At 35.0% G+C, this 61,025-nt stretch overlaps 6 protein-coding genes and 1 long non-coding RNA gene across 7 annotated transcripts; 2 read left to right on the top strand and 5 right to left on the bottom strand.

The window, feature by feature from the left end:
• Positions 1-7,130: 7,130 nt before the first annotated feature.
• Positions 7,131-8,723, bottom strand: LOC140811391 (uncharacterized). The gene is made up of 5 exons (XR_012113446.1): positions 8,390-8,723; positions 7,951-8,282; positions 7,627-7,820; positions 7,442-7,540; positions 7,131-7,323 (listed from the first exon to the last, which is right to left on the bottom strand). It is a non-coding gene; the product is annotated as an uncharacterized lncRNA (long non-coding RNA).
• A 1,926-nt stretch (positions 8,724-10,649) lies between these two features.
• Positions 10,650-20,023, top strand: LOC140827796 (uncharacterized). The gene is made up of 6 exons (XM_073190644.1): positions 10,650-10,747; positions 18,682-19,055; positions 19,124-19,333; positions 19,403-19,495; positions 19,573-19,695; positions 19,784-20,023. Exons 2-6 carry the CDS (start codon positions 18,693-18,695, stop codon positions 20,006-20,008), a joined length of 1,014 nt encoding a protein of 337 aa, XP_073046745.1. The 5' UTR covers positions 10,650-10,747; positions 18,682-18,692; the 3' UTR covers positions 20,009-20,023.
• Positions 20,024-20,872: 849 nt separating this feature from the next.
• On the top strand, positions 20,873-23,131 carry LOC140827804 (uncharacterized). Its single transcript, XM_073190655.1, has 5 exons — positions 20,873-21,039; positions 21,221-21,328; positions 21,410-21,473; positions 21,565-21,663; positions 22,921-23,131. The coding sequence occupies exons 2-5, from the start codon at positions 21,261-21,263 to the stop codon at positions 23,017-23,019; spliced, it is 330 nt and encodes a 109-aa protein (XP_073046756.1). The 5' UTR covers positions 20,873-21,039; positions 21,221-21,260; the 3' UTR covers positions 23,020-23,131.
• Positions 23,132-34,302: 11,171 nt separating this feature from the next.
• LOC140827814 (SUMO-activating enzyme subunit 2-like) lies at positions 34,303-39,267 on the bottom strand. The gene is made up of 11 exons (XM_073190666.1): positions 39,136-39,267; positions 38,964-39,053; positions 38,458-38,541; positions 38,152-38,370; positions 37,956-38,057; positions 37,036-37,494; positions 36,720-36,949; positions 36,282-36,375; positions 35,964-36,146; positions 35,698-35,795; positions 34,303-35,037 (listed from the first exon to the last, which is right to left on the bottom strand). The coding sequence occupies exons 1-11, from the start codon at positions 39,169-39,171 to the stop codon at positions 34,686-34,688; spliced, it is 1,947 nt and encodes a 648-aa protein (XP_073046767.1). The 5' UTR covers positions 39,172-39,267; the 3' UTR covers positions 34,303-34,685.
• Positions 39,268-49,177: 9,910 nt separating this feature from the next.
• Positions 49,178-50,206, bottom strand: LOC140811396 (zinc finger BED domain-containing protein RICESLEEPER 2-like). The gene is made up of 2 exons (XM_073169241.1): positions 49,423-50,206; positions 49,178-49,343 (listed from the first exon to the last, which is right to left on the bottom strand). The coding sequence occupies exons 1-2, from the start codon at positions 50,144-50,146 to the stop codon at positions 49,297-49,299; spliced, it is 771 nt and encodes a 256-aa protein (XP_073025342.1). The 5' UTR covers positions 50,147-50,206; the 3' UTR covers positions 49,178-49,296.
• Positions 50,207-50,220: 14 nt separating this feature from the next.
• Positions 50,221-51,504, bottom strand: LOC140804214 (zinc finger BED domain-containing protein RICESLEEPER 2-like). The gene has a single exon (XM_073160073.1). The coding sequence runs from the start codon at positions 51,502-51,504 to the stop codon at positions 50,221-50,223; it is 1,284 nt and encodes a 427-aa protein (XP_073016174.1).
• Positions 51,505-58,006: 6,502 nt separating this feature from the next.
• LOC140804221 (uncharacterized) lies at positions 58,007-58,745 on the bottom strand. Its single transcript, XM_073160084.1, has 2 exons — positions 58,208-58,745; positions 58,007-58,092 (listed from the first exon to the last, which is right to left on the bottom strand). Exons 1-2 carry the CDS (start codon positions 58,743-58,745, stop codon positions 58,007-58,009), a joined length of 624 nt encoding a protein of 207 aa, XP_073016185.1.
• Positions 58,746-61,025: the final 2,280 nt, after the last annotated feature.

The following is a 61,025-nucleotide window of genomic DNA, read 5'->3' on the forward strand; positions in this document are numbered from 1 at the left end:
AGCGATTTGAAGACTACGACAATCTTTAGGATTATAAATGTACAATTTGAGGATTTTAAGTATCTATGGAAATGTAAGATTAATTATGAGAATTTATTTAGGATGCATGCTCTACATAGTTAGATTTAAGGATGGAATTGCATGAATTGAGAATTTTAGGGACCTAATGGTAATAACTAATAATTTGAGGACCTAAGTGCAAAACAAAAATTCTAAGGGACTATTTTTGAATTTACCAAATTTTGGGATTTAATTTTGAGTTTGAGAATTTAAAAGTTTAATGAGGTAAAGATGGAAAATTTTATGGGGGAAATGATGCAACTTTCGAAGAGTTTTAGGGCCAAAATGTAAATTTGGAAAACTGTAAGGGTCATATTGCAAGTTTCAAAATTTTAAGGATGTAATTGCGAACTTTTGAGGAACACTTGGGATTTTAAGTATTTATAGAAATGTAAGACGTGTTATGGGAATTAATTTTGGGTTTAATAAACTTAAGACTATTGAACCTTATGATACGGGAAATCTATAAAATAAAATTGGAAATACTAAGTACTCATGGGTAATTGTGGAATTTTTGAGATTTAAAAAAAAAATTGGACGATATTCGAGGAAAGTAAGAATTATTTTTACAATTTTAAGAAATTTGAGAACTTATCTAGTAGTAAGTGAGAATTGAACGGTTTAAATGGTAGGAATTTTCGGTTATTTAGGCTCGAAGGAAATGTAGAATATTTAGATATTTGGATTATAATGTTATAATGAATGGTAACCAAGGACATTGTAGGATGAATCAATCTTAGGCATGAAAATTTAAGCGTTAGTGAAATCATGTTGTGACAAATTAAGGATTTAAAGTGATGCCGATTTAAGGTAAATTTGATCGGTTAGTTAAGTTATAAGGATAAACATTGAGTTAGTAAATTTTTGGGAACATAAGTTTGATGTGTCACAAGTTTTAGTCATGTCTTAACAGTTAAGATTATACCTTGTGAGAATTTAAAATTTTTAGGAAGGTTGGGTACGATGATGGTTAGTTTAATTGGTAGACGCACGTAAGAGGTGAGGTAAACACCTTGTCTTGAGAAATTCTGGAAGTCATTAACAAACTTGGGACAAAACGGATATGTGTATTGGAATTATTTTATTCAAAGCTATTTGGATTAGGTAAGTTTGAATTTCAAATTTATGGGATAATTGTTCATACGGAAATTTTGGGTGAAATAAAAACAAAAGGGAATTAGTTGTGTTCAATATAAGTTATCAATTGATGAATATTAAGATTTCTACCAAGTAAGAAATCTAAAAGCTTGATATGGGGATTCTAGAATTCTATGGGTTATAAATGAAATTGATTTATTAGAGTTAGCCTAATGCTACCATGGACTAACTTATTAAGTTTTATACGCTAGTATTAATTAAGCATTTGGGATACGTAAGGGTGCGACGTTCGCTTCAATAAGGAGAGTCCCAGGGATCTTAGGTCTCAACTTTATTCTAATTGAAAAGGAAATAGTTTAAGCATGTAATTTGTGCTAGAATAATTTTATTATTTAGGTGGAAGATCGGTATCGTATATTTTGGATTTTATGGATTAAGATCACTCGAACTTAAAGATTTGCAACAACGTTATATGGGGATGCACTTCTAAATAGTTAGGTTATATAAGTTTGGAGCGGTAAGATAAAGATTCGATTCAAGGATCTTAGTCTAATATTATTATGGGGTTGAGATAAGGTTTAAACTTTTAAATGTTTTTACCAAGACCTCCTAAGTCGAACTGCATGAATGCCAATACTTGGACTTGAAGCTTTAACATATCTTGAATTCAATAAAGTTAAGAAGGGATGCTGTTAAGATTTCAATATTGGAATATAATAGGTCAATGAACATCTTGGGTATATTATAAGTAAAGTAAGACGCGTTAAATTTGGACATCCACCTCTAGTATGAGGAATTGCGGGATAAGTCAAAATTCGGGGCTATAGTTGAATAGAACTACGTTACCATAAGTTGTTTTAAGTTGCGATTCTCAAACGAGGATTTTGGTAGACAAATTTATTTAGGATTGAGGAAACGTAAGGACAACTTAATATTTATCTTATCATAGTAGCACATCGGAAGTGTGGATTATTAGGATTCTAGAACTAAAATCTAAACTTTTTGTTTATCAAGGATAAGAGAATTTCGAGGACGAAATTCCTTTTAAGGGGGGAAGAGTTGTAGAACCCGAAAAATCAGATTACGTATAAGCCATGCATAATTGCTACTATTTAAATAAAAAAATGAATTTTTATAAATATATGAAGTGTTTGATTTATTTTAATAATTTTAAGTCATGATCATTTATTTTAAAGGTAGATGTTTAGATTTATCTTTCCAGGATAAATACACGAGGCCGGACCGGAGTTTGGAGATTAGAGATAAGATTAATAATAAGAAAGACATTCCTAAATTTAAGTTAAGTCAAAGAATAATTTAATTTAAAGAAAAAGAATTTCCTTGGGATTTAATAAATTAATTAGAGTTAAGTTGGTAAATAAGTTCTTTTGGTTAATATTTAATTAAAGCTTAAAAAAAATATGTAAATAAATGGAGGATGAATTAAGCTAGGTATAAAATAGTCAAGAAATTTAAACATAACATTTAAATACATAAATTTTAAGTCAAGCATGCCATGCAATGTTCTATTCTAAATTAAATTGTAATTCATTAAAAATATATATAATAAGTGTATTAAACCTTAAGAATTTAAAATGCAAGATTTAAAACACTATTATACCATGCAAGAAGTAGTAATAATATTTGGTTAAGACGAATAAAAAATTGTAGTAGACCTCATTCAAAGTTAACTACTAAATGGTTTTATGGTGCCTTCACTTTCTACCTTTAAGCTCCATAGTTATGGGTAATTCAAACACCATAATTAACCTTAATCCTTCCTCAACAAGTTACAAGCAAACTCACGTGTAATGCAATAAAAACAAATGCAAGAATCCATCGGCAACAAGGAAGGAGGAGAATTTCAAACTATTCAACTTCTTGCACTTGTAACTCCCCACCTAAATGCATATTATGACCCCTTAACACATCCTATATCATTCACCTTCATCCCTAACATCATCTACACTAATATGCTCGAAATTATCAGAAGAAACACAGCTGAAAATCGTGCATAGCAACAGAAATAAAATAGGAAACAAAGCAAACACAACTCCGACTCCGCCGCTCGTATTCGTCGTATTGATTTGTATTCTTCAAAACAAATTTCCAGGCATGTATATGTTGTTTCTTTGCTCTTCAATCAAGTCCTATAAATATTTTTAAACATTATATGTTCAAGATTCATGAGGCAAAACGAAATTATGGCAGCAACATTTTCGAAAAAAATCTGCACAGGTCCTCGGCATTGGCTTATGTTTTTGTTTGAGATGTTTCTTGTGATTTCACGAGTTGTTTCGGTTCCAGGCTCCCAAGGCTGATTATAGGCATGATTTATAGTATGTTAGGGGGTTTTTGGTTCATGTGTTTCAGTCCATACACTCAAGAACGAAAGAATGACAGCAACTTTCCCTTAGGTGCAATTTTGAGTCACGGTTTTGGTCATTTGGGTGGTTAAGGTGTGTGTTCTAATCTTGGCTGTCCTAGGGACTGTAGCCATGGTTAGAACTCTCACTTACCATGTCTAGGACGCGACCAAGGTGTCCTTTCAAGGTTTGGTTCATGGTTCCCTCAAAATTTTTAAACAACAACACAGGTGCATATTTCGGTTTTTCCATTTCCTGTGTGAGTGTGTTTCGGTTTTGGGGTGTGATTTGGTTTGTGGTTGGCTTCTAGCCTGTCCAAGCCATGCCTTAGTATGTTGGTAAGAGTCTTTGGGTGGTCGTTCAAGCCCTTGGTATTATTCAGAATTTCCCCTCAAATACACAAACTGCTCCTGCTGTAATTTGACAGCAACTTGCTGTTCGGTTCATGAGGTTGGTTTGAGTTCTTGGTCGGCTTTTATCCCATGGCCTTGGACTGGACAGTACCTCAATGAGTTAGGAAAGTCATGTTTTTGGCCGTTCGTGATTTGGTCGAGTTTAGAGGTCGTACGAGAATTTACGGTAAAAGGTGCCAAAATGACTCTCGAAAGAGTGTTTTATGTTTTTGGATTCCTTTCACCTATTTTCGTGTTTTACAGTTATTATGTATATTTTTCAGTATGTTTGGGGTATTTTTAATCATGGCTAAACGTCGGTTTAATGTTGGTTCGGGTTGGTACGAAGTCATGGTTAAAAATCAAGTTGTTGGTCCGAATCGTCTCGTTTTTTGTTCTATTGTTAAAATTTTGTCAAGTAAAGATTTATTGCATGTGTCACATATTAGTAGTAAGTCGCAGCAAGCCTGGGAACGATCCAACTCATCCTGTAAAAATAAGGTTATAATTATATTACGTGCATAAAAATATAAAATGTTTATTTTTGAGATATATGCTATATGTCTTGTGGTCACCTTATACTTATGGGTTTGGAAGTCGGTAGGCGCAACCGAGGACCTCTCCGCCCGGTGAATTACGACCGGTTTATGATTATGTATGGGTACAGACATCCAGTCCAAGGGCTGTGATTGATCTCTACCGCCCAGTATACTGTGGTTTAGTCTGATCAGGCGCTTACGTTATGTTATGGGCCACTTGCTTAGAAACATTATCTCTACCAGAAAATTATGTTATGATATGACAGAGCTCTATTGAGCAAAGCTTTTACGTACGAGTTTCAGATATGCACGTAGTTATAATTATTCATGATACGATTTTCACCATACACTTTACGACACTTTATTTTTACGTTGCATGCGATTTTATGATATATTTACCTGTTATTCACGATATATACATGTTGAGTCTTTAGACTCACTAGACTTGATTGTTGTAGGTATTGATGAGGTCGAGACCGCGGGCGGAGACCAGTGAGCGATCTTGGGACAGCAGTAGTAAACCCGAGGACCTCATGATTTAGTTTATGCACCTTTTATTATTCAAACTCAGTTTTAATACGTTGGATTATTTTTAAGTTGATGTTTACGTTGGATTATTTTTAAATTGTTTGTTGAAAACAATATTTGCTTCCGCTGGAAATTTAAAGTTAAAAAAATTATTTACATGTTTATTTTATAAATGAGACAAGATAATTATTTATTTAGAAAATTTTTAATAATTCCGCTAAAATACGAATACGAAATACGGGCCTTTACATAGCTATCTAGGACCGTCTTTAAATGGGTTGAAAAAATTTAAGCTCGGCCCACTATAAATTACGTGTCGGGACGGTCCAACCCAAATTGATGGTAATACTAGCATCTTATTATCGATATACATTGCAGGTAGAATGATACGAATCTGCCCGGGCATGATGTGCTAAAACCGGGAAGGAGATATAGGCAAGTGTGTTGTCTCGATCGAACAAGCTTGATGATAATTAAATATGAGGAATCAAGTTCATTTGAACGCTTGAAAGAGTTCAATTAAGCATTCCATGAAGTCGTATCGAGCAACAAAGCATTTGAGTGGGAAATGACCCCGAAAAGCAGCCAGGACGCGCCCAACGCGCAAAACAGCATGCCCCAACAGGTGAAACCAGCCGCCCTAACAGACAGAAATCACCGCCCTATCGCACCGCAATGCAGAATCAATCAAGAAAACCCTAGATTATGAATTTTATTGTATTTTTATATATAAACAAAAGCTGCAACTTTTAGATGAACAAATTATTGAAGATTGAGATTTTTCTCTCTTTTCAAAGCTTAACTTTATATACATCTTTGTGTGTTTCTCAAATCAAACTTATCAAAGTTCATAATGCTGTGACGTTCATTGATTGTTCTTCACTTGAATTGTCAAAGAAGAGTTTTTTGAAAGTTCGTTTGAGATCATTTGTTATCTTTGTGAATATTTGTCGCTAAATAGTTCGTAGCTTAAACGTGAATATCACAAACAATTACTTGTTTCAAAAAGATCGGGACAACACAACGTTCTTTATTTCATCGAATCGAGAGTGTCACTCCATTTTTGAACGCGTTTTATTTTCATGTTTGAATAATCGTATTATAGAGTTTCAGACATTTTAACTCACGCAAACTCTTTAGTCATTATTTTTATCTTGATATTTTTAGATTTTTTTCTATTTTTACGACCGATTTATGTACAAATATTTTTTAAATTTCTAACTTTTTAGCTTTTACAATAATTTGAAACCAAAATAAAAAATTTAAAAAGTCATAGATTTGAATTTCTTTTAATTTTGATATCTGTAATTTTGAAATTGATTTCGAGTTCTTTAATTTATTATGTATATCAATATTCAATTATAGTGAAAAATTATCCAAGATTTTATATCGTTGTTGGATTCTTAAATGGTTAAATTGTCGCGTAACGAAAGTAATAAATAAAAATAAAGACTTCAAGCTATAAATTGTAAAGAAAGAAAGTTTAAAATGTTAGGTTAGAACTGATAAAATATTTTTTTTTTCTTTTTTTTAAAAAAATTCTCTTTATTTTATGACTTATAATCTAGAAATTCTATCAAGTTTAAAATAATAATTATGACTCTGCATAGCTTTCCATATATTTCATCCTTTGAAGGACTTCACAACCATTTCGTTGCTACGAGGGAATGTATATTCTCGTTTTTCTCTCGTCCCAAAATTTAACCTTTTTTTCGCTGTTTTTCCGGTTTTAACTCGTGGCTGCCTGTGATAAATAGGTTCATCAAGAAGCAGGGGAAGCACAGCAGTGGCACCAAACGGTAGCATTCCATCCTGTTTGCTACATGTTACTGTATTTATTTATTTACCTAGCTTTTTAGGTTTATGGTGAGAGACCAACAAGAGAGGCATTGCTCCCTTTCTTTTAATTTTTTCATATGCATTACATGTTATCAGTATGTATTTTGGTAATTCTTGGCCTTCTGCCACTCAGCTCAATGTTTCAAAAAATAGTTTAGACATTCAATGATTCGGAAAAGTCTATGCTACATCATACGACCTAGACCTGATTTAGTTGTTACCATTGGATTGGGATGGGACCCTACCCCTTATTTTGCTGGTGATCCACACCAGGTAGACCATCTCAACCCTCAAATGATTCAGCCAGAATCAAGAGATTGAACTTGAATTGCGGAACATAGTATGTAACAAATGTTACTTGAAAGATAAACAGATCACAGCCAGCCAAATATATATGACATACCCAATAGGAAAATTCAAAGGCTCCTAGTCTTTTCCAAAATCCGTATTATAGTGTGCACTTGATTAAAGCTTCTTAGCTTCATTCAATGTCCTTACGGCCTGAAAAATTATCCATCACCATAGTTGATCATAATTTATCTCAAACACGTTTAAGTTCATCCCTCATCGGCTAACTGCATAAAATTAATTTGGATAACAAGAATTGAGAAAATGTTACCTTCATGAAATCTTCATGGATAACATAGTCGCGCTCTGCGTGAATTGCTGACATCCCAGCCTCCGTGCACACATTTCGAAGCTCAGCTCCATTAAAACCCTGGCCATCCCAACTCGTCAATAACAATGTGTACTTCAACTATATTTAAAAAAAATCAAGTGATACAACGATATCTTTTAGCTTACCCTCAGCAAGCTTAATCACTGCCTCATAACCTATTTCACCATGTTTAGCTATTCCGGCAGCATGAATCTTCAGAATTTCCATTCTTGATTGCTAACTAGGCAATGGTATTTCTATTTTTCTGTCTAAGCGACCCGGGCGAAAGAAGGGCAGGGTCCAGAACATCAGGTCTGTTTGTGGCCATTATCATTTTCACCTGCATACACCAATCTAGACAAGTCACAATCTACACAAACTAGTTGTCGTTGATTAACCTACAGCTCAATGAATTAATATTGTATTGAAACTCAAATGCTTATTTCGACTCGATCAATATGGAGAAATACCTTTCCAAGCTAAACGAACCCATCAAGTTGGTTCAGTAATTCCATAAGTTCCCTTTGAATTTCACGATCCGCACTAGTTCCTTCGCTGAAACAACGACCGCAAATGGCATCGATCTCATCCATGAAAATGATGCAAGGCTACAAATGAACAGATTTATTGCCTTTCATGCAAATCAAATTTGAATTTTTACCAATCATATTCACGAGACAAAAAAATGACATCGATGTACAATATATTTCCTTAATTGATGGTTGCGGGCATAACCAAACATCTCTCTTATAAATCTTGCGCTCTCATCAATATACTTATCAATAATTGCACTTGATACCACCTTCAATCACAAATTCGCAAGAACATGCACACATAACACATACATTATTCCAAAAAAATCGGAGATTTGAGCATAAAACACAAACAGAGGCAACAATATCTTCTTACCTTTAAGAAATTTGCATCAATGTTGCTAGCAATTGCTCTAGCCAACAATGTCTTGCTAGTTCCAGGAGGTCCATACAGAAGAACTCCTTACACAGATGTGCATGATTATGAACAAGTAAATATAAAAGCAAGATATAAATGAAAGTTCCAAACTGCATAATCATTTGTTACCTTGAGAGGTTTAATGCTGACCCTTAAGAAAAGTTCTGGATTCATTGAAGGTAATTCAATATATTCCTTTAGTTCTCGGATTAGATCGGATAGCCCACCCATAGCAGAATAACTCACATTTCCAGGGTCTTCATGAAGCATACTATGTACAATTGGATCAACCTGTCGGATACACGAAAAAACTAGACTCACAAACAAGGTTGAAATGAATCATCAACAGGAACAATTGCTAACAAACACCCAAACACTAGCACATCCATGTATCACGGGGGAGTGCTCTCATAATTGTGAGTGTAGTCATATCAAGGACTACCCTCGTGCCTACTGTGAGTTTCTCTTTGTTGCACAATATATATCAAATGGTACAGTACAGAAATGTTTTTATCAATAAAACCAGCGAGCAATATAAGTAAAGAGAAAACAGTAGAGAAACGCTATAAATGAAGTAAACCAAACCGAGACCTGTACAAAGTACAGTGTCTTTAAAACAGATTCGTCCCCTCATGTATGTTCTTTGAGGATCGTCTTTGACGTCTGTTTCCCAGGATACAACGGAACAACCAGCAGTGACTTAGCACGAGACACTACTACGGCGAACTGAAAACGTACCTTTACTTTATCACCGAGATTTTAACGGAGGCCAAATGAAAAGCTAACAATATGAAATGCAAGAGAATACTTGAAAGAGAAAAAATTTTCGTGTACATGAAATGAGGAAATGAGCACACTATTTATACGCCACAAAATGCACACCAAGAGTCATGTAAAATTAATTAACTCAATTAATCTTCTCATTAACTCAAGAATATGAAGAACCAAAAGTCTTCAAGTAACTCAAGAACATGGAAGGTCAACAGACACTCCACAATAATGAGCCACAACCAACTCAAGAATGTGGAGAGCCAAAAGGCACTCCCACATTCACGAGTAATAACTTTCATTCAAACTCTAAATTTGATTCAAATTTCCAACAATCCATCATATGAATGAAAATTGATATAAATCTCGGTGACAAAGTTCTACAGTTGAATCCTGCATAGGATAGATAGGTGTTACCCTTTGAACCTTCCCTTATGAAATATAATTGATTTACTAGCTGACCAGTAGACATGTTGTCCTTGAACTGTTCTGCCGTTTATGTAAATTAAGATATACTTCACACAAGACTCTCCCTGATACTATTCAGTTCTCATTATCGTGTTCGTTTTGGCCATGAACACACGCCTGGTTCTGCGAGAGGGTCTAGAATTGAGCCTAGCAATTCCTTATAAGCGGCCCCACATCTCTCTCACATAGGTGATTCTATATTTATCTCGTTAGAATCATTAAAAGCCGTAAGCTTATCCTCAACATTCACTGTTTCATAATAGGAATGGACTAGGGATAGCCCCCACAGTGATATACCAAATTAGTGCAATTAGGTTGTCCCATTGTACCTAGTTCTTGGGATCTCTAGTTAGTGTAGGCTGGTTTTTCCTTCGCACCAATTTATTCTATAGGATTGAGCCTCATTCCCCTTGACGATTTTGTAACTAACTCTCTGTTTAATCCTTTGGTTAGCGGATCCGCTATACTATCCTTTGACTTTACATAGTCAACAGAGATAACTCCAGTTGAGAGTAGTTGTCTAATGGTATTGTGTCTACGACGTATATGCCTAGACTTACTATTATACATTTTATTTTGTGTCCTTCCAATTGCAGATTGGCTATCATAGTGTATGCATATAGCCGGCGCTGGTTTTTCCCATCCTGGAACATCTTCCTAGAAGTGACGCAGCCATTCAGCCTCTTCAGTACATTTTTCAAGAGCTATAAACTCAGATTCCATAGTGGATCTGGCTATTACAATTTGTCTAGAATATTTCCACGTAATTGTTGCACCTCCTAAAGTGAATACAAATTCACTTGTAGATTTTGAGTTTTTTATATCAGATATCCAATTTCCATAACTGTATCCTTCAATACACTAGTAGAAATCCGCGACGGCTTTTTAGAAACCGTCGCTGATTAATATCGATTATATCATATATCCTTCAGGGACGAGCTCATTAGATGGATCCACATTTTCCTTCAAAATTAACCCTAACACCACGCCGTTCCACTCACCGTCGTTCGCTTCGAACCACCAACACCACCGTCGTTCCACTCACCAAGAGGGAAGCAAAACAACACCACCACCACCACCGTTCAATGCACTGAGACGGAAAAAGCGACTGAGATACACAACCGCCGTCCCCTGCGACTTTGTTTCTTCTCCATTTTGACTGGAACGATATTTCTTTACCTGTGTTAGTCCGGCACCAGTTTCCCGAGGTATGGTATTGATTGGAACGATAATTGGTTAATTTCTTGTTGTCGTACCACTATTGAGTTATTTATTGAAAATGGCCACCACCAACCTTATCAAAAGTTTGAAATACATGGTGTTAAGACTTTATAAGTCAAGTGTATTCCATTAGATGTAGTAAAATATTTTCCCTTCCATTTTGCATTTTCCACGTTGATTTATAATTTTCTATACGTATCTAGGAATTATTTTCTCTAGCAAGAAACATGTATGTATATGTTCTCCTGCATTGATCTTTTGTTTTCTCGATTTGAGGCAATATGATCTTAGTCGAAAATATGCTACAAATTTTCAAGAATCTTGCAGATATACTAGCTTGACGGAAAATGGTTTGTTTTTCTTCGGTGTTCTTTTTTTTCCCCTGAATAGTGGGTTGCATGTTTTCTATGCGGCTCACGTGTTGACAGAATTAATGCAAGCGATTGGTAGGTCTTTCGGTACTGTAATTGATATATTGTTGTGTTCAAAGACTCAGTAGTCTATTGTCTTGTATTATCAAGAGCTACTAGTTGAGAATTCCCTTTCTGTATGACTCAATAGTTTCTGATGAGGTTGGTGGTTGAGATACACACCATTTCTTTGGAGGTGCGTATTGTTTTCTAAGGCCTTGGTTGTGCGTCTCTGGGTTCTTAATGTTCGGCATCTTCTAAAATATTTGTTGTCCCCTTCTTGTTAGGCATTGTCTAATTTTCGGTTTTTCTAACTTATATGCACTGTGTGTTGAGGACTGGACATGACGGTGTTTTTTATTCATTGTCTCCGTCGATTTTTTTTTTCTAACTTATATGCATCTGTGTAGTCTTATTTCGTTTGTTAATCAATAGGTAGTCTTTTTTCGTTTTTTTTGCGCTCAACAAATTAAATTGAAAATAACATTATTAAATGTCATATTTTCAGGTTTAGATCAAATTTATTGTTATATATTTCTGGTATTTTGCTGTATTGAAATGGATAAATCTTGGATTCACTCGAATAGAAGGTCAAAACAGTACGAGGAGGGTGTGGAACTGTTTATCAGATGTTGTTTAGAGAATCCCCATATTGACCCCAATTTAATTCATTGTCCTTGTTGCACATGTAAAAATCTTAAAAAAAGACCAGCTAAGTCCATTCGAGAGCATCTTTATTTCCATGGTTTTAGTCAAAATTATGTGAATTGGATTTGGCACGGTGAGTCTGCTGAAAGTGACAAAGTAAATTGGAGCACAAACAAGGAGTCAACTGGTAACTATCACGGACACTTTGAAACTACTAATATGTGTGAGGCAGCATGTGATAACTATACAGAAAATCCAGAAGCGTTTATGGAATTTTTGGAGGAAGCAGAGAAACCTTTGTATAATGGATGTAAGCGTTACACAAAGTTGAGTGCAATTGTGAGACTATGCAACACCAAAGCATGGGATGAGTGCGCTCTATTTTCAGATCTACTAATGGATTTTGGGGATATGCTACCAGATAATCACAACCTGCCAACCAAAATTTATGATGTAAAAAAGACATTGATTTGTTTGGCATTGAGTCATGAAAAGATTCATGCTTGTTCCAATGATTGCATTCTTTATAGGAAGCAATATAAAAACTGCGTAAACTGCCCTAAATGTGGCTTGTCACGGTGTAAGCTAACCAAGAAGAACGTTGAGAAGAAAGGTGTTCCTGCAAAGTTGTTGTGGTATGTGAAGTCCCGAAAATTTTAAGTCCATATGAACCAAGTGCGTGCAAGTTATTAAATTCCTTATGTATTTTATTAAATGATTTTAATGCATGCATATATTTAATTTATGAAATTTATTATTTTAATTATTTATGTTTATTTAATGTACGTTAAAATGTTTTTTAGAGTTTTATGTTTCAGGCGATTATTCGAGGCGAGATCGAGGAAAGGAGATCGGGAGGATTTTTAGTAAATTTTAATGCAGTATTTTATTTAAGATAAGGATGGAGTATTTTAAATAATTTAATTAATTTTAGTAATTTAAGAGCTTAATTAAATTATTTAAATGATTAATTGATTTTAAAATTTTAGAGTTGTAGTTTTTGTGCATCTTATTTAAATTTAAAATTTATAATGGGGTTAATATGAAATTTATTTTAAATTAGTATGTTAAATGTTTTTAAATAGATTTTTTATTATATTAAATATATATGTTACAATTATTTATATATATGTATATATATATATATATATATATATATACACACACACACACATATATATATCAACACACAAGCACACACACTTTGACTCACACACACACTCACACATTTACACACACATATACACGTACACAACACAAAACACATTCAAACACCTTTTTCAAACTTTTGACTATAAGGAATGAAATGTTTGTAAAACTCTATGATATCAATTCTTCTCTCATTTTATTTCTCTCCCCTCTCCCTTCAACACACGTACAATCTCTACAAATTCCAGCAAGTTTAGTTTAGTTTTATTCAAAGAAAATTGAGCCAAGTTCGTCCCGGATCGTCTCCCGTATCGTCTCCGCTTCGGTATCGTCGTTACGGTATTTTAAATATCAAAAGACACGTATATTCTGTTCTTGATGCATCGATCTTGTCATAGTATGCGTTGTGTTGTTATTTATGCGAAAATTATATGTGCGATGCGTAGAAGTTTGAGCAATCACGTCTAGATCAAGTTTGAAACAATTTTGGATCACCAAATTCACGTTTTTGCTGTTCTGTAAAATACTGCGATTTTTTGGTATTGATTTTGAGAAACCTTTCAACTACAAAAACGTAGATCTTTTCGATACCTTCGATTTGATATAAAATTCGAAATATTTGTATGAAAATTGAGTGAGTTATGGCGTTTTTGGTAGGACTGCTCAAACTGCATTTTTTTAGAAACGTTTTTGCTGTTCTGAAAAATACTGCGATTTTTCAGTAAAGATTTTGAGAAAACTTTTAACTACAAAAACGTAGATCTTTTTGATACGTTCGATTTGATATAAAATTCGAGTTATTTGGATTAAAAAGAGTGAGTTATGGAGTTTTTAGTATGACTGCTCAAATCGTGTTTCAAGAAAGTTATGAATTTTAATATGTTCTTGAAGTTTTTATGTTGCAGGCTTTGTTGGAGATCGACGGGTGATCGTTGCTGCATATAAGAAAGTTAGTAATGATGTTTAGAGTATTTTTGAGGTTTTGATTCATGTCGTTAAGAGCTTGAATTATTAAGAAGTCGTAAGAAATAAACTTTAATATAAATGACAGTATTTTGGGTCGTATGAATTGTAAGGTGATTATAAAATTTTAGTTCATTGTTATGGTGTCCTAGAATGGTCTCATAGTGATGAATCTTGATGCATTATGTGTTAATTGGGAGAATAGATATGTCGAAAAAATTTCATAAAATAATTCGTCGAACAGAGCGGACACGGACACGGACCCAGACACGGAGGCAGGCACGGGGTCCGTGCCTTCTTATTTCATCACAACAATTTTTAAGCGCACGGACACGGACCATGATACGGACCTAGGGACGGGGTCCGTGTACCTTCAGATTTTAGGTATATTCTTTTATTATTTAAGGTTTGATTTGAGGATTTATACCATGGTTTAATATGATGTTTTACAGGGTTATGTAATGGGAAATTATAGAATGTTCTAAGAATTTATTTAGCTTGGGATTAAGCATGACATTTACGTTTAAGTTGTACAAGTTAAGTTTATGTATTCATATTAGTATGTTGCAGCAACGACCCAATTGACATCCAACGAATCCCTCAGCGCCAAATAAGTATGTATGACGTGCAAAGAAAATATTTGAAGTTTTTGAGGTATGCTAAATGTCTTGTGACCAAAAGTGAATGGGTTTGGAAGTCGGTGAATGTGGCCGAGGACCTCTCCACCACGTTAAATTATGAACGGGTTCGAAGTTAGGATTGGAAAGCGTTAAATTATGAACAGGGATCGTGGTTGTGAAGCGTTAAATTATGAACGTGGATCAACTGGTCTGTTAAATTATGAACAGGGATCTCATGTATGTGGCAGTGGATACGTCTCTGTCAGCCCAGTACTGTGGTTTGTCTGATCAGATATTTATTATGTTATGGGTCACTTGCTTTGAAACATCCTCTACGCAAAATGATGAAGTTAAGTATGTTGAAGTATGAAAGCATGTTTAAAGAAAAGTTTATGTGATGGCACGTCATATTATGTATGCATGTATGTTCAAAGTTTATGCAAAGCTCAAGTTTATGAAAGTTCAAGTTATTATGCAAGTTCAAGTTTCAAAGTATGTATGTTCAAGTTCAAAGAAGTTTATGAGAGTTCAAAGTTATTATGAAAGTTTAAGTTTATTAAGAGTTCAAGTTTATTACGCAAAGTTTAAGTTTCAAGTATATATGTTATATTTTGAAGTTGTATGTGGTTTTATTATGTAATACTCGTTATTCCCAGTTTATACGTGTTGAGTCTTTAGACTCACTAGACTTGATCGATGCAGGTGCTTATGTTGATGAGGAGACAGGAGGTGGCGACCAAGTGGCAGGCTTGGACTGAGCGGGAGGCTAAACCCGAGGACCGTCATGTTTACGTTTTTATGCAAAATTTAAAAATACTCTGATTTATATGATATTATGGGAGATGTTTTGAGCAAGTATTTTGTTAGCAGATTTTATTGGTGATGTTGAATTTCAAATATTTTATGAACGACTCTTTTGACAACCTTTTCTTATGGGGGATTTGGTTGTGGTATTTTATGGCAAATATTGAAGATTATTTTATATTAAAGAAAAATTTTAATTTTTCCGCAAATTTTGAATGGTAAAAAGTACGGTTCGTTACATGGTATTTCCCTCCCATACCAAGATTTAAGCTCATGTTTAAATTTCTACATACCTCGAAAAATTTAACATGGCATGCAGAAACCACAGGAGTTCCCGGCCAGTTACGTCATCCAGCTAATTCGCCATCTTGGAAGTTGGTGGATCATATGTGGCCCAACTTTGAAAGTGAACCAAGAAATCTTCGCCTTGCACTTGCAGCTGATGGCATTAATCCTTATAGCAACCTTAGTAGTCGTACAGTTGCTGGCCAATTATGTTGGTCACTTATAATCTGCCTCCAAACATGTGTATGAAGAGAAAATTCATCATGCTAACTATGCTCATTTCAGGGCCTAAACAGCCAGGAAACGATATAGATGTCTATCTTGATGTGTTAGTTGAAGATTTGCAACGATTGTGGGATGGAGTTGATGGTGTCTATGATGCTTATCGAAGACAATTTTTCACTCTTAAAGCAGTCTTACTATGGATCATCAATGACTTTCCAGCCTATGGTAACCTTAGAGGATGTACTACACATGGTTATTATGCATGCCCAGTATGCAAAGAAGATACTTGTGCAAAGCATTTGGAAAATGGGAAGAAAATGTCATTTGTTGGTCATAGACGATTCCTACCAAGGTTTCATCCATATCGGAGGCAAATGAAAGAGTTAGATGGTATGAAAGAACATGGAGAATCATCGACACCATTATCTGGGGTTGCTTTGTTTGACAAGCTTTCTGACATAAGGTGTGTTTTCGGAAAGAAGATTATTGTGAAAGGTGAAAAGAGAAAGAATGCAAATGACAATAATTTGGAAGATAGTAAAGAAGAAAAAGATTTTGGATCAACAGATTTCAGAAAATGTTGGAAGAAGAAATCAATTTTTTTTCAATCTTCCTTATTGGAAACACCTGCATGTTAGGCATTGTCTCGATGTGATGCACATAGAGAAAAATGTATTCAAATCTCTCATTAATACTTTGATGAATGTTAAAGGAAATACCAAGGACAATGTGGCAGCTAGGTTGGACATGGTTCAAATGGGAGTTAGGCCTGAATTGGCACCTAAATTTGGTGAAAAAAGAATATATCTTCCTCCTGCTGCATGCTCATTCACAAAAAAAGAAAAGTTACAAGTTTGTCAGTCGATAATGGATATAAAAGTCCCAGAAGGTTTCTCATCGAACCTGAAAAATCTTGTGTCCTTGTCTGAGTTGAAATTGATTGGCTTGAAATCTCATGATTGTCATGTTCTAATGCAGCATTTCCTGCCAATACTCATACGTGATGCGTTACCAAAACATGTAAGATATGCCATCATAAGATTATGCTTCTTCTTCAAAGATATTTGTTGCAAGGTGATAGATGTAGCCAAGTTAGATAAGCTGCAATCTGACTTGGTTGTTACACTCTGCTTATTGGAGCAGTATTTCTCCCCTTCTTTCTTCGATGTCATGCTTCACTTAACAGTTCATCTTGTTCGAGAAGTTCGATTATGTGGACCAGTGTGCTTCCGGTGGATGTACCTGTTCGAAAGATCCATGAAGGTGCTTAAGAGCTATGTAGGCAGTCGAAAACATCCTGAAGGTTGCATTGTTCAGAGATATTCAGCCGAAGAAGCAATTGAGTTTTGTTCGGAATACCTAAATGACCTTGATCCTATTGGGGTCCCTCAATCAAATCGCGATCCCCAATCAAACATTGCTGGCTTCTTAGCATGCAAAACACCAATTATAGTGCCACAAGTTGACCTTCAACAAGCACATTTGACTGTGATGGAAAATACAGAAGAAGTATCTCCCTAAATTATGTAAGTGTATTGCATTATTCTATAATCCTGCACACATGTGATTGATTGTCAATATTTAATATCCAACACAAATTTCTATATAAATATTTCCACAGTGAACATAAATATTTCCTGAAGTCAATGTTTCCGAGAAAAGAGAAGATGAAAGGTGGATACAAGATGCTCACAATAAGAAGTTCATTTACTGGTTTCGTGCAAAGGTTAGGTGGATAAATCTGCTTTATGCATTTTGCGGTGAACAGTTTGGAGCTAGTATTTTAATCACCCTATTCTAATTGTATAAATTTCTGGTAGATGCTGAAATAGATAGCTGCAATGGTGGAACAACATCAACATTGACATGGCTGGCTCATGGTCCACGTGGGCAAGTCATTAAGTATAGTAGTTACGTGATAAATAGCAATTTATACCAAACAATGGTACGGGATGATGAGAGAGTTTGCCAAAACAGTTTCTCTAGTTGCTAGCACCATGCTTGTCTGTAGTGCCAAATATAAGAATCCCTTGACGACTGATATGACTTTCTATGGAGTGATTGAAGAAATATGGGAGTTGGACTATCATCAATTTCAAGTTCCTCTTTTCAAGTGTGCGTGGGCTGCAAATGACAAAGGAGTAATCAACAATGATGAATGTGGATTCACCTTGGTCAATACGAACAAAATAGGGCACAAGAATGACTCATTTGTCCTTGCAAGTCAAGTCGATCAAGTTTTTTATATTGATGACCCATTACAAAAAGGGTGGTCAATTGTACTCACTGTGCTAAATCGATGTTACGAGGGAGATGATGATGGTTGGACTAGTATTCCTGATTCTCGACCAATTGATGATGTTGATAATCATTGTATTCCGGCTCATGAAAGTTACTTTAGATTAGAAACTGAGGGTGGATGGGAAACGAACAAGAAAAAATGATGTGTTTCACTTTTATGTCATGTTTTTTGTTATGCTATAAACATAATCTCATTGCTATTATTTATGTCATGTTTATTATTTATGTCAGGTTTCTACAATTCATGTTTATTATTTATGTTATTATTGTTTCTGTTATTATTTATGTCATGTTTATACATGTCTTATAGAATTAGTGTTTATGTTATTTTAATGGTTAATGTTATTGTGTAGGTTTTAACATTGGTTTCATTCATGTAAATATGTAGAAAAAGGCTCAATGGGTCGTAAAAAAAAGGACACAAATGCTACAATTGAGATGATACAAGGAGTACATGATGATAAGCTAAATGACGTTACTAATGCAGAGCACCCTATACTTACTGATGGAAAAGAACATCCTGTAGATGTGCAGAGGAACAAGCAAGGCCCTACGTTGATGGGCAAACTAATTGCTACTGCCAGATGGGGGAAAAAAGCAAAGATTGATTATGATGACATGGGGCGGCCAGCATTCAATGCAAATGGAAGGGCTTTACAATCATACATTGGTTCTATTGCTAGAGCTATGGTGCCAATCAGTATAAAGTCATGGCCTGAAGTTCCAGAAACCATAAAACAAAAACTGTGGGAAGAGATTTCGGTAAGTACAAGCTTCAATTTGAATTTACAATCATACTTGCACCTCTAAAAAATCTGTTTTTGTTGCAGAATGTCTTTGAACTAGCGCCAGAAAGTCAGTATGCTGTGATGAATTCAGCATCTCAGAAGTGGCGAGATTTCAAAAACAAATTGACTAGTAGATTTGTTTGGCCGAACAAAGATAATCCTGAAAAGTTGATTTCTCCACCAAGTCAGTATCAAATCCCACTAGCGGATTGGAAAGCATTTGTGGATGCGAGACTGGATCCATCATGGGAGGTATAATTGATATGTTTCCTCACGAATTTATTAAATTCAATACTTAACCGAGCCAACATAATGATGCAGGTTACTCATGAAAAACAAAAACAACGGACCATGCATTGTAAATATCACCACAGAATGTCTCGCAAGGGTTACATCGGCTTGGAGGCTGAACTGGTAAGAAACAGAGCAATATATTTGTAATTTTTAGCATGTTCTTCATGTTATTAAACATATGAGTTTTGAAATTGTAGCGGAACAAAAAATTGGTTGCTGAAGATGAGGAAGTTGATAGATCTATGCTTTGGCGTAAAGCTCGAGAAGACAAATCTGGCAACATAACATGTTCGGAGACATCAGAAGTAGCTGAAAAAATTGTAAATGTTTAGTTTTATTCAATCGCCATATTGCCTAGATAAATAACACTGTAGATTGTGAATTGATTTGTCATGTCTCCAATTGTAGGATGAATTGTTGGAAAAGAAAGGCAAAGGAGAGTTCAAATCTTCTAGAATGAATGACGTGTTAACCGCTGCCTTAGGAAGCCAAGAACACTATAGAAGGGTTCGAGGTGTGGGAGGTTTCGTAAAACCACAAGTATACTTTAAAACTCCAAGAAATAAGAGAGAAACAATCTCAAAAGCTGTGATTGAAAATGTAAAAGCGCAATCGGAGGGACTAAAAGTTTGAAAGCTGAATTGGAAATGCTAAGGTCTCAACTTGCTGCTGTGATTCCATTAATCAATGATCGATCTTCTGAGACTGTAGCATCAAAAAAGTTCCCAGGAGTGAAAGACTCAAAATTGTCAGATGATGTGCAAGAATTTTATGATTGCGGCACTTCAAATACGAAGGTTGTATGTCTCTGAATTTTGATGTCAATTAAATTATATTCACCTCCATATAAAAATATATCATGTCTTTTTGTTCTTGAAAGGGGAAAAAATGTCACCTGGTTGTAAAAGAACGCGAAAAAGTGGTGGCTCAGATGGAGTTCCAAATGTTATGATTCACCATGTTTCACTTGGGGAAGAGAACTTCAAGGTATCTATTGATGTTGTCTTAGATGAAAAAGCACAGCTTCCGATCCCCATTAAGTTTGGACCAACAATCATCGATGATGCTGTTGGAGTCATTGTTGGTTGGCCTAAAGAGTTGGTTATTTTTCCAACGACAAGGTACTTTCGGTTTTCATTTGACTTTGTGTTTGCAACTGTCAGATATGTTGCTTGAACAATGTTTTATTTTAAAATACTTGAATGAATAATATTTTAAATTGTAGAGGAAGGGGAAACCTCAATCATTTGTGCTTGCGGATGTTCCTAGTAGCGCGAAAATTTCAAAGAAATTGAGAAAACATTACCCATGTCGTGCAAGTATATCTACTCTCATGTTGTTCGATTGCTGAATGAATCGGATACCATATGCATTGAGTTTGAGGACGCTATGTTTGGACGTCCTAAAAGCATACGGTTGGTAAGAGAAGATATTGTACGCTTTATGAAGATGAGGGATATAGGTGCCAGACAAATTTTAGTTTACATGGAGTATATAATGTCTAACTTACAATATTTGTGCATTTATATAATATTTTTTGTGGTACTTGTTCATATTTTGAAAATTTTCTAAACGATATATTTGTGCATCTATATCATGCAGTCACCTCTACAAAGATTTGAAGAAAAAAGACAAGGCTGATTATTTTTCGTTTGTGGATCCCGGTAATATACCTACATGCCCGATTGGCACAGATGGCCGTGAATTATCACAACTTATTTCTGACCAGTTGAAAGCAGTGTGTAGAGATAGCATCTGCCTCATCCCATAGAACACTGGGTAAAAATTTAGTTATTTATAGATTTCTACTTCATGGTATTCAATGCTGTAATTTCATTTTTTCAGGTACCATTGGATCTTGACAATCGTCAACGAAGATAAGAATATGATATATTTATTGGATTCTACGTCTAACAGGAATCGAGATGATACATGGAAAACTATTGTGACAAAGTAGGTAGTAGCTTATGTTGATTTTGAATACATTAACTTATAAATATGCAAAAATATAACTTCTTACTATTTAAAACATAGTGGGGTGAAGATGTACAATGCCTCCAAGGGTATTTCTAAAGGGTCAGGTTTTAAAGTATTGACAGTATGTATCGTACTTATTTATGAGTACATGAATTGGTAGTGGTTATTAATTAGATTATGATTGTTGCATTAACTTTTCAATTCTATTATAGGGTAATCTGAAACAAAGTGGTTCGGTTGAGTGTGGATATTGTGTCATGAGGTACATGAAAGAGATAGTCGATTGCGATGATCCACACTTGGAGAAGATGGTGAATTTCTTCTTGGGATAAATTTGTGATTGACTGAGATGAATTGTTGTCATTAAGATATATTTTATTTTTGAGATAATGTGTTGCCATTGAGATATATTTTATTGTTGAGATAATGTGTTGCCATTGGGGTATATTTTATTGTTGAGATAATTGCTTGAGATGAATTGTTGTCATTGTGATATATTTTATATTATCGATAAAAAAGGAAATTTTGTTCCTGTAAGTGTTGTCTTTTTTTCAAGATTCTTGTATCATTTCCAAGTGGCACAAATTCAATCTGTTCTTACTTTTAAGTTGATTTTGCTTCTTGAAACAAGAATTTGGGTTGCTTCAGATTTTGTTGGAGTTTAAGGTGATCTGGTTTTGTCTTTTCCTGTTTTTTTTTGTCTATATCTGTCCTCACGCAAATGTAAATGCAACTAACCATCTTGAAGGAATTGACTGGTACTTAACATTGGTTCCCTCATATCGGATTGGTACTTAACATTGGTTCCCTCTTGCATTTTTCTCATCTTCAAATTAAGCAGCGAACTCAAATTCAGCTTTAGTTCTTTGATCTTTCATAAATCCCACGAGCATACTACAAAAAGGAGGCGCAATAGATCTCATATTATTGTACTTCTCTTCAAATTTGTTTGCTTTTTGTTGGTTTTGGATTTGTTAGCTCATTCTCGACCGCATAAATTGTGGGATTTAGTTAGTATTTGCTGTATCTGTTTATTTTAGCACAAAATCTAGGGTTCTTCTGTTACGATACCTGATTACTACTCTGTTAATAATTATTTTGATCGAGTTTCTCCTCGGTGCATTTTTGATTAATCAGGCATTTCCCATTTTGTGAAAATCTTGTTTTGCTTGTGTCTTGTTATTGAATTGATTGAGTTAAGCTAATTTTGATTCGTCTGTATGGAAGTGTAAATTTTGTGTGCTTTGGATGCGATTGTGTTTGTTTTGTTTTTCTGGTTAAGATTTGTATTGGTGGGTTTGAATGAGGAACAGATGTGTGCAATGTCGTGAGAAATGAAGGCTTGTCTTGTCAAGAAATGGGTGTGTTTTTGGCTTAGTAAGTGCAATTGTCTTCATGCAATTGGGGTATTCTGTAATGAATTTTTATCCGGTGTTATTTCAAGATGCAAATGAAATAAGTTCGTACTTTTAAATGAAACCTGCCTCTACTAGTACTGAAATATTTTATATCTGTCAATTTTTTTACGAAATAGAAGAATCTAATGTATTTTCTTTTTCAAATTTCAGTTTGCAGAATGCATCAAGAACCAATATTACACCCAATGTCAATATGACGGGGTCAGAAGTGAATGGAGTGAATTTTTTTACTCCTATGTAGGTGCTTAGATGGATGGTGTATGTTGGGATAAATATTTTGTTTGTCATTGTGGATTTTTGTATATACTTTTGGTTTTGTGGATACATTTTTTGGGTTACTTGTGGATTGATGAATATGTAATTGTGGATTCATGGATATTAATCATATTAGTGTATTAAGTCATATATTGCGAAGTCTTTTTTTAATACACTAATTATATTAGTGTATTAAGTCATATATTAGTGTAATTTATTAATATACTAATTATATTAGTGTATTAAGTCATATATTGCGAAGTCTTTTTTTAACAATTACTTTATCAAAATAAAAAATAATGAAGTGTAACAGGTAAATTACTTCGTTGTTATTTGCAAAATGTGAAGTAACATAATATTAAATACTTCGTCAATAAGAAATCAGACGAAGTGATAGAATTAATTTACTTCAACATTGTTCTGTAAAAACGAAGTTGTTTTGCGCAATTACTCCACCAAAACACAAATTACTGAAGTCTTTCGAACCACTTACTTCGTCACTAAATGCAATTTGTGAAGTAACATAATATAAAATACTTCAACAAATATGATAAATGCTGAAGTTATAGATAATATTTACTTCGACAAATAGGATAAATTGTGAAGTTTTTTGTGTCTATTACCTCATCAAAATACATAACTACGAAGTCTTTCAGATGAATTACTTCGTCGATTATTGTTAATACTGACGTAAAATAATATAAACTACTTCGCTAAATAATAATTAAGACGAAGTTATATATAATATATTACTTCATTATTTACAATAATCGATGAAGTAAAACACATTTCTTACTTCGCCATCGGTCCAATTCTGGACCGGTTTTCCTTCGAAAACCGGCCAAAGACTTCAGTATTTTCAAACATACAACTTCGGTTATTGTGCGAAGTAAAAGATACATCTATTACTTCACGTCCATATACGTCGGCAATTAACTACCATATTACTTCATTGAATACGCGAAGTAAAAAGCAATTTTTCTACTAGTGATAAAACCATGATATCTGGTATAGTGCAGCCCATGATCACGAGTGAACCTTAAGTATCTTAGCAATCTGATAATTGCTTTCTAGTGTTCAACTCCTGGATTACTCGTGAATCTACTTAATTTGCTTACTACATAAGCTATGTCTGGTTTTGTAAAACTCATTAAGTACATCATACTTCCAAGGACTCTAGAGTATTCTAATTGAGACATACTCTCACCTCGATTCTTTGATAGATGCTGACTGGTATCTATCGGGGTCCTAGCCAATGCAGAGTCATCATTATTGAATTTCTCAAGTATTTTGTCAACATAATGTGACTGACTTAGGACTAGCCCTTCTGATGTTCTATGGATTTTAATTCCAAGAATTACATCGGCTAAGCCCAAATCTTTCATGTCAAATCTTGAGTTCAATAACTTCTTGGTGGATTTGATCATCTTATCATTACTACCAATGATAAGTATGTCATCTACGTAAAGACATAAAATGACATATCCATTTGCAGTATTTTTAATGTATACACAGTTGTCAATAGCTTCATCCTTACTTTTAAGAAGATACACATAACAAAATTTTGTGCTATCGTCAACAAAAATGATGAAGTATTTATTTCCACAACGAGTTTACACACTTTCTAGATCACATATATCACTGTGAATTAGATCAAGTGGTTCAATATTTCTTTCAATAGTTCGAAAAGATGATATTGTTAGTTTTGCCTCAATACAAGTTTCACATTTGTGTTGTTTTATCAATTTGGAATGCATCAATGCTTTTCATGTTAATTAGTCTACGAATTGTATCGTAATTAATGTGTCCAAGTCTACCTGCCATAAACAAGAAGATTCAAGCAAGTAAGCAAAAGTATTAACTTTATTCATCACAGGCTTAATAGTCATTACATTGAGTTTGAATAAACCATTACAAACATACCATTTGCCAACAAGCATTCCACTTCTCGACAAAACCACCTTATCTGACTCGAAGACAATGCGGAAACCATGCTTGTTAAGAAGCGACCCGGACACTAAGTTCTTACGGATGTCCGGTACATACAACACATTGTTCAAAGGCAGTTTTTGATAGGATCGGTTAACTCAACGTGAAAGTGTTTAGAAGGGGGGGTTGAATAAACACTTGCTAGATTAAAACTTCTTCGAAAGGTTGGGTACAGTTTTGATTACAAACTGACTCAAGTATCTCGTCGGTCGATAACAATCAGTTAAACTGAATAAAACAGTTGCGGAAAACTAACTGACTGAAAGATAGAATGAATAACTGAAAGTAAATAACACAGGAAATGTTTCTGGATGTTCGGAGACTTGAATAACTCCTACGTCACCCCTTCTATCACAAAGATAGGATATTCACTAAAAGACTTTGATCAAATACAATAACGTGTACTGACCCACTTCAGTTTGGACTTATCTATTGCCAAAACTGAAACTCTTAGTTAACAACTCTTTTACAGATCACAACTGATCTTAGCACAACTTGTACAATTTATCAAAGATTACAAAGTGCTTTTTCTAGCTCAAAACGTAGCCTGAATGCTACTGATAAAACTGATAAGCTTGAGCTTTGATTTGACGAAGTTGAGAGAATATTTTCGCAGAGTAACAGCAAGTAAAATGAGTAGTTCAGAATCGGTAGTTCTTCAGCTGCTCTCTTCGACTATTTATAGGCTTCTGTCAACGGTAACATTTATTTGAATAACAGCCGTTGTTTGCCACGTCAATATTCCCTGATAGATCGTACACTGCAACTTCTGAAATGCGGCGATCCACTACCAGTTCTCAGAAGACTGTACTATTTGTCGGTTGTCGTTTTCACTTTATGACGTGTACAGCTGAAAGATCAGCTGATAACAAATCAGTTGGCGAGAATGAACTGGCGAGAATATCTGCTGAAATATCAGTTAAGCTAGGTTCAGTTAAGTCGATCAGTTGGTAGCTTTTAGTTGCTGAATTCAGTTGAGTCTTTTGTCAAACGCCGGAATTAAGTTTCCAACAGTTTTTTTTCAGATGTCATCTTTAGGACAACTTTTCCTTGCCCCTTGATATCAGAAGTGGCGGAATTTCCCATGAATAGCTTTTTCCCATTCATAGATTCCTCAAGAGTAGCAAACATGGCGAGTGACACCAGTGTCGATCCACCACTCCCTTGGGTTTGAACCCACCAGATTAATTTCAGAGATTACAACACATAGATTCATGTTTGAACCCTCTTGAGATATTTTCTACACCATATTCACCTCTCGATTTCTCTTTGGCTTCTTATATTCAGATACCTTGTGACCCATGCCATCACAGTTATAGAATTTTCCAGAGGACTTCTTCTTTGAAACGCCTCCCTTGGGTCTGAGTTTCAACTTTTTGTTGGATGGAGAGAAGTTTCTCTTTTTCGAGCTTTGACCATGCTCGACAACATTTGCCTTAGTGGCAACATGAGAAAACAATCGTCTTTCCGAACTCTTGTTGTCTTCCTCGATGTGAAGTCGAACAACGAGCTCTTCGACATTCATATCCTTTCGCTTGTGCTTCAAGTAGTTTTTGAAATCCTTCCAAACTGGTGGTAGCTTCTCAACAATAACAGCAACTTGGAATGATTCGCTCAAAGTCATGCCCTCACCGTGAATCTCGTGAAGAATCACTTGGAGTTTTTGAATTTGGCTGATAACCAGCTTTGAATCCACCATTTTAAAGTCCAGAAAGCGGCCAACAAGAAACTTCGTGGCCCCGGCATCCTCGGTTTTGTAATTTCTGTGAAGGGATTCCCAAAGCTCTTTGGTTGTTTTCTTTTCGCAGTACACATTGTACAGCGAGTCTGTCAATCCATTCAGCACATGATTTCGGCATAGGAAATCGGAATGATTCCAAGCCTCCAGTGCACTGACGGATTCAACATCTCCCTCACCCTCTGTGAAATTAGGAGCATCCTCAGACAAGAATCTAGTCAGGTTCAGCATCTTCTGTTGCCACCTTTTGAAGTCCACACCAGTGAAATTTTCAGGCTTTCACCATGACTGGCTGGGACAGCAACCGCAGCAACACGTGGGGTAACATGAGGGACAACTTGAGACACAGTAGGGACAACATGTGAGGCCCGGGGCCGAAGAGGGCAGGGGGTGATCGCCGGTGCAATGAGGTTGCATGGACAATGAGCGGCTCCTGACATGTTTCTACGTGGAGGGAACATGAATGAACCGATCTCACACCAGAATGAGAGGGATTCTGAGACTGTTCAATGTAATGGAGTGTACAGTTGAAGAAGGCTTAAAAGATTTGATATGTACTACTCATATCAAGAAGGTGCATCTTCTTTTCGGTAGCTTATCACATAAGAACTCCAAAGTTAAGCATGCTTGACTTAGGGCAATTTTGTGATGGGTGACCCCCTGAGAAGTTTCTTAGAGTGCGTGTGAGTGAGGATGAAATGTCTGCCCTTTTTATTGCTTTAAAAGTACTATAATTTTTTTTTTACATTCAATAAACATTTTCCCCATGAAAATATGTTACCCCTTACAATAATATACCAACCATCTAGCATTTTGAAAATCAAGTGCAATAGTCATAAAATGAAATCATCAACTGTTTTACCAAACCTAAAAAAAACAATAAATTTGAAAAGTATAGCCCATACTAAACCTCTCAAAAATCTCCCAAAAAGCATAAATAAATAGTCTTAAAAATCTTTAACATAAATCATGAGTCATAAATCGTAAAGGCGGAAAAAGTAGAAGCGTTGGTCCTCGGGTTGTGTGCGCCATCACTCCAGCCAAATCATCCGTCAAGACCTCCCTCAACCTCACATGCATCCATCACACCTAGTGAGTCTAAAGACTCAACACACCATAATCTTAATAAAAATAATACGTAATACAGTCAACATATAACAGTGAAAAATACTTGTACTTAAAATATCGTTTTCATGAAGATGCATAAACTTCAAACATGACGACTTTCATATATATTTTCTTGATGCATAAACTTTAAATAGAAACATTTTCATAATGATGCATCAACTTCAAGCATAAACATTTTCATGACATACAAACATGAATTTCATTTTTTCTCAACATGACATGACATAAAACCTTTAACAAGATCATGAACATTTTCCTTTTCCTTTTCTTTTTCCTTTGTTGAATTCAGATCGTTAATTGTGACTTTCCTGACATGACATGAAAATGAAAAATCGATGGATCCATCTACATGAAATCGCAGTACTGGGCGGCGGGGGACACCAGCAACACTCTCACCGGTATACTGGGCCCTGGCCTATCCTGATCGAATAGAAATATGATCGTCGGGGTTCTCTCGAGGGCCTTTTCCCACAAATGGGTTCTCTCTGGGGCTTTTTCCCCTCACGGTATTCACATTCTTACCGTTACCACAAAACCGTTGCCACATATTCGTAATGATGAAAATACGATCGTCGGGCTCCCACTGGGACCGTCACCCTCACGACATCTCCATCGTTAACGAATTAGTCACAATTACTTCACTTCCTTCAACATTTACATTCCCATCACTTTATAAAAATCATGCATAACATAACATTTTTGTTTTTGAAACCAAGCATGCAACGTGTCTTTTAAATGTCTTCCTTAATTCATAAAAATCTCATAGACATTTAAAAATCATATTTTAATCATGAACATTTCATAAAAATTTGAAAATAATCATAATATCATAAAAACAGCATTTAAGGCACTGCCATGACGTTTATTAATTTTTGGTGTAAAAGACCGTTTTACCCCCGAACTTGACATTTTACATAATTGACTTTTTTTTTATTTCTTGACTCTAACATGTCACAAATAATTATTTAAGCTTACATGAATTTTTTCATATTTTTATTTAGCATAAATCGTGGACTTTTAAATTAATATTTAAATAAGACGTATTACTGCATTTTAATCCCGAATTAAACCAAACTTTAATATAAAATTCCCAAATTAAAAAATTAGACTTCTAATAATTATTTAAGCTTAAACATAATTTTATGAAGCTTAAAACTATGCTTTTTAATTAATTCGTTAATTATCGTTTCTTGCGGCGATTAAATCCTGATTAAATCCAAAACTCGTTATTTTGATCCCAAATTTTAAACGTAACATTTTTAATATTTATTATACACTTTCAAGTCATGAGCCACACCCGTGGACCCATGGATTCAATTTTAGTTATTAAAATCTCGTTTTTGACACATTGACGAACATACAGAGCCATCTCCCAATTTATTCGAGCCACGCCCGAGCCACCTTAAACCAAAACCTAGCCAACCCATCTAGGGACCCTACTGTACAAGCCCAGCCCAAATAACATGACCCTAACCCACTCAAAAACTTGCTGAAAGTCGACCCAAAATCTGTATGTGTTGTGTGTGACTCTTAACACCTTACCAAGACTCCTAGCCAACTAGGACTCCTCTAGCCTCCTAACCAAAGATCACCTAGGACCCTCACCAACCCTGGACCACGCCCAGACTCGACCCAGACCAGCCCCGAGCCCCTAACCCACGCACAAAGCTTCTGTAACCAGTAAACCACCTGCGCGTCCCTTTGCTTCTTGCGTGCGTGAGTGTGTTGCTTCTCCTGGAATCTTGCTCGAGCCACCACGAGCCCTGACCCTTCCTATCCCTCTCTGGTCCGTCCCAAGCCATCACCCAGACCACCTAGCCCAGCCCCTACCAAGCTGCAGCCTCTTAAACTCTCGGCCAAACAAAAATACACCCTCGAGAAGTTTCCTAACCAGCGAGGACTCTTCCCCAGCTCTGCTGCGCGAGTCCTAGCCTAGTAGGACTCTACCAGGCCCTCACCCAATACCCTCCTCGAGCCCCAGCCAGCCCTGGACGAGCCCACTTGCCCCCATGAAAAAAAACCAAACCTTGAACCTATGCCAGCCGTAAGAAGACCCACAGCTTTTTCTTTTCTCAGTTTTTCCAGCTTTGTTCCTTTTTAATTTGCAACGTTTTTAGTGTGTTTTAGGACTCTTTAAAACATGTAAAAACACCCCTCAAACCTATCCTAATCATGGCAGCCCCTTCTACAATATAAAAACATGATTTTTGGATCAAAATTCATGAATTTAATACATGTAAGTGCAATATTCCGAAAATAATCATAAGAAATTCATGCTTTCCATGCACACGATATTTAAAACGATAATACGATGTGATAGATGAGAAAAGGAGATGTATGGCGTGCTTTTGCGTTTTAAACGCACGAAAAACCGTTGACGATGAAAAACGAAGCAAGACCTTGGCTTGATTCTACCTTGCAACCTTTGAATTTTCCTTCCAAAATATTGTAGGTGTGTGCCGTGTATTTGAAAGTGTTTTTGGGAGAGAAAAATTCAGAAAAGAGGCGTGGGAATTGTGTGATAATGGGGAGGGTTTTGAGTATTATATACTAATTAATTCACTAAACATGGCTTAGGCCCAATAAGCATACAAATTAGGCCCATTAATCTTTAATTAAATAATAAAAATTAATTTATTTAATAAAGTTTGTGAATTAAATAGCCGGGTTGCCAAACGTTCGTATTTTTGTTGAAAATCCAACACCGATAAAATTTACGTCTCGGCATATAAAATCACCCTTATTTTAAATAATTAAAAAAAATTAACCAATAAAAACATTTTCTATTTTTCAACCATCAGTCTCCGTTCCTCGATCGCAACTCGAATCACCTTTAAAAATACATTTTTATGCAACAATTTAGGAAAATATATTTTAAACATGTAAATATGCACAACATAATTAATCATGCAATTAAAATATTTAATTAAAATACAGGAGAATTTAATAATTCAAATGCATGTGGTTCGCATGGACCTTTAAATTTTCGGGGCGTTACAGAGGACATAAGCATGCTGAAAAGACTCGTCTTGAGACAGTCGTCGAATTTGGGCGTTACACAACATAACCAGTTTCCCTTTACACGCTGGTTTCAGTAGCCATATCTGAAACAAACCACGTAATGAGTAATCTGTTTTAAGTTTGTTGCACAATATATCAAATGGTAAAGTACAGAAAGGTATTGGCAAAGAAAACCAGCGAAAATATAGTGAAGTAAAACAGTAGATAAATGATATAAATGAAGTAAACCAAACCGAGGGCTGTACAAAGTACAATGTCCTTAAAACAGATTCGTCCCCTCCTGTATGTGCTTCGAGGATCGTCTTTGACGTATGTTTCTTAGGATACAACGGAACAACCAGTAGTGACTTAGCACGAGACACTACTACGGCGAACTGAAAACGTACATTTACTTTATCACCGAGATTTAACGGAGGCCAAATGAAAAGCTAACAATATGAAATGCAAGAGAATACTTGAAAGAGAAAGGATTTTCATGTACATGAAATGAGTACACTATTTATAAGCCCCAAAATGCACACCAAGAGTCATGTAAGATTAATTAACTCAATTAATCTTCCCATTAAATCAAGAATATGAAAAACCAAAAGTCTTCAAGTAACTCAAGAACGTGGAAGTTCAAAAGACACTCCACAATAATGAGCCACAACCAACTCAAGAATGTGGAGAGCCAAAAGACACTTCCACATTCATGAGTCATAACTTTCATTCAAATTCTAAATTTGATTCAAATTTCCAACACTCTTTATTTGCTTTACTGCGGCAGCCCACCACGTATCTTGGTCTGCTGCTGGCTTTGACTATCACTTAATAGTGACTGATAATCAATGGGAGTTTATAGATGATAAATTAGTGAACCAAAAGGGCAAGATCCCAAAAATGACGGTACATATTATTAGAATCAAGGCCAAAGCTCTGGGATAAGAATCGTTCATCTTTATAAATGAAGAACTCTGTTTTTCCAGTAAAAGGATAAGAAACATCAACAAGAAGATAGACGGGCTTTATCCTAAGAATAGATGAAAGCAAAAATTTAGACACAGCGTGTCAGCGTTCATTATGCTTTATGAGCTAAAAACCAAAACTTCTAGAAAAAGCTTGTTCGCATCTAATCTATCGTAAGCAAGCAAGCAGCCTTTCCAAATTTGAGAGCCACAAAAATCTAGAGATACTAACTGCCAAATACATAGGACAATGGCTTCAACACCTACTCCTACTCATCTGCAGAAAACAATTAAAATAGAAGGCCAGGGAATCACCGATATCTTAGATAATGACAAATCCATACATGGAAAGCCCTTGACGGGTTGAAAATGGAAATATCCGATAATTTATTAGAGTAGGTGTACGGCAAGCCAACTTGTGGCTTGAGCTTTTATTGACTCTAATGTAAAACAATCTTTACTTTAATAATATTTTACAATTTCATTCGATGATGACATTATACTTTATCTGTATGCTCATGCAAGCTGCATAGATAAAGTCTTTGAAAATACAATAGGTAGGTACCATGAGGTATGCGTCGCAACGTAAGATCATAAAACTCATTAGGAAGTGTATCGTATATTATAAACAGGTTCTTAGTGGAACTAGTCGCCTAAAACAAGGATAAAGGTCGCTCGAGCTCGAGACTAGCATCTGTTATGTAAACGTCATATTTCATTGGCAAAGCATGGTGGTGCCCATTCACACGGATGGTTGATCATATGATGATTCATCGAACAACCTTCTCTCGGACTGTCCAATTGGTTCTCACTTATCGAGTGGAATAGTCTGCAGTTATGTTTGTACAACATTAGTCCTTTGATCCAAGACAATGCATGGGTTATACGTACTAGCATGCACTTTGATCCGTTTACCAACTCCATCGAGGGTCATCAAGTGGCCATGTTAGGTGTAGTTTCGAAATACTTAGGAGCAAATGCATTGTAGTCTAGAATTCACTGTTCACCTATAGATGAAGATATCATATATGATCTAATGAGTTAATAGTGCAAAGAGTCTATGGCCAGAGCAAGAAATGTGCTTTAGGGAGATGTGTTTTCCTAGTTGCACATATCATGCCACTATTAGTACTCACAGATAAATCGCATCGTTATCGAATTCATATGCAACTCTCAATATACCAATGGTTGCAGATTCGATCGGGATATATGTATTGAAAGGACCGTACTGTACGCTAACCATAACTAAAGGTTCTTGCAGGCACTATCAATGATACCTAAGGGATAATGGGGCGATGCTACTAGACGCTCTTACCATGATCCGACGGGTGCAATCAGAAATGAGTTCTGGCATTCTTGATCAAGAGTTGATGAAAAGAATGTGATTAACTAGGGTAAACTCGAATAAGAATAAATGTTATTCTGAATCACATATAGATGTGAACCCACAGCTAGCTGTATTCCTGAACTATTGATGGTCACACAAGTATCGGATTTTGTGTTCTTGTTGAAAATGTCAAAGTTCAAGGGGTTGAAATTTGGCGACTATAGTTTGATATATATCAAACATAAAGCGTATAAAAGAGTTTATGGGCCGATTCCATAGGATGGAAGAAATGAAAGTTAGCATTATTTCTAAATAAGGAAGGAGAGTGAAATTGTATGTTTTGTGAAGGAATTCACTAAAACTGACAGCTGCTCAATATGGTAATTGAAAATTTTGACCTTCGAAATTTTCAATTTTCATTATATGAACAAGACTTGTATCTTTGGTACAACGGCGTTCTCGGATCATCGATCAAGATTATAATAAGTTTGGAATCATTCATTTAATGAATTTTGAATTTACTAATTAAATGTTGGTACTAACGATATAAAATTACATATATCCTCTTTGAGTCGTGACCAAGCTCCGAGGTCCCAACACCTATACATACACATGAAACAACATACTAGTGAATGGGACGTCGGAAATGTTTTTCGGCGTGGCTACCCGACGAAGACTTATGAGAAGAGAAGAAAACTCAAATGCCAAGGGAAGAATCATATTGTGCACATCTAGATGGAACAAAATAAGCTCATAGATTCGTGGATGTCCGAGTGAATGCATCCTTCCTTACATAGGTTTGGGTTCTTGGGATGAATGGCTGGAGTGGAATAAAAATTGAGGTCATGCCAAAGGGCTAGGTTAAATCGTAAATTGAAAGAAAAAAAATCGAACATAATTTCTGCCCGATTTAAATCGGATACGGTGATAAAGGCATGTGTAGTTTAATATCTCAATATGTAGCTCTCAGAACACCGATGATGAAAGCATGCGTGCAAGTGCCATTTCATGAATTTTTCATTTGTCTCTTGATAATATCACTTCGTTTAATCCAATGATATTTCTTTTGATTCTGATCTCTTCCTTTGAAACAAACTTTTCAGATTGCATGTTTTGAAGATCTAGGTAGGCGGAAATATACAATATAACGACAAAATTCATAAAGAGAGTTTACAAGACAATGAGAGCCTGAAAAGTGAGAAATTGAAAGCAGGTAGCCTAGAGCATAAAATCGACAGTGCCAACAGAACCGTGCTTCTTTACCTAAATTCCAAGTTCCTTCATTCACAGACCCTAACAATCATAAGTTACATGGTTGATCCTACCTATCCTTCTGAGTTAGGATACATAACAAAAACGAGGGGAGGATAACAGATCCAGAGCCCAGTAATCATAGCTTGTGTTTTAAAACTGGAGGAGGCACCATAAAAGCACCAAAAGAATCACCAATTCTCTGTATTCTACAAAGCTAGGGTGAGATACGCTATTTAAAACAAATCTAAAGTAGAAGTGCCTACTGCTCCCTCTTCTTCTTGCTCGAGTCGGATACCCCTTCATCGAGCATGACAAGATCGTCAGTATCATCGATTTCTTCCACTTTTCTTTTAAATTTTGTTTCAATGGTAACAGATGATTGATCTGAAAGAGAATAACCAGATATGTCGGATAGCTTTCTTTTGTTTCCAATTTGTGTTGGGATAATCTGTAATTCATCTTCTTCAGTTCCAAGAAAGGTAGCTACAGGTACAGCGGATGAGCTTGCACCATTGTCAACCGCAGTCTTGTCGTTATATTCTTCTGATGGAGGTTGTGTCCACCCAGAGAGAATCATCTCATCAGGTTCTTTCTCCTCGTCAAATTCCTCCCTGAAAAATAAATAAATTGCATGTCCACAGTCAAATTTTTTTTTCCCAAATTGACACATTTAAGCAGCAGGGCAAATGGGGATAAAAAACCAGTACCAAACAGAATGTGAAATCAAAAACACAAATAAACTTTGTATAACAAAGTGAAGCACCTGATATGGATTCACACACTGATTCAGAAAAATCAGAATAAAAGAAACACGAGGAAAAATGGAGAAAGAAGAAATAAAGGCAGAAATTTGTCTCATTATATGTCCAATCTGAAGGACATAGAGAAGGTATTAATTTTGGATACTGCAATTACGTTAGGAACCATGCAGACCGAACACCCTTTGATTCAGGGGATGCAATATTTTGTACATAGATGTTAACCTTGACAATTCAAAATGAAGGCAGTTGGCAGTCAAAAAAAAAAATGAACTGGTATTGAGCTTATATGAATACTTAAATTCAATTTGCTTTATGAGTCCAAACAATCAGACCCGACATAGAATTAAACCAGTCACTAAAGTCTATTGAAAGAGTGACATCTTAAAAGTAGAAGTGTAGAACAAGTATGATGTAATGTCAGGCATCTAGAAAGTTGGGGAAAGACGCTTTGGGTAGTAGAGAAAAACAAGTTGTGAAATACTGAACAGGACGCTGTATCATGAAACAAACCTATGCTCGACATTTATGCTACATTTAAGCTCTTGCTGTAGATCCTCAACTGTCAGCGTTGTTCCACCAGTGACCGGAGAAGGAAGTTTAGCCAGTACCTAAAGAAGATGCACAAGCTAAGTGTAACACCATCATTGCCAAAAAAAAAATGGGATCAAATCGAAAATAACACAATTATATACATGTATTTTGAAGCTACTTTCATATATATATATATATATATATATACACACACATGTGTGTGTGTGAAAGTTGAGGCGATCCACCTTTTCAAGGTTAGCTGCGTAATTAGCAACCTCGTCTTCCTCAAGATCTTCACCAACCTCATACAGAAGCAATGAACCATGCATGATCAAAGGAAAATTCATGCCAAGCTTTGCTTTCACAATCTTGTCAACTATGTCCCTCAACTTTGATCGATGTGTATTTACCACAAGAGTCAAAGGTGTCTAATTGCAAAGATATAGTGGGATTAGAATGAAATTGTCAAACGTGAATCTACTGTCTCTAGTAAAAGACTCAAAATAATACCAATTCCACGCAACACTGATAAATTTGAGGGGAGAAAGAAAGCGCCGACAAACCTTGGAACAGACATAGCACGACTTGTTTGGCTCAAAAGGCTCAACTGGCATAAGAAGCATTTTTCTTGAAGGATGTTCAAGACAATAAGTCATCCTACACACACAAGATCCTGTTAGAAAGTAAAACAAAATTAATATAATAAAGTATTAGTGTCATGATCTGTATTAAGAAAAGAAAGCTAATTCAAGTCAATCTCATTTGAGCAACATAGTTCCTCAGAAGATTCCTACTGTTATCAAAATGGCAGTGAGTATTGTTAGGGAATTATTCCCCTGAAATCTGGAACAAAAGAGAAAAAAAACAGAGGAGAAAATGCAGAGCTGTCTAGCGTGAGAATATTGTGCATTTGCCGACCAGCATCCGCTATGCAAAAAACCTTAAATATGACTGACTAGGGAATACATGAAGCACATGGTGATACAATAAATATAACCCACCTGTAGCTTTTAGTATCATTTTGCAGCACCTTAACAGCCTCAATCACAATCAACCCAGCAATGATGGCATTTGTTGTGGCAACAGCATGCACAATATTACCAGCAATACCTTTAGCCTCAAAGAGGCTATGCAACGGGATGCCAAATGAAGAAGCTCTGATATTTGCAGCAGCAGTAACAAATTCTACTGCTAATTGATCGTCTTTATCGAAAATCATGTTACCAATCTCCTGGAGATATGAAATTTTTTGACATGCCGAAAATGAAGAAAATGTATAAACAGATATAATCACATAAATTTTTACTTGTCTCAAACCTTTTCTCGCTTTGCAAAGAATAATCTTAGAGCCTCCAAAAAAACTTTCGAGCTTTCCTTTAAGCTCCAAAGATCTTGTGGATTTTTCAGACCTAGAGACGCCATTGCAGATAATGATGAAGTATCTTTGAGAACAGAATTATTCTCCAGATTTCCATTCTGACCAATCAGTTCAGCTGGTATAACATCTTTGCTATAAATAGGCCTTGGCCTGTTACGATTTTTCCATGTCTCTTCATTGGACAGAGCTACCTCAATGTTATAGCCAAAAACATGATCATATATTCTCCTTGCATATTTTTCAACATTTTCATCCACTTTGAGCTCAAAAACATCTTCTATTTGTTCTGACGAAACGGAGGCATCACTTGAACGAACATTCAAATCATTTTCTCGATTTTTATCCCCAAATAACTTAGCAAAAAGCAGTTCCTTTGCCCAAACAATACAATGAACAAACTGCAACAATAGCAGTCAGTATCACAGCAAAATACTTTTAACATATGAAATGTGAAAGACTATAAGGAACAATTCAAGGGCCCGGGACTCTTTCAAATAATTACAATCATTGGTATAATGGTATCATCAAAATTATAACAGTCCTCAAGTCGACACGGTGTCATATAATATGCAGAGTATGTGTAACAATTGTAGGTCTTTAATTTCGAAAATAAAACAAGGTAATGACATGGGTACAGAAGAAGCACGAATCAGCTCACAGAGATATTCACTATCCACATTCAACTATGAACCATCAACTCAATAACCCGATCCTATATCTTCATCTACTAGGTAAGTAACTAAATTATGAATACCAAGTACTCACACATACAAACATAACAGTTACCATATGCATGTCAAAATTCAATCCAGCTCAACTCACAAGAAAAGAGGATATATTTACATTCAGGTGCTGATACCTTTGATGGAGTGCTTGTGATAGTACAAACAGGGTAAGTTTTAGGAGCTGGCTTGGCCTGGCATTCATAACACTCCGTTCTACCCTTTACGTGAACAGTAACCTGCTTCCACAAATGAAAAAAAATGAGGAGGATCATAAGAAACATGAATTAATGATAAAAATATGTGGCAACTGACACGGAAAAAAGTCACCACCTGTCCAAGAAATCCAGTAGTTCCACTTTCAATCAATGGAACGGAAGCGGCCAAGCAAAGGCGGTTCACATGCCGCCGGGCATCTAAATTATCGAGCCCATTCAAAACAACATTGAATTGCCTAAAGAAATCAACATTGAAATCGGGATCCTTTACATTTGCATGGTACGATGTGATGTTGATCTGAGGCCTAAATTTCAAGACAGCATCACGAGCAACCTGGTTTAACATTTAGCCAAACGATATGAGGAAAGAGGGCTCAGTAAAAAAGCAGGTATCTTGAAATAGAATATATTTGACACTTACTTTAGCTTTTGATTGCCCAACATGTGATTGTCGAAACAAGAATTGTCTGTTAAGGTTGCTCACTTCAATTGTATCCATGTCAATCTGCATCAAGGTAAAGTAAATCATTCTAGATGGCCATCAAAGTTTTAAAACTATATTTGGTGGCATAAAATCAAAGCACCATAAAGTTGCAACAACTGAAACAATGCACAGCAGCACAGACAAACTAAAACCAAATTCAAAACAAAAACCATTCAAATTCAGAACTCCAAAGTCCAACCCCATAATTTAAATCCCAAAGCAGCTTAAACAACTGTTGAACTCACTCATCAAACGTTGCCACAGTAGCTGAAGTAAAAACCCACGAAAAAAACACTACACAGTGCAAGTTACAAGCAAAATCAACAATCAATTCATCCAGATGGGCATTCCTAAAACCCTAGTGGTATAAGAAGAGCCGAAATCACCAATTAATTAAAATACTTAAACGACGACACAAGGAGAGGCAGAAAAAGTACACTCACGATATGAATATCTTCAAACCCTGAGAGCGCGAGGGTTTTGAGAAGCTCACACCCTATGCCGCCGGCTCCCACCATAAGCACCTTAGCGCCCTGACCACAACACAAAATCGCCGCAATTCACCCATTAGACAAAATATAACTGTTCATTCGCATAATCAGGTACAGAATCTACCTTGATTGCAGATAAATGTTGCAGTTCCGCAGCCATTTGCAGGGAGAGTGCGTCCGCGAAGTCAGCAGTTGAAGAGTCTTTGGCTTCAAATTTATTATTGCGCTGCGAATCTATTCATTTAAACAGAAAAACTCACATTTTAGTCCTCTCTTTTATTAAATTTGTAGATTTAGTTCACAACTTTAGCGTACTATAATATCATTTCAACGTCATTATTATTATTATTATTATAATTCAGATATGTAGATTAAGGGCTTCTAGTTTATAATTAAATGAAATGATTAGAAATTTGATTGACACTTGAATTATAGGGGAGAATGTGTAATATACTATGATAATTCTATATTATATATAAGATAGTTTTGATATATTGTTCATCTATCGTGTACATCTTCGTGCCACTAACGATATGACATTCACATATTGAATGTGATGAAGCATATTCACTTAAACATCCAATAGGTGAGTGTCACCTAATTGATAGACACGAAAATTTATATTATGGGTGAACAACATATCAAAAGTGTATTTAAAAGCTCTTTGGAGGTGTCAAAGTTTTTCGATTTCGCAACTGCAAATCCGTTGAAAACCTCAATCAGTCGGTAATCTCGTGAAAGAATTTCCGATTACATGCGAATCGGCTACAATCTAGTTGAAAACCAAGCAACACCGACCAGCATGTACACCCTGTGATGATTGAGAACTACTTTACAACTCGATCTACAATCGACCTTTACTTCCATACATTTTGTCGGATTCACTAAAAAAAAGAGGGAAAATGAATGTTTTTTGTCAGGGTGATCGATAGTTGTGCAAATCTAATACACAATCCATGGTATTTTCATTCATATGAATAAATCAAATCCATGGGGTTGAGGTGGGATTTGGGTTTATTTACGTGAACAATGTTTTTACACAATCCCAAGATTATAAGAAAGCACAAAAAAAAAAAAACAAACAAACAAACGACATCTGAATACGCAAAATAGATATTTTTTTACTGCAAATATTATCTTACATAAATATTATCCACAAAATAATGAAAATACAGCATTTTTAAAATGTCAAGAATATCCATACTACATTTTACTCTAACTCATGATACTTTCTAAAAAAAAATAGACAATTTTATAACAAATCATCTCCTAATGTTTTTAGTGTTAATGTCAATTCCCAACATTTTATTACATATATTCTTCCCAACATTTTATTACATATATTATAATTTATTTAACTCAATAAAATATTATATATTAAGAATTTGTAAGAGTAAAAAATAAATTCTAGAATCCCAAGTTTAGTTTGTTTTTGCATAAAAAAAATATTTTATCTTTATTGGCATTTAACCAAAATATTTTCTCCATGTAAATTAAAGTAAAGTGAAGAGATCTTCATGGTTACGTGTTTTTCGTTTTGTCCTAATTTGGTTTCCATTTTAAAAAAAAATAACCTATTTACATTTCATTTATAAAAAAAAGATTAATAACTACAATCGCAGCCAATAATAATTGACTCTCTATTTCTGTCCCAGCTTGCCCAATACCCTTGTGAACCAAATTGCTTGGCGTGTACAGAAATTTGCGCAATAAACTCGCTTATGTGATAGATAGACTTGCCTATGGTTGTTTTTTAAATGACCATGATATCGCTTATGAACTAAGCAAAACACTATCTTGAATTGTTCTTTTTATCTTCCAAATCTCACCAAAAGTGCTCTTTTTATCTTCTAAATCTCCGGCATAATCACTATTCGTGTAAACAATAAGTTCATCAGCTCCTCCCTTTTTATAGAGTATTTCAAACTCAATTGTCATTTTCATATATCTCGCACTCATTTGTCCAATTCTAAATGAAGATCAATAGGAACACTACAAGAAAATATATCATCAACAACACTCCTACGACAACGGTTTTTATTAAAACTATTGTGTTTTTTTCTTTTAACAACGGTTTTAACAAAAACCGTTGTCGTAGCCTAAAAAAACCCGCTTATATACAACGGTTTTTCAAAAACCGTTATCTTTGATGTGTCTACATAAAAACCGTTGTCTATGAACGTTTTTTTGGGCTATGTAAGGCTCGTGGTTATTAGTTTTCATTGACGAACGATTCAGAGAATACGAGAATGCATGAAATGCAATGAGGGAAGAAAATACATGAGAAATGAGGGTTTTGCAAGACTGCACCCGCGCTCAGAACAAGAGTGCACCCGCGGTTATAAATTGTGGAATTTTGGACTGTGCTGCCGAAGCAACACCGCACCCGCGGTATAGGAAGCACCGCACCTGCGGTGCATGGACAGTAAGTTGAACCATTTTTCCGTGGCGACACCGCACCCGCGGTGCTACAGGGACCGCACCCGCGGTGGTGAGACCGCACCCGCGGTAATGCAAGAGCCGCACCCGCGGTCGTCGAAATGAGAAAAATGTTGCCCTGCCGAAACATGAGCGCACCCACGCTCATGTTAACACCGCACCCGCGGTGATACTTCCGAAATATCCACCTTTGTTCTCAGCTTGACACATGGCATGGTATATATATAGAAGTGGACTGACTCGTGTCTTCTTCATTCCAGCACATAAGAACCGAGATTTCCTCCCAAAACTCTTCAAGTTTTCAAGGCTTTGAAGGTAGATATCTCAAGATTTAGCCATTCCAATTATAATCCGAGTTGAGATTCTTGTTCCTTGCGTCGAAGGCTTTGAAAGGGTACACTTTTTATTCAGTTCTAACATGTTTCAAGAATTTCATGTAAGGGAAATGCTATTATGACTGTATTTAGATATTCTAGTGAGGATTATGAGTTTATAATCGAAACTAGAACAAAGAAAGGATGTCGTATGCATTTCTTATGAATTTCAGCATGTTTAGGAATAAGATGTACCGATTTTGAGTATGGTTTTGTGCATATGATTCGATTGTGAGTTGAGGATGGTATATGTTGATATTTGTTGAGATTGGATTGACCGGTATTAAGAATATACGTCGTTATGCCGTCAATTGTTACCAAGATTGAATATGGATTACATAGGAGTTGCTTGGAGTTGTATATTGATAGAATGCATCTCTACATTGCCATTTCAGATTTATCATACCTCACTTCGACATCGAAACCTCGACATCGATAAAGGTTTAGCAACAAGAAAGGTATAAGCAATGTTTGTTTGGGAAGCCACAACTCAAATAAGATATTATTTGAGTTTCCCAACCAAAATCACATACTAATATTGTTGTATATATGTTAACATGTTTATGACTTGTTTATAGAATTATATTCAAATCTTGTTACATGATTTTGCTTTGATTATAGAATTGTATTCAAGCATGTAAGATTATTGTAATATTCAGATATGAATATGAGCATGCTTTGTTACAGAATGATAGTCATTGCATTTAAGATAGGAAAGTCATTTGACAGGCATTGTCAAATATCTAGATGTTCGGTGTATCTCAGCTTAGGAGCAGCCCTGACTCCTATTGTAGTTGTTACAGCTCAGACCGAAGTCTAGGAATAAGACGTACAGTCACCCCGAGTGGGAGGGTAGGTGACAGCCATTGACGTCTTATTCACACGGGATCCCTAGAGTTCTAGTCGAGTCGAGTTCAGACATGATTTGATTCGCATTGCATTACATGTGCATATGATGTCATTCATGATAATATGTTTCATGTTTAATTGATTATATGCATGTATACATGTTTATACTGGGATTTGTTCTCACCGGAGTTTCCGGCTGTTGTTATGTCTGTATGTGTGCATAACAACAGGTGGGGCAGGATCTGGGTCACGCAGAGGATGAGAGATGGACATAGCGTGGTGATCTCAGGCTTAGCAGAAGGACTAGTAGTTGTACCTTTGGCATGTACTGTATTTAATTACTAGTTGTCGAAGATGGTTTGGAACCAGACATATTTGTATCTTATGGTTGTATATTATGTTGTTGAATAATATATAATCTTCTTGTGTTAGCTTTCATTTGAGTTAATGTAAAAGCAAAAATTTGACCCACTTTTTATATTAATGATCCATTTAATCCCAAAGAAAAGTTAGAGCCCGGGTCCCCACAGGCTACAACAACGGTATTTCAAAATTGTTGTCTATATAAGTTTTGTCAAAGATCAAAGACAACTGTTTGTGTAAACCATTGTCGTAGTTCTAATTTTAGTGCTTTATTTGGTTAATGACAACGGTTTTTGAAAAAACGTTGTCGTAGTTCTAATTTTTTTTGAAAAAATCGGTTAATATTTAGCGACGATTTTTTTCTCAAATATAAAACTTTGAGGGAGACTTGAGTTGTGATAAACCATTCACCATCGTTTCTGTATACGAGTCTTTAAGCCATTGAAATTCAAATGACTTTTTGTACAATGCCACTGGTGCACCCTATATTATGTAATTGTGTTAAAACAAACAGATTCTATAAGACGAGAGATAGCACGTGGTATGAAAATTCAGTTCAAAGTCATATTCTGAATCCATGAATAAGACCAAGATGAACATCTTAGGTTGCGTTTGGATAAATACTTTAAAATTATTTTTAGTGTTTTACAAGTGAAAAAATAAAATCAAAAGTACACATTCGGATATGATTTTTGTGAAACATTTTTTATTTTTTTTGAATTTTTTTTTCAAGTATAGTTTTTTAAAAATAATTGAGTGATGTTTTTCAAAGTTTTTAGAAAATAAAGGCAAACGAAGAAAATTGAAAATTATTATTTGTTTACTGTAAGTTATTTTTATATAGAGTAGTTGTTAGATTTCGAACTAGAATAATGTCGATTTGTCTTTTTCTGATCGGTGATCTTCAGACACAATATCACACTCTCACACATGTGCAACAATATGAAAATATGCAAGAAGATTTACGTGGTTCAGCGAAATACTCCTACATCCATGGAAGGGTAACCAATCTCTTTATTAATGAACAAGGATTACAATTGCAAAGCTTATATTACACAAGAACAATGAATACAATCTGCTTTTTTCCAGATCTCTCTTTTACGCCTCTCGATTTCATCTGTAATCTCTTGTGACAATTTCTCCCAAAGTCTCCTCAACATGCATTCCATTTTCCCTTTTATGGCAGTTATTTCCATCGATTAGTTTCATGGACACTTATCCCTGGCAATTAGCTTGCACTTAATCAATCACTTGGTAGTTATACTTAGTTCTTCCAAGATGCAAACTTGTGAGACATACCTTCACAAATCTCCACCTTGTCTCCAAGTTTGGCTACACTCCATTTACACCATTAACTATTCCTGAACCACTACATTGATCAAGTTCAAACAATATTTAAACCTGATATGAGGCCGTGACTGAAACGTCTGCGTAATCGTTTTCTTAAAACATGCTAGAATTTTTTTTTTCAAAACTCACATAGCATTCGGCCGAACCCTTAATAATACATAAAAATATTTCTATAAAATAAATATTTTGCTTTATTTTAAAATAAAACATCAACCAACCAGTATTTGAAAACCAAAGGAAAATAGTTCGAATCATAAAATCGTCTAAAATTTTATCTAAAAATATTATTTGAAAAGTATAGCTCATATTAAAACCCATCAAAAATCACTCATAAATATGATAAAAGTCATAAAATATCTTCAACAAAATCTTAAAATCATAAATCATAACTAGTGCGGAACACTAGCGTCGGTCCTCGGGTTATGTGCACCTTCAGTCCAGCAAAGTCAACCATCAAGACCTCCATTATCATAATCATAATCAATATCACCTGCATCAATCACACCTAGTGAGTCTAAAGACTCAACACACCATAATCTTGATAACAAGTAATACATATACAGATCACATGCAACAGTGAAAAATACTTGTACTTAAAATATCATTTTCATGAAGATGCATAAACTTTAAACATAACATTTTCGTAAACATTTTCATGATGCATAAATTTTAAACATAACATTTTCATAATAATGCATCAACTTTAAACGTAAACATTTTCATAAACTTTTCATAAACATTTTCGTAAACCATTTCATGATATTCTCAACATATTCATACGAATATGCATAACATAAAACTCAACATTTTCATTTTCCTCATTTCATAACATGTAACATTTCCTCATGATCATAAACATTTTTCTTTTCATTTATTGAATTCATATCGTTAATTGTGACTTTCCTCGATCCTCAAAAGTCGATGGATTCATCTACATGAAACCACAGTACTGGACGACGGAGACATCAGCGGCATAAGATCGTCAACTGAGCCTTGGCCTATCCTCAATCATATCCTCATTAGTCGATGGATCCGTCTACATGAAACCACAGTACTGGACGGCGATGACATCAGCGACATAAGATCGTCAGCTGAGCCTTGGCCTATCCTCAATCCTCATATCTTCATTAGCACAATTACTTCACTTCCTTCAACGTTTTTCATTTTCATCACTTTATAAAAATCATTCATTTAATATCATTTTCCTCTTAAAAACAAGCTTGCAACATTTCCTTTAATGTTATCGTTTTATCATAAAAATTCATAATCTTTTAAAATAAACATTTGATCATATTTAAAATGACATTTTAACCTCAAATCATATAAAATAACATTTTTACATATTAAATCATAAACATATAAAATTCCATAAACCTTTAAAATATCATTTTAACATATAAAATCCCATAAACATTTAAAATACCATTTTAACATATAAAATTCCATAAGCATCCATAACTATAGAAAATAATCATATTAGCGTATAAAACAGCATTCAGAGTATTGTCATGACGTTTACTAATTTATATGTGTAAAAAGACCGTTTTACCCATTGACGTAAAATTTCACGTTTTTGACATTTTCCTAATTCCATTGACTCTAACATGTCCCAAGTAATTTTTTAAGCTTACATGAATTTTCTCATATTTTTATTTAGCTTAAATCGAAGACTTTGAAATTAATCTTTAAATGTGACGTATTAACGCGTTTTAATCCCGAATTAAATCAAACCTTATATAAAATTCTCAAATTAAAAAATTAGACTTTTAATAATTATTTAAGCTTAAATATAATTTTATAAAGCTTAAAACTAGGTGTTTCAATTAATTTGTTAATTAGCGTTTCGTGCGGCGATTAAATCCCGAATAAATCCAAAACTCGTTATTTAGATCCCAAATTTTTAACATAACATTTTTAATATTTATTCTACTTTTCCAAGTCACGAGCCACACCCGTGGACCCATGGATTCAAATTTAGCCTTTTAAATTTTCGAATTTGACACGTTATTGAACACACCGAGCCATCTCCCAATTTACTCGAGCCACGCCCGAGCCACCTTGAGCCAAACCCTAGCCCACTCATCTATGAACCCTACTGACCAGCCCCAAGCCCAAGAACCAGCGCCTGGCCTGCGTTTAAGCTCCTGCACCCTGGACCCTGTTATATGCGTGTGTGCAGGTGGAGTGTTTTGGTGCACTAGGACTCCTTCTCCCTCTAGGACACTACCAGCTGTTACCCACTCGACCCCTCATGAACCTAACTCTCCCTGGACCACTCCCAGACCTAGCCCAGGCCAGCCCAACCCATAGAACCCAGCAGCGAAGCTCCTGAACCAGAAGCATAACCCGCGCGTTCTTGTGCTTCTTCACGTTTGCAGTTTTTTCCTCGATCCAGATACGACCCAGCCGCACCAGCCCCTAGCTCGACCTCTCGTGCACCAGCATGGGACCCTAATGGACCTACCCTGACTCGCCCTTAGCCCCGCTGCCCCTTCTCCCGAAGCCCAACAGCGTACAACACATGGGGGAGAGTCCCACTTCTTGTGGACTCTTCCCCAGCCGCCTCCCTCGACCCTAGCCACCCTAGGACACTACCTAGCCTTTGAACCTGACCCTGGCCAAGCCCCCAACGAGCCCTGGCCGAGCCCCAACGCCCATGCACATCACCGTACCCTTGAACCATACATGCACTCAAACTAAAACTCCCGGTTTAACTTATCCCTTTGGTTCTAGCTTTCTATTTTCATGATGTGCAGTATTTTCATGTGTTCTAGGACCCTTTAAAAACATGTACAAACATCCCATAACAATTCCTAATCATGGCAACCCCTTATGCACATAAAAATCATGATTTTTGGATCAACAACATGCTTTAAAATTTCTCTTTTGATGCATAAACGAAATTATTTGAAAAATTCGCTTGTTTTTCATGCAAAACATAATTAAATACATAATATGGTATGATGATGAGTGAAGGAAGAATATTGCGAGTCTTTGCGTATTAAACGCACGAATAAACGTTGACGACGAAGAAGGGGCAAGACCTTTGGCTTGAATTCCTCCTTGAAACTCTCGATTTTTCTTCACAAAATTATGAAGGTGTGTGCCGTGTGATTGAAGGGTTTTGGGGGTGTCAATAATCTGAAAAGTGGCGTGCACTCTTTTTTTTTGTAGGGTTTGGGTGATTTATATATTATATATACTAATTAATTACTAACTAGGCTTAGGACTATTAAGAATGTACTTACACCCATTAGTGCTCAATTAAAATATTAAAAATTATTTTGTTTAATAAAGTTAGTGAATTTATTAGCCAGGTTGCCAAAACGTTCGTATTTTTGTTGAAAATCCAACACCGATAAAAATTACGTCTCGGCGTATAAAATCACCTCAAAACCCCTTATTTTCAAAAATAAGAAAAAGCATCACTCATATTTTAAATAATTAAAAACAATTATTTAATAAAAAGATTTTCTATTTTTCAGCCATCGGTCTCCGTTCCTCGATCGCAACTCGAATAACTTTTTAAAAATACATTTTAATGCAATCATGTAGAAAAATATATTTTAAACATGCAAATATGCACAACCTAAATAATTAATGCAATTAAAACAATTTAATTAAAATACAAATAATTTTATAATTGCATGCGTGTGGTTTCGCGTGGACCTTTAAATTTTCGGGACGTTAGAGTGACTTAGTTAGAGTATTTGCGAGGTTGTCATCCGTTGTTATTTTTTGAAGTTTTATTTCTCTTTCAGAGATAATGTCCCTTATATAATGCAACTTGACATCAATACGTTTTAACGTTCATAAATTACTTGGTTCTTTGATAAACGTATCACACTTTGGTTATCACATTTTACCACAACCTGCTCTTGTTGAATTCCAAGTTTTGCTATGAGGTGTTCCAACTAGATTGCCTCCTTGATAGCCTTTGTAACAGTTATGAACTCTGCATCTATTGTTGATAGGGCTACAACCTATTGAATTTAAGTTTTCCAACTGATGGTAATGCCAAGTCGAATGAAAACATAGCATGTTATTGAATTTCTGGTATCAAAGTTCTCGGAAAAGTCTGAGTCCACATAACTATCGAGTGGTTGTGTTGAGTTTTTGTGCTGATCCTTAAATATCAATCCCACATTCGAAGTGTCTTTCTAGTACCTTAATATCCACTTTAAGTTTTCCCAATGACTCTGCCCAAGGTCAGCCAAGAATTTGGAGATCAAGCATATTGAATGTGCCAAGTCTGGTTGACTAGACACCATCTCACACATGATGCTTCCCATTCCATTAACATATGGAATATGCATCATTTTCATCCTCTCCTATGTAGGGGTGTTCATCGGCCGGTTCGGTTCGGTTTTTTAACAATTCGGTTCGGTTTTTCGGTTTTCGGTTTTACATATGCCTAATCCGATAACCGAACCGTTTTAGTTCGATTCGGTCCGGTGTTCCCGCAATTCGGTTCGGTGTTTTCGGTTTGGTTTTTTCGGTTCAAGGAGCACTCAATTTAAATGATAAAAAACACATTTATAAAACTAACAATTCAAGACAAAAATAAAACAAAATGTTAAAATCAACACCAGAAGTTTCATCATTTCTCCTGTCAAAAGTAACAAAATAAAAGGCAACAGAGTTATGTTTTGGAAACTAAAAAGCAACGGATTTAAAATTACAATTGATAAAACAACTAGAAGAAAATGAAAGACATGTTGTCATGTTTTGGCAGCTTTGCTTCTTTGGTACTTTCAATCTTTCATCCTGGTAGCACCACATACATCTATCAAAGCTTGGAGAACAACTCTTATTAGTTATTAGAAACAGAACAAAATTGAAAAAGAAGAAGAAAACGACAATTTAAAATATGTTTAACTTACCAGTTACCACGTCTATTGGAATTGAACCTATATGTTGGTTACACAAGAATCTTTTTCGTTGTTGGTCCGAAAATCTATACAAAGTAAAAATATTGATCATCAATCAATAAAGAACAAAATAATTATAATAAAATAAAATACTCCAAATCTTACCAGATTCAATTCGCTCAAGATTATTCAAATCCTCCTCTATTTTAACCGGTGAAGATTCTTTTCTAAGCCAATCTTGAAGACAAACAAGAGTTTGCACTAACTTAGGAGTTAATGAACTTCTAAATGAATCAAGAACACGTCCTCCTGTACTAAATGCACTTTCTGATGCCACAGTAGAGATAGGAATTGCTAACACATCACGAGCCATCTCAGCAAGAATAGGAAATCTGGGTGAGTTAACTTTCCACCAAAGTAAAATATCAAAACTTACATTTGCAACCTCAATTTCTTCAGCAAGATACTTGTCTAACTCAGTTTTGGCATCTACTCTTCCACTCTTGGCCTTATGTCTCAAGTATTCTTGTTGTATTAGATTTCCTTTATGGGTGCTTCCAGAATTTATACTCAATGCTTCCAATGTGTCAATAGATGAAGTAGATGAACTAGATGCTACCTCAGATATTTTTAAAGTCATCTTTCGATATTCTTCAAATAAAGTAATCATGTATGACTTTACTTGATCTGCCATTTTCTCTCCTTTTTCTTCCCCATACATCCTCAAAAATACAAAAGCAACATAATCAAATTTGAAACGAGGATCAAACACACACGCAATAAAAATCATCTTATTCATCTTTTCTGGAGCACCCCAATACTTATCAAATTTAGCTTTCATCTTCTTTGCCATCATTCTCAAATTAAAATCATCACTTTCTGTTGACATTTTCAAAACACAAGAAAGCTCACCAATTTCATGAAATTGAACATTTGAAGTGACATACAATGACCCTGTTACCCTCAAAGTAAGGTTGAAAAATGATTCAAGAAATTCTCCATGTTTCTGATATTTGCCCAATCATCACTTGTCAATGCCCCTGCAACCTTTCCATCTTCACAAACATAACCAAGAAGATAATCCAACAATCCCGAGTCATGGTCAGCATATGTAACAAAAGCATTCTCAAATTCTTTTGCCGCTTTCAACATCAGATACGTAGAATTCCAACGAGTAACAACATCTAAACACAAAGTCTTTTTACTTGTTATTTTTTCAATTTCACAACAATCCTTAAAATTTTGAATCCTCATAGGAGATTGCCTAATATATTTTACAGCTTGTCTAATACGTCTCACAGAATCACCAATTTCTTTCAAACCATCTTGAACAATGAGATTAATTATATGAGCCACACATCTCATGTGAAGATGTTGACCGTTCATCAAATTAAATCCCCATTTACTGAGTTGTTTTGACATTTCGTTCACAGTAACATCATTTGAACTAGCATTATCAACCGTGATAGTGAAAACTTTATCCAAACCCCAATCAAGCAAACATTTTGTGATCGCAACTGCCATATCATCACCTTTATGACTGAATACAGGACAAAAATTTAATATCTTCTTATGAAAGTTCCAATCTTGGTCAATAAAGTGAGCAGTGATACACATATAATTAATTCTCTGTATTGAAGTCCATGTATCGGTCGTAAGACAAACTCTTTGATTCATACCTTTGAAAAGAGTCTTAAGTTTATGGTTTTCTTCCAAAAAGAGTTCAAAACAATCCCTTGTCATTGTAGCACGAGATGGGATTCGAAATTGAGGTTGTGTCACAGTCATAAAGTACCTAAATCCTTCACCCTCGACAAAACTAAAAGGTAATTCATCCACAATTATCATCTTAGCTAAAGCTTTCCTACTTAATTCTTGATCATATTTCCAAATGTTTAATGTTACTTCACTCCTTTGATCATTTGAAATTTGTTGAAACCCAATTTTTGCTTGACTGGTTTCCATGTTGTGGGGATTTTGCTTACATTTTTTCAAATGATTACCCAAAGACGACGTACCATTAGAAGTTGGATCAGCTGCATAATTCGAACCACAATAATTACACTTTGCTCTAAAAGCCCCACAAGAATCAGTATATTTCTCAAAGTGTTCCCAAACAACATATCTAGATTTCATGGTTTTTCTTTTTTTACTGACAGGAATCGAATTTGTAGACGAAGTAATAGGCACGCTGTCATTTCCATTTGAACCTCCACTTTCATCAATTGCAGCATTATTTTCTGCCATCTATTAGGGTATTGAAAGAAATACAATGAACTACAAAAAAAATAGAATTCCATATACGTAATAAGATCGTGAGAATGAGAGATAAAGTAAATAAATAATGACAAAAATAAAACTGATATAAACATATTTAATCAAGAAGCTATCATCAATCCATCATCAATTAATTTTTAAATCATTTAATCCAATGTGTTTAACAGTTTAAGTGAATTCAGCATTAATCATTTTATTTTTATTACATCGAGCTCGAAGTTATTTAAATATCAAGTACTTAAGATCGAATTCAAACAATGGGAACAAGAAGACTAATTGTTGGAAATATGCTATATTAAATTACGAACTGCAAATAGTTGAAGTGAAGACAAGAAGAATTAATTATTTAATTCTTCCACATTCAAGCAGTCTTTTTTGTCGACTTTGGTCTCCTCTTCCTATTTGAAACTTAAATATCAAATTATTTTGTATATGAGATCAATTGACTTTCGAAGCGCAACGCGGAAACATATATATGTGAGCAAATTTAGTTTATTTTGTATAAAATTAAGAAAACAAATTTATCATAAAAAAATTGCCATGAGCAATATAGAGAGCACCAAGAGGCAACAGCAGACTAAGTAGCCAGCAGCTGCACAACACGTTCGATTCTTCTTCTTCAATCGAGATCTGTGAAGTAGTGATTTCTTGAAGGCCGAAGCAACACGGGCTTTTTCTCCATCTTGATTTGTGCGGGCGGTGCGGCTGATATTCTTAATCTTCAAAAGATCTTGAAGCCCTAAATAATTAGTTTATTATTTACACAATTATTTTTAAGTTTTATTTTTAATTTATAGGTTAGGGCATGTTTGGGGTATATAATATAATAAAAAAATAAAGAATTTTCATATATTTCGGTTTTTCGGTTATTTCGGATTTTTTTTTAAAAAATCGAAAACCGAACCGAAAAACCGAAAATATGTAAATTCGAAACCGAAACCGACCAAATAACCGAAATAACCGAACCGAAAAAACCGAAATTTTCGGTTCGACCGGTTTTTTCGGTTTTATCCGAAATTTGAACACCCCTACTCCTATGCACTTTTTGGTGATTGTACCATTGAGAGATTGAAGTGTTGACCGACAAGTGTGCTTACTATCTGAGCCTCATGCATATTAAATCGTTTAAAAACTTTCTCTATGTATGATTCATGACACAAAACAGACTTTGCATTCCTTTTTCCTTGTAATTTCTATCATAGGATTTTCTTAGCCTTTCCCAAGTCTTTCTTTTCAAATTCCGAACTAAGATGTTTTAGCGTTTGTATCTCCGATTTTCTCACACTTGCAGTGAGCATATCGTTAACACACTGTAGAAGGTAAGTCATCACACCATTTTCTTCCATTTTCAAGTAAGAACAGTTTTCATAGCTACTCTTTTCAAAGCTTATTTTTACATGAATTCATCGAATTGTTTGTACAATTGCCTTGAGCTTTGTTTTAGTTCATAGAATGATCTTTTCAGAAGGTTAAATTTTTACTCAGACTCTTTAGTCTCAAATCCCTTTGGTTTGTCCATGTAAATGATCTCTTCAAGCACTCCGTGAAAGAATGTTGTTTCTACATCGAGTTGTTCAAGCTCCATATCCAAGTGAGCTACTAAGGCAAGTACTATTCCTATGGAGCAATGATTGACCACCGGGGAAAAGATCTAATTGAAGTCCAGTCCTTGAATTTGGGTGTATCCCTTTGCAACCAACCTTGCTTCGTACTTGAACTTTTCTGTCCTTAGCAAACATTCCTTCAGATTGTATAACAATTTACACCAAAGTATTATTTGTCCCTTTGGTCTATCCACTAAATGCCACATGTTGTTTTTCAAGAGTGAATATATTTATTCATTCATAGCCTCTTGCCAATTTTTATTTTTTTTGCATGTGACAACTTTTTCATAAGTTGATAGCTCAAATAACTTCGTCTCTTTAGCTATAGTAAAGGCATACCAAGTTAGATATGCATGTGCATACCTCTGTGGAGGCCTCACTTCTCTTCTTGTTATGTAATTGGCTAGAGTATAGTTTTGTGGATCATGGTCTAACAGATCATGTTCTGTAGTTAATGTATGAATTTCAGTGTGTTATTCAGTGTCCTATTGTGGGGAGTTACTAGTTGTCTCCAACTCAATTTAGAGTTTCATGATCACTTATTTTGTTCATGACTGTACAATTATCTTTTAATCCATAGCCCGTCTTGCTATCATCAAATGTGACATCTCTGTATTAAAACACATTGGCCCAAAGGTTTCCAAGTTCCAAACCTTTTACCCTCCCTTTAAGTCCAGTCTGGATAACCTATAAAAATGCATCTCAAAGCCCTTGCATCTAGTTTGTCTTGTTTGACATGTGTGTATGTCAAACAACCAAATACTCTAAGGTGTGAGCATTCAACTGTACTTCCTTTCCAAAGTTCCATTGGTGCTTTAAAGTTGATTGCATTTGAGGGGCATCGATTGATTAGGTAACAAGTTGTCTGAATAGCTTCTCCCCAAAACGATTTTGGTAGACCAACATTTATAATCACGCATCTCACACGTTCTAACAGTGTCGGATTCATCCTTTTCTCTACCCCGTTTTGTTGTGGATTACCTGCAGCTGTTCTATACCTTGTGATTCCCTTAAACCTGCATAGTTCCTTAAATTATTCTGAGAAGAACTCCAATCCATTATCTGTTCGAAGGTGCTTGAGTTTTCTGTCCATATTTTTTCTGTTGCTTGCAATCATTTTTTGAATCTCATAGCAATTTAGTCCTTTGTCTTTAGTACATACCCAAAGTCTCATTGTATAGTCATCTATTATGGACATAAAATAGTTTCCTCCCCCTATGTTGTTGTCCTTGAGGGCTCCCAAAGGTCCGAATGCACATATTCAAGAGGCTTACTACTTGTGTGTTTACCTTGGCCAAATTGCACCTTCTTAGCTTTTCTTAATATGAAATTCTCATGAAATTCCAAGCCTTGAATTTTGTATCCACACAGTAGGTTTTGCTTGGACAATTCCACCAGTCTCATTTCACTGACATGTCCAAGACCTAATTGTCAAAGATTTGCTTTGTTTGCTGTCTCTTGTGCCATAGCAGCCCCTTCTACGACAGTCTTCCCTTGGAGTACATATATGGATTTTTCTTAATGACTTTTATGACTAGCAATGATCCCTTCTTTACTTTCAAAGTCTCATTTTCATATTTGAACATGAAACCATCATTGTCAAGAGTTTCTAGAGATATTAAGTTCATTTTAAATTCAGGGACATACCTCACTTGATTTAGAAGCCTATCTTCTCCATCGTGAATTCTCAATCTGATATAACCAGAACCTTTTATTCTACATGGCTTATTGTTTCTCAGTAGCACTAAACCTTCATCAGATTCTTTTAAATTTTTGAAACAAGATTTTTTTGGGCACATGTGGAATGCCCATCCCGAATAAAAAAAATCCAATCATTATTTGAATCTTGTCTAGAGATCATGAGGCTTCTCCTGATTCATAGCCATCGGAGGCTATGACTGTTTTACCATTTACATTGGATATTTCTTGAGATTTTATTTTCTTCTTTGGGCAATTCCTTTTAAAATGTCCTTCACGGTTGAAATTGAAGCACTTTTATTTGATTTGGCTCTTTGATCTGGATCTATTTCATGGCCCTTTTTGTGTTCTTTTTTCTGTTCTTCCTCGAACATGAATCATTTCAACTTGAGATTCTGTGGAGGTCTAGTGTTTTTTCTGAAGTTCGTTTTCCTGAATGACTGATAGATTTTCAAGTGAGATTGATTTCCCTTCCATACAACATTGCTTCTTTGAAATTTTCGTAAGCTTGTGGGAGGATATTCAATAGAAACAAAGCTTTGTCTTCTTTTTCAAGTTTAATTTCAATATTGTCCAAGTCATCCAAAATCTCGTTGAACTCATCAACTTGACCCAAGAAACTCTTCTCTTGCCTGATCATCACATTGTTTCTGCAGAATTCTCCTTTGAGATCTCTAGAAGAACTTTATCTCCAAGGTTAAGTATTATCACATTGTGAGCCTTCTCTGAGATTGATGCCTATTATGTGTCCTTCAGTGTTGTTGCCAACTTGCTTTACCTTTCGAAACTTCGACCAGTCCTTGTTGCACCAAGATCGCACACATGTTGATCTTCCACAAGCCAAAATCATTATTTTTCCAAAAAACTTCTCGATATCGAATTTCAACGAACCCATCCTTCTTGACGTTTCCCACAGACTTCGTCACTTGTTATATTTTGAACCAGAATAATATCGATTTGTCTTCTTCTGATTGATGACCTTGCAGACACAATGTCACATTAACACACACATGTAGCAATATGAAAATTTACAAGAAGATTTACGTGGTTCGACGAAATATGCCTACATCAACGGAAGGGTAACCAATCTATTTATTGATGAACAAGGATTACAATTACAGAGCTTATATCACTTAAGAACAAATGATGCAATTTGCTCCTTTCCATATCTCTCTTTTCCGTCTCTCGATTTCCTCTATAATCTCTTGTGATGATTTCTTCAAAGTCTCATCAACAAACATTACATCTTCCTTTCTATGGCAGTTACTTCCACCTATTAGTTTCTTGGGCAGTTATCCCTGGCAATTGGTGTGCACTTAACTAATCACTCGGTAGTTGTGCTAGGCTCTTCCGAGATGCCAACATGTGAGACATACACGTTGGAGATTTAATAAAATAAATCTATAAATCATGTGATTAAATCCATATATCACAACACGCTAGGAATTCATGTCGAATTATCGGAAAATATGAATAACAGTAAACACGTACCAGAGTCCATTGATTGATATAGCGTTAGAGTTATGGATCTTCCAAGGCAACAGAGAATCGACAACCTTATTCTTGCCTTTGACGGGAGATAGAGAGAGATCTAGAATACGTGTGCCGTATGTATTCTGTGTTATGTTTTCTGTGTCTTGGGGACCATAACCTTATATAACCTTAGCAGTCTTCAACCCATCATAGAAGACCCAATTGGGATGAGTTTCTACACATAAGGTGGACCATACCAATTTATTTAATACTTTGGAAACCCATAATTAATTAGATCACTTTATTGGGTTCTTTATTAGATAGCTTGTCCATGTACAATTAATTTAAATAATGTGAGCCCATAAAATAATTCCAACAATCTCCCACATGGGCCACATAAGTTATCCGGTTATTGTACATGCAAAAACTGGATTGAGCTCTTGCTATCTAAACCAAAATATTCCTTAATAATATGGTCTATCAGTTATACCAATATTGAACCAAAGCAGTCATCGATACATTTAAAATCACTAGACCCATCAATGATCACAATATTAGCATAATCAATAACATAGATCAAGTATGGATGTGTAGCATGAAAATACATAAATGTGATCCCAGAATAAACCTGCATTTCCAACTGGTCCTACTAATGACTCAAAGAGTCCAATAACAAACTTTCAACCAAATGCTAAACCGCAATGAAAGTCATCACTTTATTTCAGAATAATTCAAATAAACCTTAGTCTGTACAGAAACTCAAATCATGTCAAATGAGTCAATGCTTAATCCGAATACAAACTCCCAATGTACATGCATATTAACTATATGGACAACACCAATGTGTGTCACATGCCCAAAAATCTTGGGTGACCAACTCATGACAAACGCATCCGCAATTATAGAGTTTGCAATAACATGATCGATTGACACACAACCACTCTGAATTATTTCCTTCCAACTAGAAACTTCATGTCAATATTTTTTGACTTTGACAAGTTTCAGTTGTTCTTTAAATATAATATAACAGCTTAATTATCACAATTGATCCTCAATGGTTTCTTAGACCAATGATCATTATCGGTGATAAAATTCCGCAACTTTATTCGGAGTCCAAATATCCAACTATTTTTAAATGTCAGATTTCCGATGTGTGAGCATAAATTCCTTAGTTCACTTTATGTACCGCATAACCCGATTAATAATCCAATGTCGGGTTTCTTAAATATCTGCCCAACATTCTAATGATGTTCACAATATCTAAACAATGTTCTCTATAAATTCGAATGAGATTACCACATGATAAAATTTATATCACCATATATATGGACATAAACATCAATATATTATTCTCAATGTTGACTTTCCAATTTACTCACTCCCATTAAAGTCAACATAAAAAATTAATTTGGATTTAATTTCAAAATTTCATGCATGCATAATGACAATGTCATTTAAAATAATGATGTTCAATTTATCAAGCTTATCAATCAAGGAACTCATACCAAACATATTTTAATTTCGAAAAATTGAAAATACCACATAGATAAAGGAAAAACTTGATTTGTCCAAACAAAAATCAAATTTCGTTTTTTCAAATTCAAATACCAGAAAATAAAAAACTCAGTTCCTAAATAAAGCTTTAAAAAAACATCAACAATTTTATTGTCATTTTCCATAAGATGTATCTTTCACCATCAGTTGGCAACCGGCTCTTTAGGCAACCCTTTCTTTGCACGCCAATTGGCGTATTTGGGACAATCCTTCTTCACATGCCCCAGTTCTTTTGCAAAAGAAACAAGTAATCACTTTATCTTATTTTTGTTGCTCCATATGCTATGAAGTCCCAGAGTTTCCTTCCTTATTGCTCCATTTCTTTTTATTATTGATGAAATTACCTTGATAGTTAGATGCCAAGTGAGCACTTTCAATCATATCTTGTTTCAATCTCTCCTCCTCCTGAACGCACTGCGCAATAAGCTCATTCAAAGTCCACTTTTCTTTCTGGGTATTATAACTTATTTTGAATGGATTAAATTGCGCAGACAGAGAGATCAAGACTAAATGCACGACTATGTCTTCCGACAATTCCAACTTGAATGCTTTTAGTCGAGTCACAAGATTTGACATTTCCATTATGTACTCCCTTATGTTCCCTTTCTCTTTGTACCACATTAAGACAAGTTTATTCAGAATAGTACTTGTCTCGACCTTTTCGTTTGCAGTGAAACGATATGCTATTTGAGTAAGGAACTTTTTGCCATCATTTTCTTCAGGAATCACACCCCTTATAGTATCTGAAATAGAATGTTTCATAATCATCAGACTCATGCGATTTGATCGCTCCGACTTTTCCAAAGATCCTTTTTGATCAGTAGTTCTTGAAATGGTCAAAAGTGCGGGGCGATCTTCTCTTAGCGAATAGTCCAAATCCATGCAGCCGAGCACTATCATAACATGCTCTCTCTAATTCTTGAATTTTGAGCCATTAAGTACTGTAATGTTGTTCATATTGGCAGATATAAAAGATGTTATAACAAAATAGAACAAAAACTCACAGTAAAATATAGTCTGTGCATATATTTAAATTAAATAAATCACAAAATATAAGCATGCTGGTGGTGGGCCCATAAAAAAAATATCTAGCACAACATTGATATTTAGTCTTTGAAAAAAAAATAACAATTTTAAGTGGTACCCTCAAACATCATGGTTAATAAATATTGATAATAAATACGGCCAACAATATGTCTTTCTTTGGACCGACAATTGCATGCATGGATAAATCTGAAATTATCACATATTTAGTACCACATATTGTGCTAAAATTTGGCCAGAAAATGACCTTTCTTTGGGTCGATCATTTTCCGCATAAATTTAACACAATTTAATATCATATATTCCTTTGTGCCGATCAATTTCTGCATAGTTTTGACACGCTTTAAGACCACATAATTATGTGCTTATAATCTGGCAAAAAAAAAAACCTTCCTTTGGGCCGATTATTTTCTGCATAGATATAAACACAATTTTTTTTTAAGTCTGCAATCTGGCCAAAAAATAGTCTTCCTTTGGACCGAATATTTTTCGCATAAATATAAATGCACTTGAAAAAGATATATTAAATCTAAAATCTGGCCAGAAAATAATCTTCCTTTGGGCCGATTAATTTTCGCATTGATCTAGATGCACTTTAAAATCATCTATTGTGTTTGAAATTTGGCCAAAAAATAGTCTTCCTTTGGGCCGACTATTTTTCGTATAAATTGAAACACAATTTATTTTGAACTTGAACAATATCTATATAACTCAAAAAATCACTTTATTTTGAAATATATATTGTTTTTGAAGAATTTCATTTTCTTTTTGAAGAGCTTGCAAATCTACGGCTGCACTAGTGTAGTTCATCAACATTTTTACTTCAAATATTCACATATGTTTTCACGGTATCCTTGTTAAGGATCTTCTTCAAGATCGAACAACCTAATATTTGAATAGAGATTGTTTTTTTTTTCTCTCCAAAAAATATTTGAATTTCTGATCTACCATGTTCTTCTGTTGCGCATCCGAGAGCACAACCCCATCTGTTGCTGTAAGAATTCCATTCTCCACCAAACTCCAATACTCATTTGAACGCAAATTTTTCCATGAGTATTGCCCAATGATCACAGTGACCATCAAATTTGGAATTGTTAGCTGCCCAAATGAACTCTTTGCGGCTATAATTTCTACACTCGTAGAAAATCACTGCTTCTTATGTTAGCCAAGCCAATGACCTAACTAGTTATACAGAAAAGTACTTTGATACTATACATACGAACAAAAAATGATTACGATATATACAGGAACTTGAGAAAAAATCTTGAGTGTGTTAGCTAAATTTTGATGTTTGAAAAGTTAGTTTTTGAGACATAATCAAAGGTTTTCCAAATAAATTCGTGAAATAAGTGAGTTATATATATAATTTATTTTAGTGTCATATTGACCGATCAACTGAAAAAAACACTAAGCAATCCACGTTTAACAATATGGTAAACTAAGTCAAAGTAAATAGTGATATTTTGAGAAATAGATATTTATTTACTCAGTGCTAGCGTTTTATGTATTATTTTGATCGAAAACATAATAAATTTTTTGTTAGAAAAAATGTATGAGCACAAGATTTTTACAAAGAAAAAATATCGGAATAAATTTTAAAATACTGTGAAAATTTTAGTATTTTATTTTCTTAATTTAAAAATATTAAATTCTTTCTTTTAATACCAATATTAAAATTATACATTTTTCAAATAGCAAACACGTTTTATGTGATCGGTTCTAATTTTGACAAATTTCCATGATCTCGATAGATCAAATCGTTATATATTTAATTAAATTTACACTTAATATTATATCGACGTTTAATCTCAATTTTAAATGCTAGAAACTAGTAAAATTAACTAGCTAAATTACAAAAGCTACTTTTTCAAATATTTAATTTATTGAACTGTTTTTTTGATTAAAGGCAGTACCATTAAGTTTTTTTTTTTTTTTTTTTTAATGTAACAAAACACGAGTTAATCACATTATGCCATTTTGAAAATAAAAAAATAGGTGATCGTTTGGTTAGTGAAGCTCGATTCCTTCTATCAACACATTTCGAGCGAGTATATTGAATAAATCTTGTCCAATATAGTCAATTTGACCAGCGTAATTTTTAGATTATTGCATCAATCC

Source organism: Primulina eburnea, chromosome 1, assembly GCF_022965805.1.
Source record: "Primulina eburnea isolate SZY01 chromosome 1, ASM2296580v1, whole genome shotgun sequence".
NCBI classification, from domain to species: Eukaryota; Viridiplantae; Streptophyta; class Magnoliopsida; order Lamiales; family Gesneriaceae; genus Primulina; species Primulina eburnea.

Bases quoted from the DNA above. Each gene is read 5' to 3' on its own strand.
- LOC140827796 (XM_073190644.1), top strand. From the start codon at position 18,693: ATGGGTCGTAAAAAAAAGGACACAAATGCTACAATTGAGATGATACAA. The intron at 19,056-19,123 runs GTAAGTACAAGC...TTTTTGTTGCAG, and splicing joins AACTGTGGGAAGAGATTTCG to AATGTCTTTGAACTAGCGCC. The intron at 19,334-19,402 runs GTATAATTGATA...ATAATGATGCAG, and splicing joins GACTGGATCCATCATGGGAG to GTTACTCATGAAAAACAAAA.
- LOC140827804 (XM_073190655.1), top strand. From the start codon at position 21,261: ATGATATATTTATTGGATTCTACGTCTAACAGGAATCGAGATGATACA. The intron at 21,329-21,409 runs GTAGGTAGTAGC...TTTAAAACATAG, and splicing joins TGGAAAACTATTGTGACAAA to TGGGGTGAAGATGTACAATG. The intron at 21,474-21,564 runs GTATGTATCGTA...ATTCTATTATAG, and splicing joins CAGGTTTTAAAGTATTGACA to GGTAATCTGAAACAAAGTGG.
- LOC140827814 (XM_073190666.1), bottom strand. From the start codon at position 39,171: ATGGCTGCGGAACTGCAACATTTATCTGCAATCAAG. The intron at 38,542-38,963 runs GTGAGTGTACTT...ACCTTGATGCAG, and splicing joins GGTTTGAAGATATTCATATC to ATTGACATGGATACAATTGA. The intron at 36,147-36,281 runs GTTTGTCGGCGC...CTTTGCAATTAG, and splicing joins CGTGCTATGTCTGTTCCAAG to ACACCTTTGACTCTTGTGGT.
- LOC140811396 (XM_073169241.1), bottom strand. From the start codon at position 50,146: ATGTCAACAGAAAGTGATGATTTTAATTTGAGAATGATGGCAAAGAAG. The intron at 49,344-49,422 runs GTAAGATTTGGA...TACTTTGTATAG, and splicing joins TCTTGAGCGAATTGAATCTG to ATTTTCGGACCAACAACGAA.
- LOC140804214 (XM_073160073.1), bottom strand. From the start codon at position 51,504: ATGGCAGAAAATAATGCTGCAATTGATGAAAGTGGAGGTTCAAATGGA.
- LOC140804221 (XM_073160084.1), bottom strand. From the start codon at position 58,745: ATGGATTTGGACTATTCGCTAAGAGAAGATCGCCCCGCACTTTTGACC. The intron at 58,093-58,207 runs GTAATTTCATCA...CTTTTGCAAAAG, and splicing joins CTTGGCATCTAACTATCAAG to AACTGGGGCATGTGAAGAAG.